The sequence below is a fragment of the Neltuma alba genome, unplaced genomic scaffold (genome assembly GCF_004799145.2).
Source record: "Neltuma alba isolate B1F8T4 unplaced genomic scaffold, ASM479914v2 tig00002129_pilon, whole genome shotgun sequence".
NCBI classification, from domain to species: Eukaryota; Viridiplantae; Streptophyta; class Magnoliopsida; order Fabales; family Fabaceae; genus Neltuma; species Neltuma alba.
In genome coordinates, this window is record NW_021632748.1 from 163,718 (window position 1) to 235,806 (window position 72,089).

Consider the following 72,089-nt stretch of genomic DNA (forward strand, 5'->3'; position numbering starts at 1 on the left):
TATATACATATTCATCTTTACTACTCACTTTGATTTTACAGTGTCATCTACAACCAGGAAGTGCAGAGTGTGGATACTATATTATTTGTTTCATGTACGAAATTATTGAGTCCCAACATATTAAAAATTTTGACATGGTAATAATTAGTTTAATTATGATTATTTTCTTTTTTCTATTGAATTGTTGTTTTTCTTTTTAATTCAGAATCTTAATAAATTCAATATTCTTGTTGCTTCCAGATTTTTGATGATAACAATTGCCACACAGATGAAGAGATTGATACTATTCAAGATCATTTGGCAGGACAATTTCTTCAAGAGTTTTATTCTCAAAATAATACATGAGGTTAAAAGGGTTAGATGGTACTGAAGTTTCTTGTATCATGCATATAGTGTAGGGTTATCTTGATAGTTAAAACATAGAATATTATTAAGATTGTGGATTCTTTTTGTATGGAATGGATCTGATTCCACTAGATTACTGTTATTGTTTTGGTTGAATTCAGCTTGTACTCTTGTTTGGTTCCATCTTTTAGTGTTTTCTATAAATGAAAAGGAAAATTTTGTGTGCAGCAAAAATTTTTTTTTACTTAACATATTTGTCTGTTCAACTTGGACAGACAAATATGAGGCAATCATATTCATTTGTTCAAGCAGAACAGACAAATATGTGCATCATATTTATTTGTTCATTCAAAACAGACGAATATGATTGCCTCATATTCATCTGTTCTTTAACAGACGAATATGGATTCACATATTCACCTGTTCAACTTGAACAGACAAATATGATTCCATCATATTCGTCTGTTTTCAACAGACACGTATCACAATGCTATCTACATCTCCTTCATCTATGTTCCCCCTTCAACAGACGAAAAATGACCCCCATAACAGATAAAAATGACCCCTTTTTCTAGTAGTGATTTAATCTAAAACCTTAACCCTTTAACAGTTATTTTAGGATTTTAGTATCGTCTTTTTTAACCTAACTTTCATATATTTTTTTCACATGATTGTTTATGTCAAATTGATATATAAACTTAGATTTATCGAAATCCAATTTCTTTCCCTATAACCATGCTTGGTTGAAAGGTATGCCCTTGGAATTCAGAAGTTTCATTTTCAATTTTAATGCTTTCAAATATATGTTTTTCACATATCCCTATATAATTTTACCTCCTAAACTCATTAGAAGCATCAAATTAACAAAAATCAAACCCTAGTTCAATGAACTAGTCTACCTAAAACATAACGCTAAGTTTTAAAACTTAAAATTCTTCCAAAAATAAGGTTTAAATATAATTTCCCATCCGTTCTCTATCCCCTAATCTATATACAACCTTTAACTCACTCATATCTCATCGTGAATTAAATTAAACAACACCAAACCTTAAAGTTTCTAACCTTTAACTTCCATTAAAATCATCAAACCATAGGACATCATAAACTAGAAGAAAATCCAACTCTTACCTTCGTTTAACATGTGATTTCACATAGATTTTGTTTGAACTTCTCTTCCTCGTCCTTCCTTCTACTTTGGCCAAGATATTCTCCTCTCCTTTCACTCTTGAACTAGCCAAAACTTAGGCTTAAAGGAGGGAAGGGAGTATTTATAATGCAAGCCAAATTACGTCACGATAATCTTTCAATTTCACCATTATTTTCACTATAAAACACTTGTACAAATCTTGCTCCATCTCCCCTCAAGATCATGCCACATGAGGCCTTTAGGTGTCCTCCTTATTGAATGAAAATGCCACCTCATATAACACCTTATATGCCACCTATCACATATGTGGAGAAATTATAATTTTTTATTCAATAATTCCATTCTTCTAAGCTTAACCTTCAACAATATGTATTATTCTACTTGGGCTCTTCATTCTTGTTGCCATTCCAACTAGAAAAATAGGATAAAATTTTGTCCCACCAAGCTTATGATTATTATATTGTGCAATTTCACAATATCAATTGAATTTTTCTTAGATCCTGTTAAATCCACTGCTTTCAAAAAAAAATTTTGTGCCAATAACTTCCTTTTGATGAAGAGAAATTTTTCTAATTTTCTCATATTTTTATTTTGACTCATAACTCCTGAAAGTTAAAGGGGAGGCAGCTGGTCCAAGGATTTATTAACATGCTAAATAGAAAATGATTTTTATTATTATTATCATTATTTGGTCACATGCATGCAAGCTTATCTTACAAAGTCTTAGTTTTCAACATATGATTGGTTCAATATCTAACAAGCAACCTAATGATGAGGGATTGTTTAAAAGAAATCAAATTCTTCCAACATAAGCCAACTACGATAGATCAATCTATTTCTTTTATTTTCTTTTTTATTTTAAGATATAACACATACATATAGTAAAACTATCTTACTCTTATTGCATGCAAAAATTAAACATGATTAAAACTATCTACAAGATTTTTGATCGGTTCTCTATCAACTTTGGAACAATGAACAACATTTTCAGTACATATATGTATTTGCATGCATTCTTGTTTGTTACCTACTGTTCTATCTCATCTCTCTCTCTATATAGACACACACACTCTTCTGATTCTATTTTTAAGTTACTTTCAATATGTTTTAGCAGATTAAGAAAAACATTAAAATTCATTAAATCTCCTTTAAAATTTAACAATTTTTTAATTTTATTCCTATTTAGTATATATTATACCCACGAGAACAATGTCAGTTTAATAATAAATGAAAGATAAAATTGTACACTCGTATGAAAAATTTCTCTCTCTGCCAAATACATAGAACCAAAAAATTTCTTCTTTCTTTGCTCATAAATAGGACTAAAGGAGTGTATGCTTACACAAATTGCTATGCTCTCTAAAATCTTGGTGAAATTAGGAAAAATTGATTTGTCATTATTATAGACATTATAGATACCGTAAATATAACAAATGGTTCTTTACTTTATTTTTAATCAGGTGATCTACAATTTTTATATTGGATGTTTACAATTTTCTTAATCATAACCATTGTCCCTATGCTTATAATATGTTAATTAGTGATGCGGATGTTGACTAAGCAACATGTAATTAAATTACATAATGGCCAATAAAATATATAATCTTGTGCCAAAATTAATCTAGGTGTATGCTAAGTGAGCCACATCACTAAAAATATATGTAGAGACCAATACTTATAATTGAGGAAATTACAAGGACCTAGTAGAAAAAGGGAAAAACCATATAAACTTAATTAAGATTAGTAAAATTCTAGGCCTTGCATATAAGTCTTCTCATCAAATTATCAAAATGGTGGTAGCTAGGAAGTAAGGAGAGAAACGCACACAAAAACAAAGGCGCAGTGTGTTTTTGACGCTTTCATTTTTTGTCCCTTCCCAAATGACATGTTTCATAGTTTTTCTAGTTGCAGAAGTGCTTGATCCCCAGTTAATTCAATTGGTGGATGATCATGTTCTTTTTTCCATCAAATGATATCTTATTTTTATGCCATAAGTGATTTTGTGGAATAAACACCTATGACCCATGTAAGATAATTTGCTCCTTAATAAAACAAAAATGTGTCTTTATGGCAACATGAGCATGCAAGCTTGCCTTTTATTGACCATCCTGAAAGGTTTTTATACGCAAGAAAGTCATTTATTATCCACAAAATTGTTGCATACATGATGAAATTTGATTTAGAATGTGCATCATATGTTTGAACACCTATTTTTTATAGTTGTTTCAACTCCTCAATCATTGGTTACAAGTAAGAGTTTATTTCATTGCTTGGACACTTTGGACCAGGAATAAGAAGTGTCATCATAAAGTAAGAGCTCTTTATACAAAACAAAGATGGCAAGTTATATGGCCAAATACTATGATCGGCACTCATATTCCCAGAAGGTTGAAATTCGTCACTAGCCAAACCCAATCGAACACTCCTTAGATCAACAAATAAGCTAGGATATTGTTAGTCAAAGTGTTTCCAAGCAAGAGAACCAGCTGGATGTCTTAGTATACCATCATCTATATGTTTCTCCTTATGCCATCTCATTTTTTTGGCCGTGTCCCTTGCCATATAAAGTCTCTGTAGTCTAGGTGTTACTAGAAAATGCCTCAAGACTTTTTGTGAAACATTTTCCCCCTTTTTTTTTTGACTTCCATCTATACATCTTGCACTTAGGACATAATTTTGCATTTCATGCTCCCTTGATATAATATACAATCATTTCCATAAGCATTAATTTTGTTATAATCTTCTTAGCCTCATAGAAAGAGTTTAGAATTAAAGCCCCTTGTAACATACCAAAAAAATTGTCAAAAAAAAAATTATTAAATTAAATAAATTAATAATATTATATTATTATTAATTTTTTTAAAAAAAAATCTCTTCCACCGAATTTGGTGGAAAAGATAGGGAGAGGGGGTGTAGTAAATGAAAGTTGAGAAGGAGGAGTTGTAAATGAAGATGGAAAAATTAGAGAGTGGGTGGTGGTTGGAAGTTGAGAGGAAATAGAATAAAAAAGAGTGAGGAGACGGAAGAGAGCAAGAGAGCGAGAAAAGAGAAAAGAGAGTGAGAAGCAAAGAGGAAAAGATAGAGAGAGAGAGAGTTGAGTTGCAAAGTACCTGATAATTTTAGGGATCATTTAAGTACATAAAACTATTTTTTTTGGTCAAATTTTCTTTATGAGTATTTTCTATATATTTAGAGCTTTATATTATTAGTTTCATTATAATGTTTAGAGAAAATTTTACTATTTAGGTAAGGAATAAATATAGAGTTTTGACAATATATAGCCATAGAAATTTAAAGATACATTATTAAGGAATTTAAATCAGTTTATCTTTGTTCAATGACTATTTTGAGAATTTTAAATGAAGATTTTAGTTGAAAACTTTGTTATTCAAAGATATAGAATGTTTTTACCGATTAAATTTAAGTTAAATAATTTATTTGAGTTATTTAATATATTATCAAGGTTTTAACCGGTTTGAATACGTAATAGGTCAAAGATATATTGTTAAAATAATTTTTGAAAGCTTAAAGAATTTTAAATTGAGAATTTTATGAAATAAAATAAAGTTTAGGTTTTTTTATAACTCAAAAAAGTTGTTTGGTCTGAGAAAAATTTTTAAATGGGATTATAATAAATAATTGAGAATTTTAATATAAAATATTTATATATTGGGTAATAAAGATATATTTAATTAAGTTATTAAATTTAAATAGTTTTATATGAAAATTTTATTGTCAAAATAATATTATATTTATTATAAATAGCAAAATTTGGGTGAGTTAATATATTTATGTAATTTAAGTTTAGAGGATAGTCTTAGAATTTTAAAGTAGTTTTAGAGTAATTTTGAGTTTTATATTAATAAATATTTATGTGTAATTTTGTAGACTCTTGAGAATTTGAAGTAATCATTGTGTGATTATTTGTAAGCTAAAAGGGTAACAAGTAACTCTGAAAATTATTTCTTGTACATGTGAATTGTGTATGATTATATTGTGGATTTGCTAATTTTTATATTACTGAAATAGAATATTATGATTTTTCAAATAAATGTTTTGATATGTTACTTGATTTTGTTAAGATTTATTACTATTAGTTATAATCAATATTTAAATATATATGATAGCTATGGAATAATCATGAATTGCTATTCAATGGTACAGAAATTTTATTGCTATCTTATTTTTAATAATATATTTGAGGACATATTTATAATGTAACATTATTTGCATATGACATATGCATGGATATATAATTACCACATGGTATGCCATCACTCCTTGCACAATGGATGGCACTTGTCAAGGCCCCTTCTTCCATGTTTTACTTTGGTTGGGAATTTATTGGAATTGTAAGACATGTGACACCTCTTTATTTTATTTGCAAAAGAGGGAGCCATAGTCTGAACTTGAGCTTTATATCTTTGGCCGGATATATCTCTAGTATCAGTGAGCTTGGAATAATTCAATAAAATGGATTAGTTCCTATTGGACTATGTGTTTGTCTATGGCTCCAATCAGCGGTATAAGGGTGGATGATGATATAAAGGATGCTGCATATTGCATGATTTTTGATATATTGGGGAAAAAATTATGTTAGTATATTGTTGAATCAAAAATGAAATTGAATTGAATATATAAATCCGTGATTTTCATATACACACACACATATAAACGGATTTTTGTTTATCATATATAGTTTTCTTGTATAGGTTAGAATTTTAGTAGTTATTAAGAAGTTTGATCTCATCTCTTATATTAACATTTTCAAGTGAAGGATCTAGTAGAAATCAAGAGAAGACACTGATGTAGTGAGCCATGAAGGCCTTTGTGCTCCTCGCATATGCTATGCTATATTTTACTAAGACTTCAATAGTTTATTTTGTTATGTCAGAAATATTTTGAAATTATGACCAATTGAAGTGTTAGAAAGATGTATGGACTTTTAAATAAAGTATTTTATCGCGTATGTAGATATAATTATATGAGATGTTACACTCCTTCTAGGAAAATATCCTTTAGTAAGGCCAAAAATGCATCCATAGATTTATTACTCTAATGATTAAGGGACTTTAACTTGAATAGCTTCACAATAGAAGATAATTTTGAGATCTTACCACAACCAAGATAGAGTTCTATTCTGCATCTTTTAATAAGTCAAAGAACTTTTTAGCATGGACATTAGGTCCTTGTCCTCATCTAACCCAATATTCACATCCTCTATATAGGAAACTCCATATGCATCACAAATCATCCTTGCAAGGTTTTTTATAGCATTCTAACTGATTCAGCTTTAAGAGTATATAACTATATTTGTGTTCATGGTAGTTATTTTTTTTTGTTGTGTGCAGATAGCAAGGGATCAAGTTAGTTTAGAATCAATGTACGCATACTCATACATGACACACAATATAATGAAGCAAGATATTCTGCTAGGTTTATTCATGTGCCAAATTGGATATGAAGCAAGCTTTTGTATTGGGTTTATTCATGACACATAATATGATGAAAATGACTTTGCCGTTCAAGGTATATGAGGTAATTAATTCAAATGTGTTTTCAATGGTAGATTTTTTGGGAAATTGAATAGGGAAACAAAAGAAAGCTAAAGCAAATGGGTCCCTGAAAGACTCAGCTTATGGTATGAAACTAAATTTATACTTACTCATTATAAGAATAAAGATAGTGAAAACAAGCTCACTCCAAATGATTTTAACTGATGAATGTAACCTTAAACTAAGGTGTAAACAACAATAAGTGGATGTTTGTAAATCCTCCAATATAATTAACTAGTATACCTCAGAGTCCTATGAGCTCAAGCTAATTATAAGGTGAGACCAACTTCTATAATATATGCCTTTACTTATGTTCTGCTCTCCCATTTTACTGACACATAGAAAAGCATAGGTGCACAAACACACACATCCAAAACATATACTTTGTCTATTTTTTGTTTTACTTTTGACTTTAGCTAACATCATGCAAGAGGAAACAAGGTTGGGCCTTTTTCACAAGTGAGAGTTGAAAAATGGGAACAAAGTTAGCACAACAAAGAGGGGTGATGAAGGTACAAAATCCTTGCTTTGATGAAGATAATAATAATAATGATAATAATAAATCCACTAACCTAGTATAATAATAGCTACAGTAGCTAGCTTCAAGCCTTAAAGAAGAGAATCCGAAGATAAAAAACAGAGGCTCTAAGAAAATACCACAAAGCAACAAATTGGATTTCTGAATGGAGTGGGGTGAGTGAACTTAGGATAGGAGAAAGAACTAGCTTGAGAATGGAGTGGGGTTAGTGGGATTTGATGATTTAGGGTTTTCTTCTTTTATTTTTCAGACGCCGCTAGTTTCAAACTCTGAGAGGGAAAGCAAAAATTTGATGAAGCTCAGCTGGTTAAATGAATTGCAGTTACTTTAGCTTATAAAATGTTAAAGCATCATATAATAAATAATTTGTTATGAATATTGCATGAGTGGATGTCCATAACCCCTAACCCTTAGAATTCTCATAGGATTCCTCACCTTCAAGTGTCATAAACTACATAACCTCCCTAATGAATGTTTTTGGGAGGAGTTTCTTATTGTTAATGCTATTATGATGTTCTTTATTCCTTTGTAACCTTAGTATAGGACTTCAATGCTTGGAGGCCTATAAATAGAGGGCATACATGAGGCATTTGGACCTTGAACCAAAGTGAATGAGAAAAGGCCATTGTCTTCTCTATCTCTTGCTTTCTTTTCTACTCTTCATTCTCCTTATTTCTTGTAGTTTTACAACACGTTATCAGCACGACCTTGCTCTGAAAATTTGAGGTATAAACCCTTCGTAAGATGATGCACTCTTCTCATCGTCTAATTATCTCCTTACTCAATCATCACAATATATATCCATGTATTGACTACATATTAACTTTATATTATCTCCTTTCTTAATTATCATGTTTTATATTATATAATGTTACTCTATTGTTTTCTTTACATTTTAATTTTTTCATTATGTTATATATATATTTATTTTATGTTAACATTCTGTTTTATTTTAAGTCATTTTATTTTGTTGTCACATTGTAAAATATTATGTTTGTTTCAAATAATTGATGTAATTTATGTATCATCTCCATTTGGTATCTATGGTATTTTACATTATTTTATCTGTGTTGTACTAACTCTCATATACATATAATTTACAGTGTCCCATGTTGTTTTATCTATATTGCACTAACTCTCATATATATATATATAATAATTACACTGTTTATATATATATATATATATATATTTTCCTATCATTCTATTTGTTCGTATTTATTTATGTTGTTTATATATGTTGTTTATATAATTTATTTATAATAAGGCCTAATAATTTATATGTTGTTTATTCATTATTTATCAATTTATATTTATTTCGTTTATCTCACTGTAGCATTATTTTTATTTTTATTTTAGTTTAATTTTTATTATATATTAGTTAGTCTATTGTAACATTTATATATTTATTTATATTACCGCATTTACATTACCCCCTTCCCCCTATATATATTTATATATACATTGTCTCTATATTATTATTGTAACTAATTATTTGTGTTGTTTATTTTTTTTTCCCTCATATATGTTTATTTGTCATTGTTTATTTATTCATTTATTTTGTTTATAATTTTAAAGAATAATTTATTTATGGGTGACTTTTGAATCCTAATATTTTATTTATTGTGTTTCAGTGTGCATCAATTTTATTATAATTCTAATTTTTGTTATTATCATTTTAGTTTGATCCATGGCCAATCTTACCAAACTCGAGTTTACGGCTCTTGATATCACTGGAAAAAAACTATTGTCTTGGGTCTTAGATGCTGAAATCCACCTAGATGCCAAAGGTCTAGGAAGTACTATTTTACCTGGAAATGAAGCAACTAGCCAAGACAAGGCTAAGGCTATGATTTTCCTACGCCACCATTTGCATGAAGGGTTGAAAGCTGAATACCTGACGGTAAAAGACCCGTTAGAATTGTGGAATAATTTAAAAGAAAGGTATGATCATCAAAAAACGGTAATTTTGCCTAAAGCTCGTTATGAATGGATGCATTTGAGGCTCCAAGATTTTAAATCTGTGACTGAATATAATTCAGCAGTTTTCAAGATAAGTTCTCAATTGAAATTATGTGGTGAGAAAATAACAGATGAGGACTTATTAGAAAAAACATTTTCAACTTTTCATGCTTCAAATGTGCTCCTGCAGCAGCAATATCGTGAAAAGGGTTTTAAGAAATATTCTGAATTGATCTCATGTCTTCTTGTGGCTGAACAAAATAACGAGCTATTAATGAAAAATCATGAGATCCGTCCCACTGGATCAGCTCCATTCCCTGAAGCGAATGTGACTGTACGCAATAATCATCATACACGTGGACGCGGTCGTGGTCGTGGTCGTGGCCGAGACCGTGGTCGTGGTAGGGGACGCACAAATTACCGTCATTATGGTGGGGGAAGCAACAATTATAACCCAAATACCCACCAAAAGAAGAAACTTGGGGATGGGCAGAAAAAAGATAAGAATGGCCCTTCAAGAGTTGTTGAAAATCAATGTTACCGGTGTGGCATGAAAGGACATTGGTCACGTACCTGTCGTACGCCTGAGCATCTAGCAAAACTTTATCAGGCTTCTATAAAAAGAAGTTCAAATAATGTGGAAGCAAATTTGACTTTTCAAAGTGATGATGTGGAGGCAAATTTTGCATACAAAAATGATAATATCAATGAGCTAGATGATGTTAATGGCCTTGATGCTATGGCACATTTGGATGTGGCTGATTTCTTTGAGAATCATGATTAGAAGAATTTGGATAATTTTAGTTTGCTTTATTTATGCTTTTTAATTTAGTTTATGTTTATTTATTTCTCTTTTTTTTAAGAGTATTATTAATCATGATGTACTTCGAATTTATATTAATGAATGTTTTTTTTTCGGTGAAGAATATGGATGTTTCTCTTCCTTTTGTTGGGCACAAGAATGAAGATATATGCCTGATAGATAGTGCTACAACACACACCATACTCAAAGATAGAAAATATTTTTCTCATCTTACGATAAATAGTGCAAGCGTCAATACTATAGCGGGTAATACAAAACTAATTGAAGGCTCCGGAAGAGCAATTATAATATTACCCAGAGGAACAAAATTTGTTATTAATGATGCTTTATATTCCTCGAAGTCTCAAAGAAATTTATTAAGTTTTAAAGATATTCGCCAAAATGGATATCATATTGAGACTATAAATGAGAAGAACATTGAATATTTGCATGTTACAATGGTAAGAAATGGAGAAAATATGTCATGGAAGAATTACCGACATTATCTTCTGGTTTGTACTATACAAATATTAGTACAATTGAAACAAATGCTACGGTAAACCAGAAGTTTACTGATAAAGATACGTTTATTGTTTGGCATGATCGGTTAGGCCATCCCGGATCAACTATGATGCGAAGAATTATTGAAAATTCACATGGACACCCATTGAAGAGCCAGAAGATTCTTCAATTTAAAGAATTTTCATGTGCTGCTTGTTCTCAAGGCAAATTAATTATAAGGCCTTCATTGACAAAAATAGGAGTTGAATCTCCTGCATTTCTAGAGCGTATCCAAGGAGATATATGTGGACCTATCCATCCACCATGTGGACCATTCAAATATTTTATGGTTTTAATAGATGCATCTACAAGATGGTCCCATGTGTGTTTGTTATCAACACGTAATTTAGCATTTGCTAGATTACTTGCTCAAATAATTCGATTAAGAGCACAATTTCCAGACCATGCAATTAAGACAATTCGTCTTGATAACGCTAGTGAGTTTTCATCTCAAGTTTTTAATGATTATTGCATGGCAACTGGAATAACAGTAGAAAAATCTGTTGCTTATGTCCACACTCAAAATGGCCTAGCAGAGTCATTTATTAAACGCCTCCAATTGATTGCTAGACCAATGCTTTTGAGAACAAAACTTCCTATTTCAGCTTGGGGACATGCAATTCTGCATGCAGCAGCAATTATACGCATCAGGCCAACAAGTTATCATGAATTCTCCCCGTTACAATTGACTTTTGGTCGAGAGCCAAATATTTCCCATCTTAGAATTTTTGGATGTGCGGTATTTGTCCCTATTGCTCCACCACAACGCACAAAGATGGGACCTCAAAGAAGGTTAGGGATATATGTTGGCTATGAATCTCCTTCTATAATTAAGTATTTAGAACCATTAACAGGAGATTTGTTTACAGCACGTTTTGACGATTGTCATTTTGATGAGACAATTTTTCCAATATTAGGGGGAGATAATAAGCAGCTGGATAAAGAAATCATATGGAAAGCATTATCATTATCTCATCTAGATCCTCGTACACAACAATGTGAACTTGAAGTTCAAAGAATAATTCATTTGCAAAATATTGCAAATCAACTGCCAAATGCATTCACTGATCCTAAGAGAATTACTAAATCTCACATTCCAGCTGAAAATGCTCCAATTAGAATTGATGTCCCAGCAGGACAACTAGAAAGCGCAAGTGAAACCAAACCACGCCTGAAGCGGGGTAGACCAATCGGTTCCAAAGATAAAACTCCTAGAAAGAAAAAAGGAGCAAATAATCATGATGGTCATGATAGTCAAATTGAGGAGGCAAGTCCTATAGGAGAGGACCGAAACATAACTAATCAAAAGACCTCAGAGGAGGCTCAGGTACCTGAAAATAATGAAGAGATCTCAATAAGTTATGTTACTACAGGAAAAAGATGGAACCGAGAGAACACAGTTGTTGACAATATTTTTTCATATAATGTTGCTGTTGAAATAATTAATCAACATGAGGATCTTGAACCTACATCAGTTGAAGAATGTAGACATAGAGATGATTGGCCAAAATGGAAAGATGCAATTCAAGCAGAGTTAAATTCACTTTCAAAGCGTGAAGTTTTTGGACCTGTAGTCCATATACCAAATGGTGTGAAACCAGTTGGATACAGATGGGTCTTCGTGCGCAAACGAAATGAGAAAAATGAGATTGTTAGATATAAAGCACGGCTTGTAGCACAAGGATTTTCACAAAGACCTGGTATTGATTATGAAGAGACATATTCTCCTGTGGTGGATGCAATCACTTTAAGATATATAATTAGTTTGGCAGTCCATAGAAAACTTGAAATGCGTTTAATGGATGTTGTTACGGCATATTTATATGGTTCTTTAGATACTGAGATTTATATGAAAATCCCTGAAGGATTTAAATTGCCAGAGGCATGTAAGAATTCTCGAGAAAATTATGCAATTCGTTTGCATAAATCCTTATATGGATTAAAACAATCTGGAAGAATGTGGTATAACCGACTTAGTGAATATTTGTTGAGAGAAGGTTATAAAAATGATCCAATTTGCCCATGTGTTTTTATAAAAAGAAATGGATCAGAGTTTGTTATAATTGCTGTCTATGTGGATGATTTAAATATAATTGGAACTCCTGAAGAGCTTCAAAAAGCAGTTGATTGTTTAAAGAAAGAATTTGAAATGAAAGATCTTGGAAGAACAAAGTTTTGCCTTGGCTTGCAAATTGAGCACTTGGCAAATGGAATTTTCCTCCATCAATCAACTTATATTGAAAAAGTATTAAAGCGATTTTACATGGATAAGGCACATCCGTTATCTACTCCTATGGTTGTAAGATCACTGGATAAGGATAAAGATCCTTTTCGTCCTCAAGAAGATGAGGAAGAACTTCTTGGTCCTGAAGTACCATATCTCAGTGCCATAGGTGCATTAATGTATCTTGCTAATTCAACACGACCTGATATTGCATTTGCTGTTAGTTTATTGGCAAGATTTAGTTCTTTCCCAACAAGAAGGCATTGGAATGGAATTAAGCATATATTTCGATATCTTCGAGGGACAATTGATATGGGATTATTTTACTCTAATGAATCAGAATCACAATTAATTGGCTATGCAGATGCAGGATTTCTATCAGATCCACATAAAGGCAAGTCTCAAACAGGATATTTATTTATTTGTGGAGGTACAGCGATCTCATGGCGTTCAACAAAACAAACTTTATCAGCTACCTCATCAAATCATGCGGAAATAATTGCAATTCATGAGGCAAGTCGAGAATGCGTTTGGCTGAGGTCAGTGACTCAACATATTCAAAAAATGTGTGGTTTTTCCCTTGAACAGAAGATTCCAACAGTATTATATGAAGACAATACAGCATGCATAGCTCAATTAAATGGAGGATATATCAAAGGAGACAGAACAAAACATATTTCTCCAAAGTTCTTTTTCACTCATGATCTTTTGAAAAGTGGTGATATAGATGTTCAACAAATTCGCTCATGTGACAACCTTGCTGATTTGTTTACCAAGACACTGCCGACTAGAACATTAGAGAAGTTAGTGTATGGTATTGGAATGCGCAGGCTTAAAGACTTAAAATGATGTTATCATTAGGGGGAGTAAATATTGTGTACTCTTTTCCTTCACTGGGTTTTTGTCCCAATGGGTTTTTCCTAGTAAGGTTTTAATGAGGCACAATACTCATTATGGACATCCAAGGGGGAGTGTTATGAATATTGCATGAGTGGATGTCCATAACCCCTAACCCTTAGAATTCTCATAGGATTCCTCACCTTCAAGTGTCATAAACTACATAACCTCCCTAATGAATGTTTTTGGGAGGAGTTTCTTATTGTTAATGCTATTATGATGTTCTTTATTCCTTTGTAACCTTAGTATAGGACTTCAATGCTTGGAGGCCTATAAATAGAGGGCATACATGAGGCATTTGGACCTTGAACCAAAGTGAATGAGAAAAGGCCATTGTCTTCTCTATCTCTTGCTTTCTTTTCTACTCTTCATTCTCCTTATTTCTTGTAGTTTTACAACATAATTCATTAAAAACTACCCAAAAGTATGTGGCTTTGCTGGCAAGATAGGTGTTTAAGCTTGACAGCAATGCATGTTCGAATCCTCTCTAACTTTTAGCTTATAAAATGTTAAAGCATCATATAATAAATAATTCATTAAAAACTACCCAAAAGTATGTGGCTTTGCTGGCAAGAGAGGTGTTCAAGCTTGATAGCAATGCATGTTCGAATCCTCTCTAACAATGTTATGCATTTATTTTTTTGAAAATTGACACATTGAAAAAAAAAATGTCCCTCTTTGTATTGTATTATTTTCTTCAATTATATTATTTCTTAGCCCTCTCATATAGATTTTCATTGTCAAAGTGATTATTATGTTATTTAAATATATCCACACTAATTTAATTACAATCATCTCTCCCTCATAAACTTAACTATATTATGCCTTTCAGTTATAATACCTTTCTCTCTGACACACACACATACTCTATCTCTTTTTCAATTATATTACCTCTACCTTACACCCTCACTACTTTCACCTCTTTCCTCACCTCATAAACATGCATATTCCACTCTCATGCATGCTTCCGCTTCATTTTTCCATATACCATATCTTTTTAATTCTATCTCTCACACATATAATTATAATATATCTATTTTATACATACTACACACTCCCTTCCTCTCCCTTTCTCTCTCAAACACCACATTAACTTGCACTAAGTCTCTCTCTCCAACGCAATAATACATGAAAAAGTATTAGTCATCAAAGGTAGTTACATTAGTGACAAATTTATAATATAAATGGATCATAATTTTTAAAATATATATAAACAAAAAACTTTCAACACCGACAAAAAGTCGTCATTGAAACATACCTTTGGCGGCGACAAAGAAAAGTCACCACTCAAAGTATCAAATTTTTAGCAGCGATAGGGTAAAGTCACCACAGGAGGTGACAACTTTCAACGACAACAAATGTTGTTGCCACCAAAGGTTGAAACATTCGGCAGCAACATTTTAATGTCACCACCATTATATACATGTCACCACTAAAAGTCTAACATTCGGCAGTGACTTTCTTTGTCACCATTGAAAGTTATACTTTCAATGATGAATTTTTTTGTCACTGCTGAAAATCATCACTGAAAGTATTTTTTTTTGGTAGTGCATGTTTTATACTATATATATTATAAATAGATGAAGTGTATTTTAGAGATCTAAATCCAAGCAAACCACCAATGCATAACTACTTAACAACCTCATGAGTGCGAAAAGATCTCCTTTATAAGAAGACCCTTTCAAGGGGGGATTGGGAGATAATCTTAATAAGAGGGAGATTTATTCTTGAGTTTTTGAGTAAACATAAAGTTTATGACTAAAACGTGATTATGATAAAAACTAACGGATTACCAAACACATTAAAGAATAAAGTGATAAGAGTTCCTTTTGTTTTTTGTGCCTTATATTGCATCAGTCCTTAATATAAAATTTAGTTGATTAATTTGGAGAGATCTAGCAAGTTACTAAATTACTTAATTATAGCATATATTATATGATATTTCTAAAATACTTATTTGTATTATTAGATTATATATTTATTTATAAATGAGACAAAGTAGTTAGGAGAAAAACGATAGATAGAAATATATACTTTAAAGTAATTTAGTAACTTTTTAAAATATTTCTAAATTAGTTAACTGTGTCTTGTATTAAAGACTACATGTAATATTATATTTCAACCATATTTTAACCTATTACTACTGTATCAGTTTTAAGCTTCATTGTTGTTGTGTCAAGAAATCAGTCATATGTGGAGCTGTGGGAGGCTGGACACAGGTGTTGGTGTTTATAAACTGAACCTGCATGTCTTTCTCAGACGCTGTGTTTTTAAGCTCACATATATTCATGAACTGAGCCCATTTTACTTTCCAAGAAGAGCTCATTTTCTTTCTCTGGAATTTGAATTGTAATCACCAAAAATAAAGTAATATACTGTTTACTACCTGCTGCACATTTTGCTTTGGAAGTTGGAACCATGAACACCATTCTTGGCGTATTTGCATGCCTCTTTGTTCGCTTCTGTATATTTATGCGTTCAAAAACCACTGCACAAATTGCAGCAGTCACTAAAAGCATCATATATATAGGACAAGACCTACGTTACCTCAACCTTTAAACAATGCCTGTATTCTGCTGCATCTATGCCACTTTTTTACTAGCAGAAAAATAATACAGTGATAAAACTAAACTATAGTTTAGAGAATAGATTTTATGAAGAATAGATTTTGTGAAAAAAGTGATTTTGATAAAGTAAGAGTGTTTGGATAGTTGTTCTCAGAAACACTTTTTATATGTACAAACTACTAAAAAAAAGCATAAGTTAATATGTTAATTATATAAAAAATAGATTTTATACTATATTTTAATTTGAAAAAATAAAATTGTTAGTAATATATTTTTTACCAACGTAATTAATAATATATAAGATAATGTAATTAATAAATAATTAATATATGTATATATATTTATAAAATATAAGATTAAATATGTTTATAAAAAAATAATTGAGGGGTGTTAAAGTCATATTATCATTGAGATCTATTCTGACAGGCACAATCATACTCTCCAATTTGAGCTAGAAGTATAATGGATTCACTTTTTCTGAAACCATAGTTTTGAGTCCAAAACCATGGTTTGTTAATTCACCTCCCTGTTTAGCAAATCTAGGACCCAAACCATAGTTTTCTATTTTACCCAAACAGGCCCTAAGTTTGCCATGGTTTTGATGGGAAAACCATGGTTTCATGACAAAATCATGGTTTCAGAAAATTATGAGGTGTATAGATATTTTTTGGATCAAACTTTGGTTTAGGTTCTAAAGTGTTTTTTCTAAGTTTGCCAAACACCCCATCCTTTCCTTTTAATTTAGATAAATTATTTGAAAAATCATAAAGAAGTCTGAAATAAAATAAAAAAGAAAGAAAGAAAGAAAGAAAAAGTTTGCGTGGCATTGTCAGAGATTTTTTTTTTTTTAAACTTCTCTCTCTCTTATTATTTTCTGTTCTCATTGAACCAGGGGAAAACGTGGTAACGGCTTTGTCAGACATTGTTTGAAACTATAGACAAGTGATTAAAGAGGCTTACATAAACTGATAAACAGAGACGTGAGGGCTATACATTCATAGATAACAAGACCGCAAAAAGAAAGAAAGGAAGAGGAAGAGGGAGAGTATGGAGATGTGGGTGATAGTTGTGGGGTTATGTGTTGGAGTTTTGGGGTTAAGATGGATTCTGAGAAATGTGAATGGCTGGTTGTACGAGTCAAAGCATCGTCATCTTCGCTTGCCTCCTGGACATTTTGGCTGGCCCTTCCTTGGTAACATGTTGGCCTTCCTCGCTGCCTTCAAATCCACCAACCCTGATTCCTTTGTTCATTCTCTCGTCTCCAGGTTCTCTCTCTCTCTCTCTCTCTCTCTCTCACACACACACAAAGAACAAATACACACTATCTCTCAGTACTCATCGAAGTGATGAGTATTATGATGCTCATCATTGTAGTAAAATCTACACCATTTAAATATGGTTTTAATGGTCTAGATCTAAAATTTTGAACTGATAATTTTTTAAATGAAGAATTATTTTTTGAAAAACCTACAGTCAAGAGATTACATTTATTTTGGATTATGTACCTATTAAAGAAAACATTTTTCACAAAACAAAAATTTAAAAATTTAAATCTTAGTTGTTTAGATTAAATTGTTTCCCTATCTCTCTTGCTTGAACACTCACTATTGAAAATGCCAATAATGAGTGTCTAGTTTAGCTGGTAAGAGGACTATGCTAGGTTAATTAGAGATCTCGTATTCAAATCTTGGATATGCAGCTGCCTTAAATACTTTTCACGGACCGGGGGTATCAGCTGCCCCCTTAGTTGTGCCCTAGCTGCATGCCCCTCATTTTTGTTTCCAAAACTATTTTTTAGCTTTTTATAATTAAATTCTACATAAAATGAGCGACATTTTGATATCTTATAAAAAACATAGTTCAGTTTTCAATTTTTTTCCTCAATTTTTTAAAGATTTAATACTCTAAGTTCAGCCAAGCTACGTTTTGACCAAAAGCAATGAGTTTCTGAACATACACAGAGCAAGTTTTTATGATTAAGATTTGGTGTTAGTTAATTAATTACTTTACCATTACTTACTTCTACAAGATCTTGAAAATATATCACAAGCTATATATGCCTTGTCGGCGTGGAATGAACTTTACAGAGGGTATATTTAACAAGTGAATCGATAATACTCCTCCGGTCCTTAATATAAGACCCATTTAACTAATTTGATTAGATTAAGGAAGTTAGGTAAGTTAGTTAATTATAAGAAATGTGATACGTTTTTCCTAAAACACCATAATCATCTTTTTTAATCCCAATCTCTCTCTTCTACTTGATTATGATTGAGGAAGTATCCATAAGGGTAATTTAGAGAAAATTGATAAATATGATAAATGGGTCTTATATTTAGGACCAAAACCAACTTAACAATTGGGTCCTATATTAAGGACTGGAGGAGTAGAAAGTATTTTAAGAAAATGGATCATATACATATACATGCGCGCGCGCGCACATATATATATTAAATCAGCAATACTGTATCATATTGCAGGTATGGAAATACGGGTATATACAAGGCCATGATGTTTGGGGAACCAAGTGTAATTGTGACAACACCGGAAGGATGCCGGCGAGTGCTAACGGACGACGAGAAATTCACAACCGGTTGGCCTTATTCCACCGTAGAGCTCATGGGGAGGAAGTCCTTCATCATCATGCCTTATGAAGAACACAAGCGTCTCCGGCGCCTCACGTCGGCTTCCGTTAACGGCTTGGAAGCTCTGAGCTTGTACTTGACCTACATTGAAGAGAATGTGATGAGCTCATTGGAGAAATGGACAACTATGGGAGAAATTGAGTTTCTTACTCAGATTCGTAAGCTTACTTTTAGAATTATCACTCATATTTTCCTTGGCGCAGCAAGTAATTCTGTTGTGGAAGCTTTAGAGAAAGAGTACACAACGCTTAATTATGGAGTTAGAGCCATGGCTATCAACATTCCTGGATTTGCATATCATTCAGCCCTCAAGGTATGAGAGAGAGCGTGTAATTAGGTTTGCGTTCTTTTTATCCTTCTCTTTTACCCCTCCTGTTTTATTTATAAGCTTTAAATTTGAACATAGATCAATTTTATAAATTTGAATTTGGATTTGTCCTTATATTTAATACTTTTTTTAAATTTTGCTATTAATTATTTATTCCCTCGCTCTAGCCAAACTCCTTCTCATTATGTTTCTTCATACATTCTCTTTTGTCTTTGTTCTCATTTATCATGAAAGCATATTTTAAAATAAAAACAGATTATTTCATATCTATTTATTACTTTTAACTGATTTTAGCTAATTTTTTGTTATTTGAAACTCATAATAAGGATTGGAGAAAATATAATAGTGGTAATTAAATTTATTAAATTGATGCTTTTATTTGTTAAAATAAAAAAAAAATTCCTTCATGAATTGTCTCTCATTAAATAAAGTATGAGACAACAAAAAAACTTTTAAGGGAAAATCTTAAAGACAATTATGTTTTGCAACAAATATAATTATTTTAACTAGAATTAATTTTATTGACCTATATGAAACTGGAATAGTAGGGAGTATATATAATTTGAGTGATATATATATATATATATATATTAACTTAGCCTATATTGTGAATTAATTTTTGAATTTTCAGGCCAGGAAAAAACTAGTGAGTGTATTTCAAGCTGTGGTGGATGAGAGACGAAAGCAAGAAAAGGAAGAGGGATTTAGAAAAACAAAAGACATGATGGATGCTCTGATGAATGTGGAAGATGAAAATAATGGAGGAAAACTGAGTGATGAGGAAATAATTGACATTATGTTGATGTACTTGAATGCTGGCCATGAATCATCAGGACATGTCACCATGTGGGCCACAATTTTCTTGCAAAATCATCCTAAATATTTTCAAATGGCTAAGGTATGTGTCATCAACCATCAACTTACTTCCTTATTCAAGCTTCAACTAAATTAATACATCATTATTAAATATATGTGCGTTGAAATGTACCAAAGAAAAGTTAATATGAAAGTGAGCATAATTTCACCTCATTTTTAATTAAATTTTTGCAGTTTTTTTCTTTTTACTGGATCATTATAGTTTCCTCAATCATTGATATTGATCTCTGTACTTATAATAATTTTTAATTTGTAAGGAAAACAATATCAGTAACTGATGACGCGCCTCTGATTCAACATAAAGATGAATTAATTTTGCTGCATATATAGATCTAAATAAAATTAAACCATATGACAGATTATATAGATGTAAGAATAAGACTACTATAAGTATAATAATTTCTTATTTAAATGTTGATAATAAATAAATTGTACTCCACCATTTTACTTTTAAAAACGCTCCTTTTTTGTATTTTTGTGAAAACTTGCATGTTATCTAGCCCTCATCCACATCAACCCCTAGTTAATGCTGCATATATATATAATTATATGTATATATAAATAAATCATCTCTAAGTGAAATTGGGAAAATGTTGAGCAGGCTGAACACGAAGAAATAGTAAAGAAAAGGCCTCCTACACAGACGAGATTGACCATGAAAGAAGTCCGACAGATGGATTTTACTTCTAAGGTACGTGCACCCGTGCGTGTCCGCTGATGATGATCTCTATATTTCACATCCAGTCTTTAATATAAGAATTAAATAATTAATTTGTAGATATTAAAAAATTAATTAAGCAAGTTATTTATAATAAATGGACGTTGTCTTTTTTAAAATACTCTCATCAATCATGAGCATTGTTGTCAAAGTTATGAGTTGACTCTCCGAGTTTAATGTTTTTATGTTTTTAGCAAATAAAATCACGTCTATTCACTCTTAAACTCATGATAATTGTAAACTCAGTTAAAATTACAAGTTCATTTACCAAGTTTACTATTTTTACGTTTTAAGCTTACAAAATCATATCAACTCGCACTTAAACTCGTGCTAAATTTTTGGACTTGATTATGTTTAGTGACTTTATATATGAATTTTATAGAAATTTCTTTGTTGAATGTGATAAATTATGATCATTGCTGGATATAATTTTAATTATTTAAATTTAAAATATATTTAAACGAAATTGTTTTCATTTTTTTATATATTAATTATTTGATTATGTACTTTTAGTACCAGTTTATTAATAAAAATAAACTATTACAAGTTTATGATTCAAGTTTATGATCCGAATTTATTTCATTCTCACGAGTTCGTTTAAACTCGTGAGTTTGACAACCTTAATCATGAGCATTGAAACTACTTCTTGATGAAGGTTCTTTAACAAGCACATGCAATTACAAAGGGATTAATTTGAGGCAAAATAGATAAATATTGAAGACAAAATGGGTTAGAATCTTATATATAGGATTAAATTACATTTTTAACTAGTTATTATATTAAGAATCAAGTGAGAGAGTACTACTTTCTATTCTTAATATAAGAGCTAGTTAACTAATTTGATTAGATTAAAAAAATTAGCTAAAGTAGTTATTTGTAATACATATGTATTGTTTTTTTTAAAATATCTTTAATAATCATGTGTGCTAGTTAGAACTATATTTGATGAAACTTTTAACATGTATAATTACTGTAATAACTATCTTTAAAAAAATAGATAAATATAAGAAACAAAATAGATTAAGGTCTTATATTTAAAACTAAATTAAATATCAAGTTAGCTCTTATAGGATTATTCAATCATAAAACTCCTAATAAATAAAATCATCTGCTTGTGTTTTCTCTCTCTAGGTCATTGATGAAACAATGCGTTTGGTTACATTCTCTCTCATGGTCTTTCGAGAAGCAAAATGCGACGTCACTTTCAATGGTGAGTGTTAGTGTGTTACTACTTGCCATATGTTCAGTCCATTGTTTTTTATTGGAAGAAATAATTTTTGGATATGACTTACTGTTATTTATAAAAAGATACTCCTTCTAATTTATAATATAGGTTATTTTAACTAATTTATCAGAATCAATAAATAATATGATGACAAAAAAAAAAAAAGAAATCAGGGGATGATAGTTAATTCATTGCATCTGTCTCAAATCAAAAATTTTCTCCAAATTTATCCATACTAAATGAGGTTATGTAAGAGAGAAAAATATAAAAAGTCATATTTAAACATTAATTGTGAGGACATAATTGACGAATAAATATTAATTACTCCTCAAGCGAGAGGAAATACTTAAAGGTTGCTTGTCTCCATTTTTTTTTTTTGGGTTAATTTTCCTTTTTTCCCTTATTTAATTACTCTTGTTAATATTATTGCATTTATCACAAGCTAAATTGTTTACATGATAATTTTTTCTTACACTCTCTCTCCTCATAAGTAAAGATATTTTTGGAAAATTTTTTTATATGTTTATTGTCTCTAACCAATTTTAATCATCCTGATTCAATTAATTGTTTCTTATAAAAAGATACGGAAGGAGCGACCGAGTGAGTATATCATTAGCTATCATTTTCTCTTTTAAGTCACTACAAAAAAACAGACTTTAGGCGACGACTTTCGGCGGCGACAAAAAAGTCGCCGCTGAAAGTCCACTTTCCGCGGCGACACCAAAAAGTCGCCGCTGAAACTAAGACTTTCAGCGGCGACAAAAGTGTCGCCGCTGAAAGTGGACCTTCAGCGGCGACAAAAGTGTCGCCGCTGAAAGTGGACCTTCAGCGGCGACAAAAGTGTCGCCGCTGAAAGTGGACCTTCAGCGGCGACTTTTTTTGTCGCCGCCAAAAGTGGACTTTCAGCGGCAACATTTTTAGTCGCCGCTGAAAGTTCGCCATTGAAACCAAGACTTTCAGCGGCGACAAAAGTGTCGCCGCTGAAAGTGGACCTTCAGCGGCGACTTTTTTTGTCGCCGCCGAAAGTGGACCTTCAGCGGCGACTTTTTTAGTCGCCGCTGAAAGTTCGCCATTGAAACCAAGACTTTCCGCGGCGACTTTTTTTGTCGCCGCCGAAAGGGGACCTTCAGCGGCGACTTTTTTTGTCGCCGCCGAAAGTGGACCTTCAGCGGCGACTTTTTTAGTCGCTGCTGAAAGTTCGCCATTGAAACCAAGACTTTCAGCGGCGACTTTTTTTGTCGCCGCCGAAAGTGGACTTTCAGCGGCGACTTTTTTAGTCGCCGCTGAAAGTGGACCTTCAGCGGCGACTTTTTTAGTCGCCGCTGAAAGTTCGCCATTGAAACCAAGACTTTCAGCGGCGACTTTTTTTGTCGCCGCCGAAAGTGGACTTTCAGCGGCGACTTTTTTAGTCGCCGCTGAAAGTGGACCTTCAGCGGCGACTTTTTTTGTCGCCGCTGAAAGTATAATATAATAATATATATTTTATTTTACAATATTAATAAACAAATTCAATCTGGCTCAGCGGCAAGAAGGTTGGACACGAAAGGAGGCGGTCACGAGTTCGAACCTGGAAGAAGACACATTTAAGGTGAAAATATTTGGACGATGACGTGGCGAGGAGGAGTGATGTGGCAATGACGTGGAGATGGCTAGTGATGATGTGGCGGTCGGCAGTGATGATGTGGCCACCGATGGCGATGACGTGGAGGTCGACGGTGATGACGTGGCGGCCGGAGATGATGACGTGGCACCGACGGCGATGACGTGGCATTGGTAAAGCCAATTCTTCTTAGGCATTACTTTCAGCGGCGACAAAAAAGTCGCCGCAGAAAACACTTTCGGCGGCGACATTTGTCGCCGCCAAAAAGTCTTTCAGCGGCGACAAGAGTGTCGCCGCCGAAAGTGTTTTCTGCGGCAACTTTTTTGTCGCCGCTGAAAATCTTTTTGGCGGCGACAAATGTCGCCGCCGAAACTTCTAAAAGTCGCCGCTGAAAGTATCTTTTAGCGGCGACTTTTTTAGTCGCCACTGAAAGTTTTCAGCCACAGCTGCTACGGCAACGACTTTTCAGCGGCGACTTGTCGCCGCAAAAAACTTTCGGCGGCGACTTTTGTACTTTCAGCGGCGACTTTTGTCGCCGCTGAAAGTCAATTTTTTTGTAGTGAGTGCATGCATGATTGTTTTTCTAACGATGATATTCTTCATGAAATATTTGTGTTGGAAATTTCTGAAGCACCACACACACATCTGTTTGTTTGTGTGTGTGTAAAGAGTGAAGTGTATAACAATATGGTTTCATTAATTGGTCGGCGTAGGTTACACTATTCCTAAAGGTTGGAAAGTTCTCACCTGGTTCAGGAGTATACATTATGATCCTGAAATATACCCTAATCCAAGGGAATTTAATCCTCTTCGATGGAATGTAAGTTTCATATATAACTCCTCATTCATGTTCTTTCTGCATATATGATAATAATTAATAATAATGTACATTGTGTTAGCAATCTTCACATTAGAAAATAACCAAAATATATTCTCACTCTTTCACCAAAAAAGAAAATAATCACACAATACTCCCTCTTTCCTTTAATATTAGTACTCTTTTTAGTACTTTGATCCTATTCATAGGATAGAGAGAGAATCCTTTTTCTTTTATCATTAATATAAGTTATCTAATTAAAATTATTATATGAAGGTATAAGTTGACCCCTAATTCACTATTTTGTAAGCCATTATTTTGTTAGAAAGTATATATATAGTAAACAAGTATAAAGTTGATAAAGGTAATAAGGTTAATTTAAAGTTTTTCATAATTTTGATGAAATAAGTTAGAAGTGTTTATAAATAGTATCAAAGGAGTGCCCATAATTTGTCAAATTTATAAAAATCAAGGAAGTTGTTTTGTCTAACTTTTTTTTCTTTTCTTTTTTGTCCTTTTACCCCTAGTTGAATGTACATACCAATGGTTAAATAATTTGTCAGGGATTGGGAAAAAATGATTGCTTAGGGGTATATTTAGAAAAGATTACTACAAAAAAGGACAAGCGCAGCGCTAAAGAAAACTTGGTCTTACCATAAAATAGACGAAATGGGTTGTGTAACTTAGTTGACCATTTCAGTTTGAAAGTGTAGAATTCTCAAATACTCTATCCAGTCTTAAATATAAGACCTATTTTGTATTGTAAATTACATTACAAAATGAGTCTTATATTTAAGATCGGAAGAGTAATATTTTATTATTAAATAAGTAGAATATATAGTTTATGAATTTTATGGATGATTTTTGTATAGAATTTCACACCCAAGGCTGGAGAATTCCTTCCCTTTGGAGCAGGAAGCAGACTGTGTCCTGGAAATGACCTTGCCAAGCTGGAAATCTCAGTCTTCCTTCACCATTTTCTTTTGAATTATCAGTGAGTTCTCATTCTCAGGTTTTGATTATTCCCTCTATTGGTCATCTTTACCTGCTTTTTCTTTCTGTATTTTTTATTGAAATTATTTTCTGCTTGTGTTTGTTCCTTCTTAAACTTGCAACCCCCACACTCTAATAATGGTAATAAGAGAAAACCTTCTTTTTTTATGCGTTATGATGAGTTAAAGTTTCGGAACTGAGTCCAAATTATGAGAAAAGTACAAATGATTAATTTTTGGGAGAATTGCAATAAAGTTCTAAGTAAGAATAAACATAATCATTAAAAAGTCTTAGGAGCTTACAATAACAAGTTTCAGAGTAATAAATGATAACTGCTCATTTGTCATTAGGATATTAGTAATTATTTTCTTTTCTTGAAATCTCATTGTAATTCTCCCATTTTTTCTTATTAATTAATTAATTGTTTTCTTTTTTTGGGCTATAGGCTTGAACAGCGAAACCCTAAATGTCCCGTGAGATACTTGCCTCATACAAGGCCAATGGACAATTGCTTGGCAAGAGTTAAGAAAGTTACAGCCTAGCTTGGGTGTCTTCTCTAAATGTGCTTCTTGTAATATAATTAAACTGCGTCTTTTTGAAGTTAATTGGTTGCTCTCTTCTTGTACCATAGTTGAGTGTGTTTTCTGTAATCCAACCAAAAAAAAAAAAAACCCATCGCCTTCGTATTCTTAAATAACATCTATCGTGGTGTGTGTGCATGTACACAAATCAACTTTAATTGTAATATTAACAGTATGGGGGGTGCCTCCCCCCCCCCCAAATGCTATTAAAATTTTAATGGCAGGACAGTCGATAGTTAAGATGCAAAACATTATGATCTTTAATTTAAATGTCTAAAAGTTAGGAATGTTACACGTAACTGGCCTACAATTCAGAGGTTTTGTACATTTTTAGCCTTAAGTTAATTATTTATGAAAATATATTGACTCTATTAAGGTTTTTTTTTTTTTTTTAATCATTTGTATTCGACGCTACGTACATATTTATCAGTGCGGTTAGCTAAATAATTCTTATATTGTGTACATATTTTACAACGTTTTATATATTATGTACACATGTTATAGCACTTCATATATAATCAAATATATATTCTTGTCTAAACAAAATAAAGAACTACATAACCACTTGTAAATAGAAAAGTTTCCACATTTACATCCGTAAGTGCTAAAACCAACATAGAAAAATAATCAGCCATATTTTTGTAATTAGATTAGAACTAAGTGAACTTATTGAATTTAATTATAATTCAAGTTGTGGTCACATTTGGGTACAAAGTCATCTTTACATCACTGTGCAAGCTTTCACATGCAAAAAAGAATTGTGCAAAGGACTGGGCTTTAATATCATGAAACACATCCGTAATTCTTTACTAAAGTCATCATTCACAACTTTTTTTTTTTAGACAAATTAAAGAGGTCTTTCTAATTTCGTCATATCATATCCAATTTATGTACCTTAAATTTATTCCATTACAAATAAGATACCTTTTTTATCTTAAAAATACTTTGCTGACTATTGTTTAAATATTTGATACAAAGACAACAATATAAGTTATTTCTTTTGAAAATTATTCATAACAAAATTTATCAAAAAAAATTAAAATAAATATCTGAAAATTATGAAAAATAATACAAGTTGAAAAATAATCGACAACAAAAGTTTTAACAAGCAGCTCATGACTTGCATAGCAAGTAATTAACTTTTTCATACCCAATATGATATATAGATTAATCCATAACGTAATCCAACTCTCAAAGCAACAATAATAATCAAAACAACCAATATAAACATCCCAAAACTGAAATCAAGTAACCCATTTGATATATAAATAGTTTCTATCATATAAAACAAAAACGATCCAAAAAAGGCTAGAGGAATAGGTTAGAGCATGCTCACGGCACAGAAGACGGTGAAAAACCTCAAAAACAAGCTCTTTCTACAACGAGATCAACCAACGGCGGCAAAACAGTCACAGAACAAGATGGGAACAATAGGTTTTGGTCAGAAATAGTGGGAGGAGGAAGTTTCGACGGTGGTGAGGATTGAGGAAGGACCACCGCGTTCTGTGAAAAAGTAAGAATTATAGCGTCAAATGGGTTAGGTTAAAATGACTTTAATATGCACGTTTGATTCATAAAACATATGAAGTGCAATGAAAAAGAACATTTGTTTAGTATGTCATCAAGTAATTGTGAAACTAAATTTACATTAATAAAAATAAATGCAAAATGATCGCTTTTCTTATATTAATTAGGAAAAAAATGGATGATATAATGAGGGTTGATATAATTTTTAGTCTTTAAAGTTTACTTTTATTTTGGTTTTAGGGTATGTTTGGATTGGCATTGAGCAAAACTAACTTCTAGCTTATCTGATTTTTGTAACTGAAGTTAGAGTAAAATTCAATCAGGATATATTTGGATAAGTGTTTTTAAAAAGTTAGTTGAAAAAGTTAAAAGTTGTTTAAATAATTAACAGAAAAGTTAGTTTAGTTATAAATGACTGAAAATGGCATGGACTTTATTGAATAGTAGTGTTTGAAATTTTATATTTTTAATGTGATAATAATTTAAAAACTATGTAAAATTATTATGATAAAATATAAATATTTTATTTGTGAAATTATAAAATAAAAATATTTATTATGAAGAAAAATTTGAAAACACATTGTAGATAATTAATTAAATATATATAATGGACAAACATGAATATAAATTAAAATTCATTTGGTCTGAATAAAAGCTTATTATGCTAATGAAGGAGATGAGGTAGAGGAAAAAATGTGATGGTAAATCTGGAATGCTTATTTTTAATAATCACCGTTTGAAACTACAGTTTGAAAAGTCTAATTTTTTTTCCGTTGAGTCCAATTGAGGTTGAAAGCCAGAAGTTGGTTGGAAAAGTTAGCCCAACCAAACAACAGTTTTTGTCCAATTTAGTTTGCAACCTCAGTTTCACATATTTCAAGGCACAACTACAGTTCCAAACTGCAATCCAAACATGCCCTTAGTTTCTCAAATTTCAAACTACAGGTTTTGGCCTTCAAGAGGCAAAATGATTCAAATTTTTATTGAATCATAGAAATCAATATTTAAAATAAAAAGAAACTCAAGGAATCAAAGTTTCTGGTTTGAAACTTGAAGAAGGAAAAACAAAATAAAAACAAACTTGAGAGACCAACAAATAATATTAACTCATATAATAAATATCTAAATGTTAATGTATGGAAGGTAAATATATCCATATGCTGATTCATATAAATTTGAATTCTAATTACAAATAATCAAAATTATGTAACGAGAATTACTTAATTTTTTGCAATACGTCATGAGTGCATTTATATTAACCATTTTACTATGCCAACCAAACACTTAAATCAACAGATTGTTACAAGCAGTCATTATACATGGAGTTAAACCGAATGTGCCCGTTTATATTTCTCATATTCGGGAATATTTATTGCATTGACAAGTAAATTTGGAGACATATTAATATTTAATATTTTTTAATAAAATCAAGAACAGAAACTAATCGGAATATTCTTTCATCAATCTACCACGTTCCAGTTCTCAATAAAAAATTAGGAGGGAGAAAAGCTTACACCAGCTTAAAGCCTAATGAATCAGCTCAAAAAAAAAGTTAAAGCCTAATGAAACTTCTTTTGACCTTTGTCGTCTCTGGCATGATCTACATTGTGTAGATCACCATTTGTATAAAAATAAAAAAAGATTTATAGGTGCCTTGTTGGAAGCACGTGGCACGCAGTAATAGTTTTGCTTTATTCTTATTAGTACACGTGTCACCTAAAGCAGCGGTGTCGCTTTAACGTCTTCTTGTTTGGAAAAAAGAACGACGAGCGGCATACCTTTACTTCTTGACGCAGAAAGCTCGTTGATTTTGTTTATTGTCTCCACAAAATCAAACAGTCTCACGTCAAATTCAAATTTTCCTCTTACCTCGGATTCAAAACTTCTTTTTCTCTCTTTGCTTCAATTATTGCTTGAAAATCGGAGTATAATGGTCTCTTCGGATACTGGTAGTGCTACCAGTAGAAATGGTGGTGAAAATCCGATTGAGAAGCTTCTGGGTTGGGGCTATTGGGTTCAGGGATTCAGGTGTTTCCCATGGCTCATAGTGAACTTCTTCCTCAAGGATGGACTCAATGTGGATCCTTCTACTCTTCAGGTCCTTCAGAATTCTGCGAATCTTCCTATGGTTGGAAAACCTATTTATGGCCTCGTTTCCGATGCTGTTTATATCTCCGGCCAGCATCGAGTGCCCTACATCGCCTTCGGAGGTAATTCATTTCGGATTTGATCCATAAAAGTTTTTTTTTTGGGGTAATTTTTTCGGTTGGATTGTTTGTAATTTGTTCTTGCTAAATGCGAAGTGGTTATGATTACTTAAATTTATTTATTTTGTTTAAGCATAAATGAAAATTCTTAGGTAGATGCCTTTGGTTTTTTTTGACTGAGACACCTTCCGAATGCGTTGGCTTTGGGTTGCTTTGGAGAGGCGTAAAGAAAAATAATATAAAGCGGATGCGAACTTCAGGAATCTATGCCTATCTTTTCTGCTTTTACTGATTCTTATTTGATCTCCGGTGGTAAAGTTTGCAGGTTTTCTGATAATAACTTCTGTCATACAATTCTGTTTGCCCTGTAATACCATCAAGTTAAATCTTATACGATGCAGATTTAACTTGAAAACTTTTGTGTGAATGATGGGTTAGATGATTTATATATTCATGATGCCTATGATTCAAGTCCCAACCCTATCCTCTGATGCTTCATATCGACAGTGTGTGGGCATAACACTATGTTGGGAAGCTTTCTTTAAGGGGAATGGAATGGAGTGGGTTTGCTTGGGGGCTTGGGCCATTCTTTGTGAGTGTTTGTTTTTTGGAGGATGAGTGGGATGGCAAGGAGGGGTCTTTCAAGCCATTCTTACCCATTTAAAACTTGAATTTTTTTGGTCCCCAAATTGGTGAGTCAAGGATGGAATGGCTGTGAGTAAAAATTTCAACTGCAAAATTATAAACATATTTATAAGGACACCCTTCTAGCTGATCCCTGCTCGTTATTTTCATTCTTCTGCCATATAGTGGGCTTATTCCTCTCATCTCGTCTCTCTTGCATCATCTTTCTAATCCATTACCATAGTTTTTTGGGCTAAATTATACAAAACCCCTGAACTTTGTCTTATGTCAATAATCTGCTTGAAAATTTGCAATAATTTCTCTAAACTTTTGCATTTATGTAGATAACCACAAACTATCGACTTTATATCTCCCTATTTTTGTATGCATATAACCCCCTCAAGCTTTTAGTTATGTGCATATAAATCCCTTAATCATTTGCACATAAATAATGAACAAAACTAATAGTATAGGAGTTATCTGCATAAATGTAAAAGTTCAGGGAGGTTTATTGTAAAGTTTCAAAAGTCAGGAAGGTTATATGCATAAAGTTCAAGGAGATTTTGTATAATGTAATCTCTCTTTTACTGGATAGGTGCTGTATGGTGATGTATTGATATGTGTGTTATCCAAGCAGTTTAAGGGATGTTTGGATGGGAACCAAATCATGGTTTTAAAAGTGATTTTACAATATACAAAAGAAGTATGAGAGAAAATTTTTACTTTGATATTCGTGAAAACAATTTTTAAAAGTGTTTTTTGCCCCATTCAAACACTCCCTTAGTTTGTTTCTTTATTTTGAGAGTGGCGTGAATAGGTTTTTTATTCCTCCATGTGATATAATGGACGCTCTCATTTTATTTCTACTGCATTGGTTTTACCTTCAATATACATATATGTATACAGAATATTATTCATTATAATTATTAATATGGTCACTTTTCCAAGTATCTTATTTCATATTCTTTCCAGAATGAGTTTCAGGGTCAAGGGGCACAGAACTCAACAAATAGGCCCGTCAAGAAATATATATTACAAATGAAATTAACAACCATATTAAACAACAATTAAATATCTTGACATATTTTAATTTGAGAAAAAGTCATGTGCAGACATAAAATTATGAATAAAATGTGTGTTGTTGTTATTCTTTGTTATGTGGTATGAGAAAGATAAAATAGTGAAAAATTTTCACGCTTTTCTCTAAATTTACTGGGTAATATTGGGAGGAAAAAGTTATACTTCATTCATTTCCATTCATTTATAATAACTTAAAAAAAAAATTGTCATATGAGACCATTCCTTCCTTCATAAAACTCCCAAATAATGGAGCATTCCACTTCATTCTGCTCGATTCCGTTCCGTTTTGTTCCATTCCATTAATGACTGTTTCGTTTGTTCCATTCCATCAATGACCGTGCCGTTATTTTCCATTTTAAAACCCCAAGCACACCCTAAAGGACATGAGTGCAAAAAGAAGCAAATATGGTGTTGGCAACAAAAGTGGATTTTACCCCAAAAAAATCCAGTTTTTCTGTTGCTAAATCCCTACATAACTGCACTCCAATTTGTTTATCCAGATTCAATTCCTATAGGGTTAAGACTTAATATTTAATGTATTTCAGCGCTTTTTTATATAATTTTTTTTCTGAAATTTTATTTACTTCAACTTCAACATGGATAAAATTTCATGCAAATGTCATTTTTGTCCTCCTTCAGCTTAAAATCCAGTTCATCATTATTTTTGAGCTATTCCGTCTCCTCTCTAATTTTGTATTTACTGATATTATATTCTGTATTGACACTTTATTGAACATCTCGCTGAGAAAGAGTAACTTGATGAAATTTTCTCGTTTGGTCCCCACTGCTGTGTCATTCCTGAATTTTGGTAGTCTTTTTTAAGATGTATTTAGTAGTGGTCAAAGTCTTGAAGGTTAAGAATAGTTATTTGCAGCGCTCCCAAGATGAAGCCTGTAAGTGTCTTTGAGTAGTTGTGTTATTAGTATAAAACAGAGGTTGTGGTTAGTATAATACACACTGTCATTGTATCTCTTGGTATTACATTTTGGTCATTTTCTCTTCTCTTTGTTTTTTTCTCTCTCTTCATTCTCTCAATTGCCTTTTTACCTCAAAGTGAAAGAAGAGGATTCTGCTTCTACATTAACAACTTTTGTTTTAGAAAATTTAAAGGTTTATTTGCTGTACCAAATTGACTTAGATGGTAAGGGTGTGCATAGGCTAGACCATGCTGGGTATCGACCTATCTTAGAAAGCAGCCCAACTTATCCCTTGGGCAGCACTTTTGAGCTTGACACCGAGGCCCAGCATTCTTAAACTGATGCTGAGAAGGGCTGGTACAGGCTTGGAGTTGGGCCTGAATACCTGTTTTTTCCCACAAAATGCACAAATAAACACACTGAATTATTGAGATACTTAAGATAAAAACTTCAAACCTCAAAATCAATGTACCGATGTCCAAAAATGGAAGTGGAGTTTGCTTCTACATTAGTAACTGCCACCTTACAAAGTTGAAGGATTATTTACTGGCACCAAACTTCTGGTGGAGATAATAAATGGGCTATGTTATATTCAGTCTGGTCCTATTTATAAGTTACTTTTACATGTTTTATTGAAATTAAGAAAAACCTTAAAAGTCATTAGCCTTGTCTAAAAATTTAATAAGTTTCTTACTTTACTCTTATTAAATATGCATTAAAAATAAAATAACGTACCTCAACATTTGATGAGGAGGAAGTAGAAAACTTGATTCGCAAACAACTAGTGAAAGAGGGGAATTGCTGGTACTGAGATATCCTCAAAACCCTGAGGCTGCTCTTCGAAGCACAAACGGATGAATTTTCAAAAATCATTGGCCGTTCTGGAATCATCATGGAAAATTTAGATGATGAGTTTTTACACTGAAGTATTATTTGGTGGTACCAAATTGCTGGTGCAGATAATAGATGGGCTATATTATACTCCCTGTGGTCCTATTTACAAATCACATACAACTCTATCAAAAAATTTAATAAGATTCCAGCTTTGCCTCTGTTAAATTCATATGCTTCAAAAATAAAATAACGTCCATCAACATTTAACGAGGGTTAGAAGGGAAAACTTGTAAATCAATAACATACCTCATAATTAGGACCAAAAAATCGTTTCTTTCTGCCTTATAAATGACACCGGAGGAAGTAATACTTGTATGAAGAAGATCATATACATGTAGGCCTGAGACTAGTGATTTTACAGTTCACTGTGAATTTGAGATCATAGAGGAAAACTGTCTTCTTTTTGTGTGATTGAATAGAGGGAGGTTTCTCTCTTTGGAATTAAGGTATATAACCAGCAAATAGTTCCTAAAGAAAAGTGAAGCATCATGGCGTCTTCCCAAAAAGAAGGGGAAAAGGAATTTTGCCATCAGGCACTTTTCTCCCTGTCACATTTCTCATTATCTTGGCCAAATATTTATCATTTGTCATTTCCTTGGAAGTACTTGAACTTGAATGAATCCTAATTTTAAATGACTTGTCTAGTTGCCTTGTTATATAGATTATGTCCTCCTCCATATGGTGAGCAGGCATCTTCTGCCAAACAAAACGAATGACTTCCCCATTTGCCTTGTTATAATTGAAAATCATGCATTTTCTTACTTGTATCTAATATTGTTTGTCCCGCAGAATTTTTTTCATTTCTAAAGAACAAAACAGGATCTTGTTGTAACATATTTCCAGTGTGTTGATTTTGAGTCAATTTTATTGTCTATATCTTCAATACTTACTGTATAAACATTGCATCTCGCATAAACTTTAATTTGATGAAGTATTCATATTAAGAGAACAAAATATGGCAAACAGGATTACATCTTGTCTGAGCTAACTTTTCACTTATAGATATCCAATTTTTTTATGATGATTATATTCGAATTATATAGACAAATTATTTTGCAATAAATTTATGAAGCTAACCTGCCTACCTCATGAATTTTATTTTATTATTGTTTCCAGAAAAAGATAAATATGAGTTTATTTCTTTCATATAATTAATTAGAGTCAGATGATCATCTGAAAGTATAGATCACTTCTGTGCCGGTTAAAGTTCAGTGCCTGCTTCTGATGGATAGTGAAGTCATAATGATGTATCATGTCATGATCTACTTTGTTCACTTGGCTTATGAGGAGACTTGAGCATCAAAGCTTTCTCCATAGAAGTTGAGTTTTCATATTTTATTTCAAACATGTGTGGTGCTGGGTTCCTGACTCGTGAAGTTTCTGAAGCTCCTTATGCTTTCTCTCTTTAATTTCTTTGCAAAGAGAAGAAGATTGCTTCGTTAGAGCATTAAATTCAAGTAATCACTTTATCATTATACTATCTCAAAAATTCTCCTTCCCATGTCAGTAAGGAGCAGCATCTTTCATCAGTTAAAAAGTTGTCCAAGTTTTTAGCAAACCACAATTGAGAAATGAAAGTTATTTTAGTTTTCTTAATATCATTGCATTTGATATTTCTACCAATGGTATGGCCATTGTCTAAAAGAATATTTGCAGCTTTCTTGCAGGCACTGTCATGGCTAGCCATAGCAATTTCACCACCAAGCATGTCAATTCTCACTTTCTCCCTATTCCTCCTCCTTAGTAACCTTGGTGCATCTATAGCTGAAGTAGCAAATGACGCAATTGTCGCAGAGATGAGTAAAAAGCCACAATCCTCAACCAAGTCCTCAGGCAGTCTCCAGTCCTTTGTTTGGATAGCTTCCTCTTTGGGAGGAGTCCTCGGAAACCTCCTTGGAGGCATTGCAATTGGCCGGATTTCTTCAAAATCTTTGTTCATGTTTTTTGGCCTACTTCTTGCCCTCCAATTTTTTCTAACCATTTCTATTCGTGAGAGCTCTCTTGGGCTTCCCAAGAGTCCATCTGTTGGGATTAAAAAACAACTTTCGGAGTTATCAGTTGCATTGAGAAAACCTGAGATTGCATTTTCGATATCATGGTTTGCAGCATCTTATGCTGTCATTCCTGCACTTACAGGCACCATGTTCTTTTACCAGACAGAGTATTTGAAAATTCACTCATCCGTGCTAGGCATATCCAAGGTTTTTGGCCAGGCAGCAATGCTTTTTTGGGGCATCGTTTATAACCAACGTCTGAAATCAGTTTCCTCAAGGAAAATCATATCAGCCATTCAAGTTACAATGGCAATCTTCATGTTCTCTGATTTCTTGTTTGTGCGAGGCTTTTACCGCCAACTGGGTGTGCCCGACGCACTCTATGTCATAATATTCTCAGGAGTCTTGGAGGTTTTATTCTTCTTCAAGATTCTACCATTCATGGTCTTAGTAGCACAACTCTGTCCACCAGGCTGTGAGGGCTCTGTAATGGCGTTTCTCATGTCTGCCGTGGCCTTCTCACTAATAGTGAGTGGATACCTCGGTGTTGCCCTTGCATCTTATATTAAGGTAACAGCAAGTGACTTCTCAGGACTTCCCCTTGGACTTCTGATACAAGCTGCTTGCACTTTGCTGCCAGTTTATTGGTCATCCTGCATACCTGATGATGTAAAATCAGTAAGCAAGAAAAAGGACTAAAACTTCTTTAGTTATAGAAAATTTTAGTGTTACGAAAAAGATAGTAAAGCGTGTTTTGTGAAGTTCTATTCCATTTATTTCATTGTTGTATTCATCTGTCAGCTAGCAGATACAAGCTGCAGATTTTTTACTGCAGGTATATTGTATGTTTTGGCATCAAATATCTGAGTGATATGTTGGAAGTTGTACAAGTATAATATGAACATTTGACTTTTCACTGGGATTTAGTAACGTGGTCATTTGCCCTCTCTCTAAATGGGTTTGTCTAAATATTCTTGGAGATATCTATTAGCTACTAATCTAGCATTGTATCTCTGAATCTCATCTGCTTTTTGCTGTATCTTGTAAATCCACTTGCAGTTAAAGAGGTAATAATTCAGCATTATGTGTCTCGTGTGAAGAATAAGTGGATGATGCGTATTTTTACTTTCAATCTTTTTCCCGGAAGAAAAAGTCAAGGGGGGGAAAAAAGAAAACGGTAAACTGTAGTGAATGGAAACCAGACAATTCAAAGGAAGTTACATAATACAGTTTTACCTCATATTTGCACACTGAGCGATTATTACTACGTTTGATATTTTATATATAACTAAAATACCTCCTGTGTTTTATTTTAAAAATTAATATTCACATATATATTGCATAAAGTTAAAATTTAAAAACTATATCAATGTGTGTTTTTTTTTTAATAAAGGACAACTTTATTAAAAACTAGGTAAAATGATACATAAAAAAAGTTTCAACAGCTAACATATTAGTTGAAAATAATTGTGACAACAGCTAACAAATTAGGGAAAATAATTGTGACGTCCGACAACAAAATGTAACAAAGAAAACAAATACATATCAATGTGTTTTATTCAAGGGGAAAAAACCGAACCGAATCGATCAGTTTAATAAGAAAACCGGCCACCGGTTCGATTTAGTTTAGCCATTGAACCGATATCGAACTAATCAAATTAGGGTGAATCAGTGATGAACTAGTTTGAATGATTATCTTACTATTATTCCTATTTTTTCTCATTCAGTTCCTAATATATTAGTCACTATAGATTTAAATGAATTTTAATGATGATTTTGGTATTAATTATTATTAATTTTAGTTATTGATAATCATAAAGCTCAAAATTCTTAATGTTATTATTACAATCAAACTATTGTTATATTTTCTTATATTTTGTTATTAGTGATTATTAATATTGTTGTATTTTGTTATTTTCAATTAAATTTATTATTTTAATATGACTGGTTTGATCCGAGTTGATCCTGATCTGACCCATTGACCTTTGAATCACTACCTCAACTGATTTATTGTCTAGTCCGGTTTTTTTTCCTTGGCTTTATTTGTTGAAATGAAAAAGATTTGATGTTTTTTTCAAATATATGTAATGAAAAATGTTATATAAACTGAATCTTTAGAGGCAAGAGGAGATAGGATTGGCTTGTCTAACTCCACGAGAAAGCGGGGAAAAAGTCTCTTTTGCAGGACTATCATTTCATAGATAGGATTACCTTGTTTATTAACTGAATCTTTTGCGCACACCGTTCAACAAAGGTCAATCTCACAAGTTTTATCAATTATAAGCATACATCATTTGTGATGACTTATGTTGTCTTTTCAACCGCAGCGTGTGATCCAATAAAATATGACGGCGAAGTGTGGAATATCCAGCAATGGCGAGCCAGATATATTCTCCTACTGTCTGTCACCAAATTTTGAGGACTTCCTTTTCATGTCTTGATGTTGCTGATTATCTCTTATTATTGTCTCCCAATCGTAATGGGGTTTTTTCTTTCAAGAAGGCTTGTCAATTAGCAGCTCGTTTGGGAGATTGTAAAAACCCACCTAATATTTGGCAAGTAGGTCTTCCTCCGAAGATGATTTTGCGCACTTGGAAAGTTTTAAATTCAGCCATACTGAATGGATCAGCTCTAAATGAGCACCAAATTTTTAGTACTCCTTCCTATTTAAAATATAAGCATAAAAATTTTTAAGGGGTGATATCTTCTCATAAGGTTTGTTTTAGATTCGTTGGGTCATTTAATGAAGTTTTCCTCTAATTATTCGTTGTCTCTCTTTTCTTTTTTTTTTCACTCGTTATCTTTCATGTCTTTTTTCAGTCATCCTATCTGCTACTCTCACTCCCTCCACAAATAACAGTGTTTTAGAAAGATAAGTTACATTGTCTCTAATCAATTTTAGCCAACTTTTCAAATTGCGTAAATTAGTTATTTGATGCTTATATTCTAAATCAGAGAGGGTAAGTAATGTTTCTGTGCCATATATGTGGTTCTGCAATGGAAACTCATCTAACCTTGTGGTTTGCTTTGTCCTTAGAGATAAAGTCAGATGTTATTGCAATAAGTAAAAATGTGAGAAGGTCATAGATCATTAGTGACTAAGGGGGGAAAAAAAGTGAGATTCAAAAAGTATTTCCTATGTTTTCTTCTTTGAACTCCTTCATAAAAAATGAAACCTTGAAAAACAAAAAAATCAGAGTGGTCAAGCATTTGCCCTGTTACTATTAGTGAAGCCAAAGCATCCTTTGTCTTCATCGTCTCAACCGATTTTAAGGTTTGAAACTTTTTTCCTCTCCTCTCCAAAAATATTATGGTTGGCAGATTCGGTTTGGGTATGTGGTTACATAGAAAATCCTTCTGTGCTTGAGTGATGCAAAGCTTTTGATTTTGGTATGCTATGAACAAGGTAAGAAATATAGAGCCTGTGTTGTTATTTTGGTGCGTGTTGGTGATTTAAGTCGGAATTTCATTATGAGTGGGTAAGGTAATAATGTGTACTTTGTTTTTTGATATATCATGAGTGGGTTGATGATAGATTTGTTCTGTTTGGACATGATTTGAATGGGAATGGATGAAAAATATAAAAGTTGTTGTGGATAAAAACCATTACTATGAAATGAAAAAAAAATGCATTGTCAATGTAAGCTGTAATAATTGTTAATACAGCTATTTGAGCCTTAGCCTGTATGCAGACTAGTTTTTAGGTTCAGGCCTAAGCCTACTAAAGCCTATATATTTATCCTAGGCTCAACTGGAAAAAAAAAAAAAACAAACAAAAGGCCCATGTTTAATTAAACTAAAACCTTATTTTTAATGAATGAGAATAGAGTAGAGAAAATAAGAAGAAAAATCAGCCTATCAAAACATTTAATCAACAAGCTTGCAGCCATATATATCTGTGTATAGGTCGAATCTAAATCCTTGGTCTTCTGAAACTTCAACACCTTTTTCACTGTCTTTTGCTCTTCAAACAAGAAGGCTTGAACGATCCTAATCGGACCAAATAGAAATTCTAGATAGATATCGATTCATGATATGAATGAAAATTGATGAAACAATCTTCTAGGGCCTAAGGCGCTAGAAAGTTATGCAAAACAAAACACTGAAGGCAATAAAGAAGAAAATATGAAGTGACCATTGACAAAGCAAGAACGAAGTGGGGGCAAGAAGTCGAGGAGTCTATGAGAAGTTTGAACCCCAGCCACAGTACAAGAAGGAAGGAGCAACCAGTCAGTTTTATTTTCCGTTTCTCCTAAGTAAGATAATGTTATCTATAGTATTATATTAAACATTTTCCTATTATATAATATATACTGAATATATATTATCCTAAAAAATAATATAATATGTATTTAAACAGGTAGCCTATCAGGCTAATAGGCCAGGCTTTATGAAAATAGGCCTAGCCCATGTTAAGTCAGGTCTAAAGTGGGCCAGGTTGTAGGTTCTTGTTAGGATTTGAGCCTATTTTCATTATTATGTGCAAGTTTACATTAATCATGATAAGTATGTCTAGAAAGAATATATTTTGTTTCTTTCATATGGAGGGAAGTTTGCAAACAATTGAAAAGATGATATGTAATATGTTAAGGGTTGCGTAAAAACAAGAACCATAAAAGAAGTCACAAGTTATGCAAAGTTGAAAACAATGATATCATCATTTCTTTGGGGGGGGGGGAGTTACTTATTTGTTTTAAAATTTTTAGTTATATTTGACAGAAAAGCATTTGTGGAGCTTGTAGCAATGAATAAAGTGGTAATGTGTATATAGAATTTTAATCTGTAATCAGTTATAATTATCTACACCCCTCATTATCAATATACCCTTCCTCTCTTGTCACTCGTGGCACTATCACTTGTCAATTTATCTAGTGATATAAGTTTGAAAAAATGTGATATCAAACTACATACTGTCATATATATAATATTAACAATTTCTCTACATTAATATTGCCATTCTAACTTTGTCATTTATGTTGTAATTACTGTTGTAGGATCCAGGTTATTATTCTGGAGCTTCACGAGTTGATTTGTCAATGCTCAAATAGAATTAGACTACTTGAGCCTAAACTTAAATGGCAAAGTAAAGCACCACATCAAAGAGAATAGAGATAGAAGGAGGAATAGCCAAAAAACTTAATGGCTAAAATGAAGAGAAATGAGTTGAAACACCTTCTATTTATAGGGTCAAAGTGACCACCATTTTAGGAAGGTGTAATCTCTCTCATTTATTACAAGATAACATTTCGATTCACAATCGACAATTAATGTTTGATTGATTACTCTTCAATCAATCAAGTCCTTAATGCTTGATAAAATATTTCTTAATCAATCATTACCCCTAATTGGTGATTGATTTATTGACAATTAATATCTGATTGATTACTCTTCAATCAATCAAGTTTTTAATGCTTGATAAAATATTTCTTAATCAATCATTAACCCTAATTGGTGATTGATTTCCTTTGATCAAAGGGATTCTTCTTCTTTGAATCAAACAGTCTGCCGAACCCAATATCCAACAACTTTAAATTCAAGGGGAAATCTTATTTAAATTCAGCTGAAATATCAAAATTTAGATTTGGACCACTTTCAATAAATTTCTAATCAAGTTAAGAGAACTAATTAGGAATTTTTCAATCTTATGAATTTTACTCAATGCCCTTGAATGCTCAAGATTATTAGCCCCTCTCCTCTCTTATTAATAAACCCCCCTTCACCTACATCTTTCTTAAGCCAGCATTACTGATGGCCTCCTTCTCATTGATGGGGGCGGTTTTCCCCTTCGTGAAACTCTAACCATTGATTCTAAGTTCGACCACCGTCTCAACAGGAACCTCTTTAATCGAAGCCAAATTTAGTATATTTGTATTTGAGGATATTTTGTTACTTCTCTGGTTATAAGACCTATTTAACTAATTTGATTAGATTAAGAAAGTTAGGTAATTTAGTTAATTATAAAAAATATGACATTTTTTTCTTAAATACCATAATTATCTTTCTTAATGTCCTTCTTTCATCTTCTACTTGATTATAGTTGAGGGAGTATCTGTGGGAGTAATTTAGAAAAAAATTAATAAAAATGAGAAATAGATCTTATATTTAGGACCAAAATCAACTCAACAATTATGTCCTATATTAAGGACCGGAGGAGTAATATTTAAAATTTTGAAAAACTAAACAAGTTTACATTTGAGAATTTTAATATTTAAAATTTTCATTGCAACCATTTTTATTAGTAATACTAATACTAATGGTGTTTGATTTCAGAAGATTGAAAAACCACTTTATAGAATTAACATATCAAAATCAATCCTGATATGTGAGGATCACATTGCATTTTTACCCATTTAAAATCAAATTATTAAATTATATTTAAAATAGGTTAATTATGGCCCAAAGTTTTAGAAGCTAAAGGCCCGTCAACGACGATAATCTTGGGCTTCTGGCCCAACTTTGTCTAGTCATGTTCCTGATTTCTTTGGAACCTTCATAAGTCGGGAGATTGAGACCTCATTCGGTCAAGCCTCAAATTTTCAAAATTTGAAAAGCTGAGTGCGAGCGAGATACAGAGCGATGGCGTCAGCGTCGGGAAGCATGAAAGGTTTTTACAGACAGAGGAAAGCCCACAAATCATCCTCCAAATCTTCCAAGAAATCAGTCTCTCTTGCTCCCGATGTAGCGCAAGCTCCGTCCCCCAAAGGTCTCTCTTCCATCTTTCTTCATATGTTCGTCGATTCACTCGTGCTTCTTTTGGTTTTATTGATGGGCTGTCGTTCGTTATGATGGCGGCATGTTCTCCTTTTCTAGGGTTTTATTTTGGCTTTTCATCTGTGTTTGCTTTGCTGATCCTTTTCATCGATATAATCGCACATGATTTTTTTTTTCCTCGCGTATTTTCCTTTTGATAAAATGTTTGACTATGAAAATGGCCTTCAAAGGTATCGATTATAATTCGGAATGGTTATAGTTCTAGTCTCTAAATTGTAGGCTGTTTTTGTTATGGGTTTACGAGTATGTTTAAGAACTAGATATCTTTAAACTATATTGGAATGTGTTAGAGATTGAAGCAATAAAGAAGTCACACAACTCTTAATAGAATGTGTAAAGAAATACTAGGGAAAAAATTGCATGGAGTTCGAGAAAAGTCATATTATTGTGAATGATACTAGTACGACCCCATGTAATGTTGACATATTGATGGTAGGCATGACTTTCTTTGGGACTGATCAAGTCTCCTACGAATTATTATTATTTTTTTTATAAACAAAACAGAAAGAATTCATAGTGTAGCCACATTTCCATCACTTGAAGTTTGATATTTTGTATCTAACTGAGCAGCCCTTTGCTAGTCTCCTAAAATATGTTGAATAAGTACAGCAAAACCTACCTTTGGCCAGTGGTTTAGCTATATTTGTAAAGAGTAGTACTATGCAGTGCTCTCTACCTCTCAGAACTCAAGAGGTTGAGTTTTCTTTTCACTAGAGATCATGCTTTCAGACTCAAGCTATCCTCCCTGAAAAATTCCTGATAGGTAGAACTCTCAATAGCATCACCTATTTGAAATACACAAATGAAAGAAACGGGCAGGATAGGGATGTTTCTGATGATGTTAATGTTTTCCAATAGTCCTCTTTGAAGGGTGTGGTGGAAATCATAATGTTCAGTAATCTAGTTAGATTATTATAGAAAAGGGAAAGGTACTGTATCTGTATCGTGATATGTGGTACCTAGATTCTCTGTTGCTCCTTTTGTTTTACTGATTTCAGTTTATTCTTGATCAAATGAATTGGTTTTGCATGACAAGAAGATTGATTTTCGTGATGACACGTAGAATGGCTGTTTGTATCTGATATATAGTCCAATACACCTCTTACTTTGTTAATAGATGATGTCAATGAGCATGAAGAAATGCTGCGTCAATTTGACATGAACATGGCGTATGGACCATGCATTGGGATCACCAGACTAGCTCGGTGGGAACGAGCCCATAAGTTAGGTTTAAACCCTCCTGCAGAAATCGAGAAGCTTTTAAAAGGCGAGAAAGTTCAGGCAGATTGCTTGTGGGATGGCCGCATATAGAAGTTTGTACGGAATCCTCTTATGTTTAGACTTTAGTAGATAGTAGGAGAATAGGAGCAAATTGAAAACATTCAGTTTTCTATCGTGTTCCTTACTGCTTGTATGTTATGTCATGTCCCTGTTATTATCAAAAGACAAAATCATGTATTGACTTGTGGTTGACAGTTGGTTTCAGCAATATATGCTTAGTAATTATAGCCTATTGTAGTGGTTACAATCAAAGCAATTCAGATTAAAGATTTTTCCCTGCCCTGACAGTGAATCGAATGAAATACAAAATAAAATCCATGCCATCTACGTTTGATCCTGATGGTCTCAAAGATGAGTATATCCACGTGATGAGCAAAGGAACCAGAACTTTAGTTATGGAATTTAAAAAGGAGGGTGAAAGAAAAGGGAAAGGATATAATGTAGATACTTGACACGATCCTTGATGATCTCATCATTTCAAACTATGCTTTGTTTACTTTGCGCATGGTAGGTGTATATCGATGAGTTTGTCCAGATTAAACATTGCACATTATCAACTGGTGTTTGAGCGGGAAAGACTAAACTCTTCTTAAGTGAGGTTCAAAGTTCAAACCTTATGGATATAAATAATTATGTTGGGAGAGCCATCCTTTCGGTTAAATTTAATTTGATATTTGGTTCAAATAAATGTATTTATAGAAGGAAGAAAAATTGAGTGCGCGTCGTTTATCATAGAATATAAATAATTATTTATCTAAATGGTTTTTTAATCTGACTTAAAGTTGAATTTTACCAGCAAAATTGGAATGTAGTTAGGGAGGATATTTTCAAACTGTTCATGGAAATATGGAAACAACCCGAGAGGATTGGGGAAAATAGTACACTGTTGGTTGTTGTACCAAAAATTGATCATCCTGAAATAATGGTGACTTTAGACTCATAGCATTGGGTAATGTGCTGTATAAGGGGGTTACAAAGTTAACAGTGAATAGGTTGAAGCCCTTAATGGACGAACTAGTTTCTCCTCATCAAATTGGTTTTATTCCGAAGAGTTTTTTCATATTTTGAATAGAATGAAGGGAAGAAGAGGCTACATGGCAATGAAGATTGATTTGGAAAACAGCACATGATAGGATGTCTTGGGAGCTTTGTGGGGAAAATGCTCGAGGAAACTGGTGTTGAGGGTCATTTAGATACGTTTTACAAATGAGCAAGTTTATAAAAGTAGAGTTATTTAGATTATAATTAAAAAGACAAATTTGATTGTAAGACGACTAAAAATGACATGAATTTTATTAAACATATATATGTATTAGATGTGAATAATATCATACATATAAAAAAAACAAAAAATAATAATAGAAACTGACTGAAATGAGTGGTACTAATCCCCGCATAGTCACTTCCATAACAAAGAACTGACCTCAATAAGCACAAAAACAATCAGACAACTCCTAGGTCCCTCATTCTCTCTCATTCACGTTATTAAGCGCGGTTAAAAAGCAAGAGCAGGACTCGAAGGCTCTGTTTGCGAGAGCGTTTGAGCACTGGTTAACTAGTTTTTGAAGGCATAAGCACGATTAGCCTCTTAACGGGATGTTTGGTTTAGCTTTTGTCCAATCTCACTTATGGCCAAAAGTTACGATTCTTAAGCCCGATTGAAGAAGTAAGACTCTCCTGCCTATAGCTTATGAGATCATGCTTTTAAGGCAACTTTGGGAGCGTTGATCATCATCTTCATCATGCTGACAGAGGGAGAGTACGCCGACTGGACCTTCTTCCTGTGTTGGTGGCCGACTAGACTGGTTGGGCACTCCTTATCTTTTGATTTTTCACGGCAAGCATGACACAAGGGAGGAGCTAAAGGCCAACTAAATATGGAGCTGAGGGAACAAAGATCTAAGAACCAGTAAACATAAGTTTAGAGAGATGAAGAAGTCGATGACCGCTGTACTAACGGTGTTTAGTCTTTGAGCTGGAAGAAGAGAGGATTTCTGCAAATGTTTGGAGGTAGTGAAAGCCAACGTTTGTTGGGTATTAAAGCTTTAATCAAAAGGGGCACCATTTTTTCCATTCAAAAAAAAAAAAAGAAGGGGCACCATTTTACTCCATTTTCTTCTTCCAGTCGTGCAGCTAAATGAGAGAGAACAACGTGTAGCGTAATTGTTTTCAGCCAAAGAAACTTTTCGATGGTTATTGAACGTTGAACATTATTATACTATGTCACTTGATAATTCTTCTTATTTTTCATTATTGAATAAAAGTCATACCATAATTTTACAAATTAAACTTATTTCTTCAATCATAATCTAAACAATTTTTACTTTTACTCCATCTAACTTTCTTAAAAACTAATTCAAACATAAATCACATTAACCAGTTGATTCTTACCCAGTCTAACTTTTCCGAAACCCAAATTAAAAATAAACTATTTTTTCACCCGCTAATCCAAACTTAACAGGCACGAAGTGACACAATTTAAGCAGCTTTTAAGCCAAAAGCTGCTTCAAACAAAAGAGAAACTACTCAAACGTGCTTATTACTAATAAGCTGTTTATAAGCGGATTTGAACGTCAATCCAGACAGAGCCATATTCCGAAAGTAGTTTAGCATGGAAAGTCTAATAAGTTTACAAAACAGTGGAATAGCAGAAGGACTTGTCACAAAAGTTTGATGCAATGTATCCCTCCAGTCCTAAATATAAAACTTGTATTTAAAAGTCTTATATTTAGGACCGGAAGAGTAACAGCTTGTACATTCTTAGCACCATAATTTACTTTTGCAAAAGCAACTTTCAAAAAGAAAAAAGGCAGCTTTTTCTAACCCATCTCAAATACATATGCGAGACGAGAATTTCCCGGGCGCAACCTTGCTTTAACTTTTTTGGATAAAAAAAGATATTTCCGTACAAAAGAGTAAACTACCCAAGCTGCAAGTTTCAGCTGAATTCCGAACTGATCATTTGAGTTGCTTTCTACAATGGTACATTGACAATGTTTGATGAGCAATAAATATACATTAAAGCACCATCTCTTCGGGATCTACTAGAATTCTATAAATGTGTACAAAACCTTAGCAAAACCTATCGATATATGGGAATCCTGCATCAGATCATGAGAAAGACCCTCAATATATGTACACTATAAACAACATCAGCAAATGATAAATATCTATCTGGCTGTCAGTCCTTAGCGTTGGTCCTTTGCTCCTCTCTAATTCATTCCTATCAGGCTCGCATCAGCTCTACGGACTGCCTCTGCAATATCAAATCTCACCCAAATGAAGCCACATGTGATCTTATCACATGCATGGTTTTAAACAAGATTATAACCCCCAACCCTGATGACCAACTTGAATGGAAAAGACACTTGAAAAATTAATCTATCCAAGCTTAAGAAAAATATCTCATTCTACATCCTTTAGCTTGGGGAAGAATCTTCTTTTTCTTTTTCTTTTTTTTTTTTTGGGGGGGGGGGGGGAGACAAATTATCACCAAATAAAAAACTAGACATGTTTCCCATGTCTCACAAAACCTGAGCCATGGTTCATGACTTTTAAACGATGAGATTTGCCATAAATTGTATATTAAACTATATGCAAGTCCTGTACGTTGCATGGAAAAGAAATAAGACACATTGCTCAGAACACATGAAGATTTTGTCATCATACTGATAATGATTGATGAATAGATAATAAACGACTTACCAATTTTGGGGTGTTTCTCCCATTAAGTGTCTTCATTGCAGCATCTGCAAAAGCTTGAGCTGCCTCTGCATCAGCTTCAGCAGCCTCTGCCTCTTTTGCTGCTTCTTCAGCTTCTGCTATGGCAGCTTCTGCTTCTGCAACTGCTCGAGCAGCAACTGCAGCTGCCTCTTGCGCTGTCATTGACCTTATCTTTGCTAGTTCTGAATCTATCTGAGACTTTGTGATGACATTGGCCTCATCCTTGTCTATCTTCATAGAGATTCTCTGCCTGGCGTCTGATAATAACATGGATGAGTTTCTTCTTCGGTCTGGGTATGATGGCATAGGGGCAATCCTATATTTTCGCTTCACCTGCAAAACCAAACGCTACCAAGAGTAAGATCTCTAATTGAATTTATACAAAAAGATCCCCAATTGAATTAACTATTTTCCCTGTTGACAAATAAATACAGAATCCACAATGCATGTAAAGGTCACATGGTTATAAACAAAACTAGGAGTTAATTTTAGATAGCTAGGTTGGTTATAAGAGTCCCTTGCTAAAAAGCCACTGGTATTTTTCTCTCACCATTCTAGCTTGTCATTCTTTCTCTCTCCAATCCATGAGTGTGAAGCTCTTCTGGTGTCCATCACCTGATCCTCAGAAGATTCCGTGCTAGATTTGAAACTCTTTTAATGAAGATAAAATCTACAAAAAGCGTGCACCAGAGACTCAATTCCTGCATCAGTTTCTAAGCTTATTCATTGTTATCAAATGTAGATGCACTTGACATTACTAACATTATATGTCTGTCCTCTCAACTCATCTATGGATCTCAGCCAGCTGAAAAGTTTTAAGTTGCTTTCATGGACGTTCATAACTCAGCAAACACATTGCCCATATTTTGATCTCTGATGTAATCTTTGGCCCTTTCCGGTTTGATTTAGGGCCAAAGGTCTGGATTCCATCAGTTTACAAGCATTCACCTAAGCTATAAAACATCAAAAGCTGCCAGTTAATTAGGGAACCACCTTTCTTCTTTCCAATTCCTTTTGTATCAAGGAGCCAAGGATGGTCTTCGAGGATTGGGTATAAACTACTTCTACTATCCAAGAATCCAGCCAACCTGTCCATTAACAGTCCTTGGTGATTTTTGGGCCAGCTATATGATCACCATGATAATGAACAATGATACATAAATTCTGCGCTTCCTGCACTTCTGGAATTCAAAATGAAATCCTTCCTGTGAAAAGCTGAAGCCAAGAAACTAAGCCTCCGGCACTGCCATGTCAATATATGGTCCATGTTCACATCTTAAAACTGAGCCAAGGAGGTCCTTCACTATGAAGTCCAAAGAGGAGGGGGTGCTGTAAATGTACAGCCATCAGCTCATATCCAGCACCTAAATTATGCAGAATTCTTTTCAAGTGCTTCCCTTCTGACCAGCACAAGAAGCAGTCTGTCACTACAGGGATCCCTAAATTGGCCTGACCTTCAAAGCTTCCCTGATCCAGTAGAGTGGGATCCGAAGGAGCCTCTGCAATTGAGTCTTAAGACCTGCCTTATGTTACTCCTGTCCAATTCTTCTTGCCCTTGCTCTTCTCGCCTGAGGTAAGGAATCTCCTTTGCATGTGTTAATGGGTGGATCAGAAAAAAGGATAAACAATCAATCATAGAATTCCATGCGACCTAAAAAGTTAATTGACATGCTACAGATCAACACTGGCTGAAGCTGGCTCAAAATCAGGGTCCCATTCCCCCAGGATAAGATTGTGTCAAAAAATAATCCCAAAGCCTTGAATCAAGGCCAAGCTGTCCCCTCATAATTCTACACATAAACCCAATTTAGATTTAATAAGACACCCTTTCCCTGTCCCAAGCACAGTGGAGAAATATACCATATTGCTAAAATGAACCCAAAAATAGTTATCCTAGGTCAATTCTAATAATTCCCTTCCAAGCCCACATCTACAGGAACTTCTGCCACATCATTTATCCCACCCCCCCTTTCCAAGACTAAAATAACAAGAGTTTCTCCAAAGATTTGTCAAACAAAACTTGATCCATTGAAGAGATAGAAATCATCACTCACATTGTTCTCTATATGATTTCCTCCTAATCCTCTTAGGGTTCTAGACCAAATCACCGTACTTCAAATAAGAGCCAGAACCAATTTCTCAAAACCCAGTAGAGTATCTTTCTATTAGGAGTTCAACAATACTTAACACTTCATAGCTCTTGCTTCTTCCAAAACCAAAGTATTCTTAAAGGTCACTGGAACTGTCACCAAGCTTTCAGGATGTCATACCAGCATGTTAGTCGTTTTAAGGAAAAGAAGCTATTCTTCTCAGCAAGATGCAGGCATAGCACTAAGAGTTTTCCATTATCAATATATTTAAGGCGTATTATAGCAGTTAGCACAAATGTAAAATTCTTGATAAAAAAAGATAGTGCATTACTTCTACGTTATAAACTATCACAACTGGTAAAATGACTTCATTGAAGGGAAAATGAAATTGCAAAACCTGTGCATTTGGTTAAAGCTCGTTTAGGGAAAAAAAACATGCTTGAAAGTAGAAGTTAGCAAAGAGGTCAAGGTTAGAATGGAATTTTGACTTTACTTTCATAGACACAATAACGGGCGTTTTACAGATGCAAAAATTAGATGCCAACAGGAGGGAAAATCCCATTTCTGTAGAATAATAGATGAAATTGCACAGATTAAATTCATGTGATGCAAACTTAGAGAACATTGGTAATGACCATCATAAAAATTGCATATCTGAAATATACCTTGATCAGTTTTCCACTTGCAGTCAATGATTTCAATTTGGTCGACAACAACCTTCTGAAATCAGGAGGTGCCCCATATTGGTCCTACAGTTTATTTTGCAATGAAATTCAACTGAGTTGGAAACACTACAAAAAACATGTCTTAAAATATAAGCCATAGCATCATTCTGCCAAAACGGATACTAAAAACTTGATTTTCACAACCAACATAGTAGTATCATTCCATAAACACCAAAAAGAAATCCACATAGGGTGTGGAAGTAGCATCATATTCAGGGGCATTGTTATCATTACTATCATGTAAGGAATGAAAAAGTCGCCAATAGCCAAAGGCTTCTGAACAAATGGATCATAAGAAAAAATGACAAAACCCTCCATGGCATAGAATGATCTCAAAGGCATGGAATCTTAACTTATTCCATATTTAAATGTAATACACATGATTCAAAGGGATCTCATTTTCTTGAAGCGTCCTTCACTGATCATACTGAACAAGATAGCTTCCAAGCAGATATTCATATTTTGAAAAAAATTATTAATAAATATCAATCAGAAATAGATATTTATTATCAATACTATCAGGTAACTTTAGTAGAGAATTCATCAGATCCTTTCAGAGGATTTTGACATAGCCATGGCAAAGAAGTGGAGTTACAGTCCTATCAGCAGATATAAATAAACTTTTAGCATTCAATGAAGACATTTGTGTCCCTTGACAATATAAAGCAACCAAGAAGTAGAGGAAGATCTATGAAAGAATTTCAATTTTCAGATATTCTTTGTTTTATTTGTAAATAATGGAAGAAGTCGAGATCAAACTAAAAACAGGAGCTGGAGGTATCTTTAATCATTACTATTATTTAAAAGCAGGACCTTGCTTTTAAAGTAGAGGAAGCTAATGCGGTAAAAAGATAGTCAATTATAAGTATTTCCAATTATTCTATTTTATAATTTTCATACTTAAGATTTTGTATATTTTATAAACTTGCTATAGAAAATTTCAAAGTTGATAAGGTAAAATTACAGTCCTATCAGGAAAAATTCAAAGATTGTTAACAATGCATCCCAGTTTACTTTGCCTATACGATGGACAGCCATGTGAAAAACAAAATATAGCTTATAAGTTCAGATATCTGTACCAGAAATGCCTCTATAAGCGTCATCAAAAATTACAAATTTAAATAATCAAAATATATTTGCAGTAACCATTTCATCTCTTCAACCTCTTCACAAACTTTCTTTACTGTCAAAAGGTAGCAGTTGTTAAAACTATGTACAAATTTAGAAAGATGAAAGTTGAGGGGGGCGAAAATGAAAATACACAAGGTCTTCCCACAAACACTAGCATGTGCCAGCTTAATCGCTTTATGATAATTCCAGATTCCTATTGGTTCTTACCAAAATTATACCTGGCCCCTTTATTTCTATTGTTTTACAGTCCCATCCAGCATCCATAAATTTGAATGATACACCACAAGACATACTATGCGTCATCACCAGGTACTCAAACTTAACCTAATAAGCAATGTTCACTAAAACTACAACTGATATCAGTTGAACATAACCATTCATATTACACAAAGATAACAAAAAATCGGAGCTCAACTAAGAATATGAAAGAATAAATATTGAAAGGAGAATAGTATAGTGTCTTTCAATTGATATATAATAAATTAAGAAGCGAGCTTCTTTACAATTCAAACCACAAGGTTAAGAGAGCTTCTCATCCTCGTCAACAAAGAAATTTTATAATCAGTTGTCCTGGGTTTGTAAAAAATGACCCTACTATGATCAAGGAAGTCAGAAAACCAGAACATCTGCCAAAGAATCAAACGACTTGAGAAGACAGAACAGAATTTAGACTTCAAAAATGAACTATACCTCTATGTAAGCTGCAATATTTGTCTTGTTGGAACCACCAGGCTCCCTCAAGCTAGCTATTGCTTCCATTATAAGGTTATCCAATCTATGTAACGAACAATAATATATATAATAAAAGTGAGTGCATGTGTATCTATTTATTTAAGATTGATAAAGGCCAATTTTCATTGAATATAAAATCTTCTAATAATATTAACTTTTTGATCAAAAAGATATTTATAAAGCTGATCCACAACTATTAATAACACAAATATAGAGAAACTTAAAGTAGTAGATACTGGATTGACAGGGCCTCATTTCAACTCTCTCAATCACCATGTTTCCCTATCTTTAAAACGCTGCATTATTAAGTGGAAATCATGGCATGCAAACATTAAAGAAACAACTATTAATGTTCAGAGAAACTGCTTAACTGGAATAAAATCGAACAGCATTCTTAAAAATGAATTGCTTCCTTTAGCAACAACTCAGGTTGATAGAAGTAATTAAATGAAGCAGTCCCTTTTTTTTCCCCCTTGAAAAATAACAAACCTTGCAATAGAACTCCTTTTTTTTCAATGATTAGTGAAGAAATACTATAAATTTTTATTTTTGTTCTAGTAGTTAAACCAATTCCCAAAAGTATATTAATTAACTGCATTATTAAGTGAAATTTATTGCATGAAACATTCGATAAACAACTGTTCATGCTCAGTAAAACTCCTTCACTGGAAGAAAATCCATCAGAACATACTCAAATTTATGCCACATAGAGAGGAGTAATTAAATGAAACACTTCCGGAAAATTAAACAGAGCCAACCTTACAATAGACCTCTTTAGACCAGGAATCTGCAGCATATCTCTAGGAACTTGAGGAGCCCTGGCATCCATAAGTTCTTCATCACTTGGAACAGAAGGGGCAGTCATCACATTTTCATCTTGTTTTGGGACCTGATGTGCCCTTCTAACAGCTAATCTAGACTTGTCCCGGGAACTCCATCCATTTGCCATTACGCTCAGATTTCTCCATTTATCCTATACCATAGAAAAATAATATGAAATAAGCAACACGAATAGCAATGCAGATGATCCCATATAGTAATGCAAAATTCACACATTCTTGACACACTGAACTCCAACAAAAAGAGAAAACAAAAGAAAGCAAACATAGAGATATCCCAGTAGAGCCAAACCTTAAGATCTACATTAGACCGCAGATACAAGACACTACTAAACTCTGGATCCTTAAGTATCGTCCGCCATTTTCCAACCCCATGCTTAACAACTCCAGCTTTTAGTGCTGCTTCTTCTTCTTGTGTCCACTTCTGCTTAGGAGCACCCATAACAATGCCTTATCTCAGCTGCAAGGACACATAATACAAGAATAGAATTAACTTCCATATAACTAAATAAAAAGTTTTCACAAGATTGATGAGAAACTTAGAACCCATTTGTTTAATATTACCAAAAAAAAAAAAAAAGGTATTAAGCTGCATGAATGAATTGTTGGGAGAATTTTAAGGAAAACATGGGGGATTGTGATGTATTCTTGTAATTAATTTTAAATACAAGGGTAGGTAACAGCCACTAGCCGTTAGATAGGATGCTAATTTAAATGCCATTAGTTTCTGTTAGCCAGGCCTATAAATAGACAAGAAAGGGTACCCCAAATGTACAGATTAGATTGCCCACGTAATAACAGTGCACTATTCAGATAATTCTCTCTCGTGTCCTCTCTTGTTCATCTCTTTCTCTCTAAGTCCCTCATGTCTTCTCTCCTTTCTGGTTTTCTTCTCTCTGATTCCTACCTCTAATTCTCTCTAAAACACTTCTATATTTCTCTTTTCCTTATTCTATCCCATCAGATTGTCGGAAGAAAATTTGTTTTCAGCTTATTTTGGTAAGTGATTTTGGTAAGTTAATCAAAACCATTTATCAAAATGAGCTGAAAATAGATTTTCTTCCAACAAACCCCCTTGTATTTAGCTCAATAGCTCACTCATCCAGCTTAATCAAAATCATTTTTCCTTAATCTCAAACAAACGGACCCTTGAACCTATAGCTGGTATTTCCAACTTCATATCGATTTCTTCAGTATTTCGAATTTCTTCATCAAGGATATTGCTAGTTGGCATTATTAAGCACCTAATAGAGGGTCTCCACACAATTTCCCAGACATGCAGAAAGCCAGAATACTCCAACAACTAAAATTGCAATTATATAAATTCCCTTGCATCAAACACAGTAAGGTTTCTTCAAACTCTCAGATTCAATCTTCTCCGAAAGCAAAAGAATACAATGAGCAGTCGAAGGGGCACAACAGGATCCAAACAAATTAAATTGTACAGATTTACATATATAGATCAACAAAAAGCATGGGACGATGTGCACAATAAAACGTAAAAATCTCCAAATCATGAACACAAAGTTCCTTCAACAAACAAATATAAATTCCGTTCATTCCACAAAACCCTAAATCAAATAAATAATAAAATGGTAAACAAAAAAAAGGAAAAATTATGGCTATATAGATAATATGGATGATATGGCTCACCTCTATGAAGCAAAAACCCTATGCTAAATGATGCCAATTGATTTCGCAGGAAAACAATGGTGGATGGGAATTCTTCGTTACAGGTTAGGTTTCAGACGCGACCGTGCCTCGCTCACACCCATCGTGGTCCAGGATCGAAGGAATATATTTGCCGGAATGTATATATCAATTTGTTTTTTTTTTTTTTTAACCAGAAGTCTATATCAATTTGTTTAAACCTCAAAAAATCACAAATCGAAAATCATCAATATTCCATTATTCCTACTAAATGAGCTTATATTATTTTTATAGTTAAAAATGACATTTTTAAATAATTAAATTTTGTTTATTGAACCATTTTTTCACAACCCTATCCCTGTCTTAACCCATCCCCTTTTTCCCAAGGAAAAAAAATCAGATCGGACCAGCCAATTCAACTAGAAAATTAGTGAACCAGTTCAAAGTCCGGTCTGGTTCATAAATAAAACCGGCCACCTATAGAATTGATAAAAAACCGGTCAGACTAATATTAAACCGGTCAATCGCCCGGTTTGGGGGTTGACCAGTTTAATATTTTGCCCCAACTAATGACCAAAACGACTCGTCTTATAGTTTTAAAAAAAAAATTTGGAACGTTTTCATTCGATCATTTTCCCCTCAGTCCCTCCCTCCTCCTGGCCAGATTGCAAATTCCCTCCCCCATTCCCATCTTCGAGTGTTCGAGTTTGACCGTTCTCCACTTCTCCCTGCCCCAGATCCCTTGCGGCGCCATTAAGTTGCCGTGATTGATTGATTTCTGCAACGCAATGGTCGACTTTTGGTAGAGACGGAGCCACGGTGGTTGACCAAGATTTCCATTCCCTCCTTCGTTTCAACTCTCGACCGTGCTCCCTGCCCCAGATCCCTTGCTGCTCGCCTTGCCTAAAACTAAAAGGCATCTAGCATCCTTTAATCTCCAGCTAAGTAGAGATTTCTGCTTGAGAATAAATATCACTAGCTCGCCTTACCCCAGATCCCTTGCTGCTCGCCTTGGCTGAAAATAAATGTCTCTGCTTTGAGCCATTGATTTTTGCCTTTCTCCATTGGCCGAGAGGTTTGGGAAATGGGAAGTGAGGGGAGAGTTCTACCTTTCTACTTTGCTTTCTACCTTTTACTGGATTCACGGATTGCCTCTGCCTTTCGAGTTTCTCCATTGGCTGAGAGGTTTGTTCTGCCTTTCACCGGATTTTTTTCTTTAAAAACTAAAACAAATAAACAATATTAGAAGTGTTAGAATGATGAATATGATCGATTGTTTTGTGCTCTCTCCACTGAAACTCTATTGCTATCTAGTTGATATTGGAAATTAGAATGATGATTGATTGATTTCTGCTCTCTATTACTATTTAGCTAATAATTAGAAGTGTTAGAAATTAGAATGATGATTGATTGAGAATGGCACACCATCAAATTCCAGCGTGTGTGATATTATGATGTCCAAATTTGTGTTCTGAAATGGTTATGAAAGGCTGAAACTTGCGGTGTGTTTATGATCATTTTTATTAATTTTTGATTTGTTATTTAGTAGCAATGATGGATATTCCAAACAATTAAAGTTTTGGAAATTATATTATTTTAATATGACCGGTCCGACCTCTGGTCTGACCAGTGACCCTTGACCCATTGACCTACTGCTTTGACCAATTTAGTCTCCGATCTGGTTTTTTGCTCCTTGCTTTTTCCATTACATTATACGTAGTCAGTACTAAGTATGGGAGGTTGAGAGATTTGTTTCAATATTGAAACATCAATCCACACTATCTTTGAAATTTAAATTTTATTTTCAAATTATATATATTGATTACACGTGTATTCTTCCGGTCTTAAATATAAGACCTATTTTGCAGTGCAATTTGCACTATAAAATAGGTCTTATATTTAGAACTAGAGGAGTATAAAGAGTTTTTATTAATAGAAGTAATTTCTAATATAAATGATTAACTAAGATATTTGAGAAAATTAATAGATAAATTTTTGTAAATAATTAAATTAACTAATTTTACTGAATTTCATATTGTCTCAATTTAATTTAAATGTCCTATAATAATAAGGTGGTGTTAATATTAACATATTATTATGAATAGAAATTATAATTACCACAGCATGATTATATTCATAGTATAAATAAATAAATACGCCTAAGTATATTCATATAATTCGGCATTGTGTAATTAGAATTTAAAGGTACTCCACAATATGATCTTATACCGCTGGCCAAAAAAAATATATATATATATACACACACACACACAATCATATACACTTCATATTTGGATCGGAAAATTTCTAGAATTATTTATTACTCAACTTACATAAAAGAATTATTCCAAATCAGAACATATGAAGTACACCAAAAAGGGTTCGTGAATATTTTAGACACACCCACATAAAGGAAGAGGGGTGATCAATCAAGGATGGAAGTTCACTTGGAATGAATGAACACATACGTGTAATACACGTATAGCTTGAAATCTTAAGTAAAAAAATATATAATTATTCAAAAATTTTAACGATCATAGAGCAGTCTTAAATGACGATTTCTGATTTTTTTTTTTTTATTAATGTGGAAAACAAGCACCACTAAGTAACAGCATAAAGCATGGTGTTCTTCTTCACTGTACTAGGACTAAGGATCTGCAAGCCTCTCGTTTCGTTCAGAGCTATCTTTGCAAGATCGTCTGCCATTTGGTTTGCACTCAGCTTGCCAATCCCAAATAATCATTTTCTGGATTTTTTGTATCACTCCCCTATCGTCGTGTAGCGCATTGTCACCTCCAGTAATGAGCTTCATAGCCTCCTGTGAGTCACTTCTTAGTATAATGTCCCTTTCTCCAAGGTCCCAACCCCCTTTCAGTCCTATTAAACAGCACCAAAATTCTGCTGTCAAGTGATCACCATGGTCAAGATTGCACATGAAACCTTCCACAAGATTGTGATCCTGGAATTTTAGGATTCCCCTACACGCTATCTGTCTCTGGTAAATTGAAAAAGCATCGTCCACCTCGAGCACCGGTCTGGTTTTTTATGTTTGCTTCATTTTGTTGAGCCACCAAGCGTTGGAGAGAGCTTATATTGACTCCCCTAAGCTTTGTTATCGTAGTGCGCATACAATTCAATATTGCAAGAGCTCTTGCTGAATAACAATTTCTGAATTACTACCTCCGGTTCTTAACATAAGATCCTGTTTGACTTTTATTTTAGTCATAAATATAAGACCCCAATCTATTTTGTCTCTCATATTTATACATTTTTTTTCAAAGTAATCCTTCTAACAATGATAGTTCTAGTCAATACACTTGATTAGTAAGGATATTTTAAGAAAGACAACACATATTTAGGACAAATAACTAACTCAACTTACTTCTTTAATCTCCTCAAATTAGTCAACTGACTCTTATAATTAGGACAAGAGGTAGTAGTAAATAATAACTACCTACTTGTTATTAGGACTTACTATTAATTTTTTTAAAAAATCTCATTGTAATTCTCCTAATACACGATATGCTATTTTGTGTACCGGGCGTGAAAAGATTGTTGTGCATGTAAAGGAGAATAGGAGCGAGACAAAAAGGGCAAAACATACAAGAAAACAAAGTGGTGAAGGATGAAAAGTTTGTTGTGCGTGAGTGCGCGCGCGGCGAACGAGAGAGTTGCAGTAGAGAATGAGAAAGAAAGAGGATTTATATCAATATTTTTCATCATTAAAAAAAGACATTTTTTAAAATAATTAATTACTTTATTGAACCATTTTTTTAATACCCTGTCTTAATCCATCCCCATTTTCCATTACATTCTACCCCGTTTGTAATAAATATAGGAGGTTGAGAGATTTATTTTAATACTAAATATGAAATATATATCAATTCACACTATCTCTAAAATTTATTTATTTTTCAAATTATACATATTGATTACATATATAAAAAGAGTTTTTATTAACAGAAGCAATTTTCAATACAAATAATTGAATAGATATTTAGAAAATTATAAATATTTTTATAAATAATTAACTTAGTTAATTTTTTAATATATGAAAATTAGCTATGGAACACATACATTTAGTATAAAGGGCGGAGTACTTCATTTCATATTGTTTCAATATAATTGAAATACCCTGTAATAATAATAAGGCCATTGTAATATTTAATATATTATTATGAACAAAACATTAAAAATTATAATTATCACAAGATGATTCAGAGCATAAATACACCAAAGCAAAGCATGTTATACAATTCGATATTTTGTAATTGAAATCTTAAAATAATCAATTACACAACCATACACAGTTCACATATATTTAGGAAAACTTTTAGAGTTATTTATTACTCCTCAACTTATATAAGAAAAAATAATCTAAAACTCTCAATGAAAATATACAAAGTCACAAATGCAAATATCTATAAATAAATTATTTAAAGCTATTCCAAAGTTACACTAACCTACTGTAAAGCTTTAATTGAAATGCAGGAGGTAACATCCTTTTATTTAGGGATATAGTAGAGGGGACAGTAGGATGATTTTTCATAGCGATTGGCAAGTTATAATTAATCACATTTCTAGAAAAAACTTAAGCATTGTTGATTTCTTAGCTAAGTCTTCGTATAATATGAAGGGAAATTTTTATACTCTTAATCAACCTTCACCTCTTGTTGAGTAAGAGGGGTTTGACGATGGAAATTAGTTCTACCTTTGTCTTTTATTTTGACTTAAATAGAATATACTACCTCCGGTTCTAATTATAAGACCCAGTTAACTTATTTGAGGAGATTAAGAAAGTAAGTTAAGTTAGCTATTTGTAATAAATAAGTGTTGTCATTCCTAAAATATCTTTGCTAATTAAGTGTATTGGCTAGAACTATCATTATTAGAAGGATTATCTTGAAAAAAATGCATAAATATGAGAGAGAAAATAGATTGGGGTCTTATAATTAGGACAAAACAAAAAGTCAAACAGGGTCTTATATTAAGGACCGAAAGTAGTAGTTTATATTATGAAAAAAAATGCAGGAAATAAAATAATATTATGATTATATATAGGGCTATGATGTGACGGAAGCCTTATCCCTAATGAGCCGTGCTAGTCTAGTTTGAACAATTCAGATTTAATATTTGTAATTATTTATTTTTAAATAAAAATTATTTTAAAAAAGTGGTTATCTTTATTTTAAACCATATAGCCATTAAAATAATTATTATAAAAAGAAAACTTGGATCATTCAAATTTGAACCGTGTAGAGAAAATGGGTTTTGGACTGGTCTTTGTGACACGCACATATATTGAAAGGGGAAAGAAGACAAAAAAGAGGGAGCAGAGAGAAAGAAACAATGTGTCTGCGTATTCGCAGGCGGGGTGGTGTGAAACGATTGTTGTGCATGCAAGGGAGAACCGGACGAAGGCAAGAAGAGCAAAAGATTCAAGGAGACAAAATAGTGAAGTACGGAGAGATTGTCAGTGGGTGAGAACGGAGAAGGATAATGCGGCGCGGCGGACGAGAGGGCTTGTGGCGGAGTGAGGCAGAAAGAGGATTTATAAGAGAATGTAATATAGGGGGAGGGTCACTCTCTGTTTTTTTTTTCCCTTCCCAAAAAAGGAAGCATATTTTTTTATGTTAATAATATTTTAATTACTGCATGAAAACAAAATTTTTCTGTAAATGTTATCTTAACCCTAAGATCTAATCAAAATATGGATAATATTTATATGGCTCATTCTATTAAAATTGTAAAATATTTCTAATTAATATTTACCACCTTTAATATTACTCAATCCATTCCTAAATAATATATAGGACAATACTTACATCAAATTTCTCATATTTATTATATCAAATTCTCCAAATACACATAATCACGTGTGTCCTATTTTTAAAATATTAGTATTTAATAACATTTAATTATAAATTTACATGAAGCAAAAAAAAGACATAATGAATATAAGTAACTTGATCTAGGTTTTTGTAAACAATTTGTTAATGTACAAAATTAATTTTAAAATTCAGTGAATTTTTCATAAATCATTATATATTATTTAAATATATACCCTACCTCACAATTGACTCTGTAAGATTATAAAATAGGATGTTATGACACGTAGTAGCTACTGTCCAATGATCTTTGTTTTCAGGGCTGCAACTGTCCAATTCAATTTTTAAAGCTTTTTTTTTTTTTTGCCATCTCCATTTTCATAGTTTATAAGTAATAACCATGGGGTTAATTGCAAATCAAAGCACACTCTCCCTTATGCTAAATAAAATTTACTGCTAATTAATTTATATATATTAACAAAAATAATTTAAAATATTAAATTTGTCATAAATTTTTTTAAAAAACTCTACCTTTATTCTTATATCAGTCATTAAACCAATTGAGATAGAAGTTTAAAAATAAGTTATCTAAACATGATTAAATTGAAAATAGCATAATTATGATTGAAATAATAATATAATTAATTAAAAATATACAAAAAGACAAAATAAATCACACTAATAAAATAGAGTTACTAAAATATAAATCTAATCTCGTCTCAAAAAAAATAAATAAATCTAATCAATTGTCATTTTATTAACTCAAATAATATTATTTTAGGCTTAGTAAACTCCAGTAAACTTGGGTCCAAAATTCTGTTATTAGCTATTATACCTGTCATTTCTTTGTTGGGAAAAAACAGAAAAGAATCAAGAACCCGTACGTGCCTCCAATTTCACAGGCTACGCACTCTGCTAAGAAGGACACAAGAAAATTCTCCATGGCGACATCATCGATAGCCAGTGAGAAATCGGCCATTGTTCGGTTTTTGGGTGGGAGGTTCAGAACCAAAATCCATTCAGATGAAGACGAAGAAACGGTGGCAGCTGCCATCATTGAAGACCTGATTCTGATGGGAAAGGGCAAGAGAAGTCGAAAGAAGCTGGTAAAGCTACAAAAGAAGCGAGCTGGAAGGAAGAATAAGAAAGCTGATCCTCAAGAAACACTCCACGTCGAAGAAAATAATGGTGAAGGTTTCTGTAACTTCTTTCTCAGTGTGTGCGCGTTTTGAGAAAACAGCATCTATCTTAACTCATGTTCATATTTTCGAATGTTTAAGAACGAATACATCCGGCATTAAATGTGTTTGCTATTAATGATATGTTACTTTTCAAATCGATTTTAATTTTTCATGCATGCGTCAGTATTCCAATATCAAAGATAACCCTCTGCCATTGTGAACTTAATTAGGTAGGGTGATTGAAATCTGAATTAGAATGCAGTACTCCGAAAATCATTTTCAGTTGGTGTATGTTTAATCCTGATAAGTGATGTGAAATTCCAGTTGCTTGGCCGAGCCTAAATGTGCTCTCTTCTTGTACTATTAGGTTCTACAACGTTTCATTTGGCGCCACAGCGCAATTTTCTGCTATCTCTTAAAAACCCATTTGTTCACAATTGAAGGTCAGGACACGTACAAGTTAAGGAATATTCAAACTTGGCAAATGTTATATCAACTGCTCAGTGCCCCTTTCATGCTCTGCGCTCTGTAAAAAATAAGCTTATCATGGTATTAAAAATCTGAAGCAGCCAAAGCTATTGACTTATGATTGTTTGTCTTCATTGGTTAGTTAGATTGCTGTGATCGTAGTCTGGAGTCCAGTGCTTTGATGACACAGTATATCATATCGGTACCATTGGGTTGATTAAAATTAATGTCATAGTTTGATGAGGTATGTGAATTAAAATATGGGTTATGTGAATTAAAATATGGGTTATAAAGCTATTGTGAGCATATGGGCAGAATGTATTGTTAATTGAAGTTTGGGATTTCATGTATTCCTGTTCTAAATTCTCTGTCTTTTGCTTGTGCATTGTCTTGTTCAAATTTCAACTACTTTTCCATACTTTGCAGTACATGTATCTCAAAATACAAATTAACAAAATAACAGAATTATTGAAGCGACTGGTTGTATATGGCTGGTGATATAATTGAGTGGTGGTAAATCATGATAACTTCTCACTATGTACCTGGACATTTAACAGAGCAACAAAGAAATCTCAATTATTGTGGGCTACGAGTCTTCAGGATACGAGCAAGGATTTGCTGAAGAAAACTATGAAGAACGTCTTTGGGTCTGTTTAGTTTGCTAACAATGAGGTGCATGAGGTTTGTGATGAACACTATTATGTAATGGATTATGCTGATGATGATGTAACACTGAGCTCAGCCATGGAAGTGTATTTCGATCTGTTGCATTTTTGAATCTCAATAAAGTTCAAGCAGTTTTCTATATCTGTTAACTTTATCTATTTGACTTGAATTTCTGTCATGCTTTTCCATGTGGTTGGGCGTAGTTTAAGTATATAATATAGTAATGGGTCGTATCTAAAAATTTCAGGGACTTGGGCCAAATTATTGGGAAAATTTAGTGTAACAAACCCATCATTCAGCAATCCTTGTATCATTTCTCAGACCTTTTGAGGTGGCGAAATTATCTATTGAGGTTGGATTAGAAGAGTATCCCTTGCCACTGAATCCATCATAGTGGCATTTACCTTTCTTTCTTTGTTTCTCTCTTGCTCAACTTTGGACCTAGCTCTGATTTGAGGAAGTGTACTGGGTGCATAAGTCAATATTTACATGTGATATAGATTTTAGATTATCCAATTAGGCTTGCATGGATATCTAAAAAGTAGAGAGAAAGACACCTTACTAAAGGATTTTCTTCAGTACTCTAAGGATCTTTTAACGGGGTTCAACTCTGATTCCCAACCGCCACTCCTGTGAAAAATACATTAGTTTTATTGTGCCAAGTGGTTAGTTATATTTGGCTGTAATGTGTGTTTTCTTCTTGTTTATTTTCTTGGTTGGTACATCTTGTAATAGGCCTATATGTGAGCGCAGGTATGTGTAGTTTTTTTGACCCAGAAATAATAATCATGCATCTTTCATCCTGCTTCATCCATTTTTATTTATGGGATCTAAACAGTCAAGTCTAACATATCACTTAATAGTATCATAGTAAGATTGTTCATGGTATATCTGTCCCGATCGATTTAGCTCGGACCCAGTCATATTGGGACGAGATGGTCTCACCTATGATGATTCAAAAGTGTTTATGGTATAAACACATGTATTTTTTATACCTACTTATTTCACATTTTAAAAAAAATAGAATAAATATCCTCATTTTTTATTTTTATTCAAAATTTGAATTGATGAGGCGTAATTTGACCAATAAGATTATTGGTCTTATTATTATTCTTATTAGACTTTTTTGTTGTTGTTTTCTTCCTGATTTATGTATTTCCATTGTATTCAAGGGGAAAATAGTCTATGAAGAGGAGAGTTGTTGTTTTTACTTTTTAGGGTGTGTTTGGGATAGCGGTGGCAGAAGTAACTTTTTTTCAATCTGACTTTTACAGAAGTTAGATTGAGTAAAACTCAGATAGTATAATGTGATTTATATTTGGATTGACTTTGTAAAAAGTCAGTTTGAGAAGCTAAAACTTGTTTGGATAATTAATAAAAGGTAAGTTTAGATATAAAATGACTGAAAAAAATATTCCTTATTTGACATTTGCAAAATTTTAGTTTCTTTTTTTGTCATTGTCCCTAAATCATAATACAAACATTTTATATCTATAATATTTATACTTACTATATAAAAATTTATCAATTACTTCTTACTAATTATATTTATCATTAAAATAAAAATTAAATAAGATCTTATATTAAGGACTGAAAATAATATTAAAAACCACCTCAATTGGTTAGGTTAAGAAAAGAAAAACACACATCATGCATAAAGTATCCTCTCTCCTCCCTTACTCATGGACCCCACCTATCCAAACTTACCGTGGAGAAGTCAGAAGCAATGGATCATTGGATTGGAGCTTTTGGAAAAAAAAGCTCTTTTCAGCCATAAGCCCATTTACTTCTACCGCCATTCCAAACAAAACATTTAGACGAAAAGTTACTATTTTCATCAATTGCCAGTGGTGGAGTCAGTTTGGAGGGTCTCACCGTGATGCCAAACACACTCTTAGACTGCTGTGCCAGTGTCCAAAAAAAACCCACAAAAAGGAAGACAAACAAACAAAACAAACAAACAAAAAAACATTTTATTCAAGTGAATGGATTACAACTGAAAGGCCTACCCGTTGTATCTAGCCCAAATGCCCAATTGAAAAAAGCTGAGAGAACCCAATACAATAGACCAGCCCAAAAATAAACTTGGAGAACAAATTGTATTTTAAAAGTAAACCTGCTAGGAATCCGTCCCTATTGAAGGCATTTGAAAGCGACACATGGGACAATTATTCTTCCTCAAAAGCCAACTTAAAATGCAGTTCCCATGAAATAAATGGGAACAAGGCATTTGAACCGTGTCAATTCTAAAATTTTCCCAACAGATTCCACATTCACCAACCTCTTCCTCTTGAATCTTCACTCCTTTCAATCTGCAACCTTGGTCCTCCTTGGCACCTCTTTCCATAGCTTTATCACAGTCGTGATAAAAAATATCAACATTCACCAGCATCATAACGAACAAGTTGTATGAATTGTCAAGATCAGGCACGAAGTCCATGTAATCCAGAATTTGCTGCGCCATGGATTTGCGATTTGCTTCCGGAATATTAAGAATAGAAATCATATAATCCGTTGCTTCCTTCCTTGACGCGTATGGGATGCTGAAAAAATCGTACTCAGTAGTATTTGTATCTGCTGTTCTGTCATGATGCATGTTTGAAATATTGTAATAGCGTTCTTTCAAAACAACTCTAAACTGGAAGTATTCCTCTTCTGGGGGAGGAGATTCTGGATGCCCATCAAGAAAATCGCATTGGATAGCTGGGTCCCATTTATGAAGTCTACACTCGTATATGCGAATATCTTCAACACGATGAGACTCCATAGCCTTTCTTTCCTAAAAAAAGAAAATCAAAATAGCAACTTAATTGAAAAAAATTGGAAGAGATGTAGTTATAAAGTTCAAAAGTTATCTATAAAAAAGACTAAAAAATTTTCAACTAGCTATTGATTGAGGTGATAGCGACCTCACCTATCAGAAAGCACAAATTTAAATATTAAGAAGTACACTTGTTAGAAAGGTTATTTTTTAACTTTTCTCGACCTGAAAAGAGAATAGTGTCAAGTCTGTTGTAACCTCAGATATCCTTATTTTAACTAAAATAACTAAAATTCTTCACTCAGAAACAACAATAGAAGAGTTAGAATTGGACATGAACACGTTGAAAGAAAGCAAAATTCATAGTGCGATTTTAAATTGAAGGAATTCGCGTTATATATACCTCAAGATGCAAAACACTGTTTAGATCACCGGCCGCTCAGTATCTCTGCCAACTTCTGTCTCTCTTTTGGTGTCTTTCATTCCCAAGATTCCAATATCTTATATAAACAAAATTTTTGAAAATCCTCTCTATAAGGATGAAAATTCGACCATCAGGATGAAAATCCAATTTTAAATTTGAACAACTAAAGGATTTTTCATGCGAAAATTAAGATAATCTTTTTGATATTTTATTATCTTAAAGATCATTTATTTTTTGGTCTCAAAGTAAGTTAATCATACAAAAATATTTTGTATTTTTTCAACTTGTTACAATATAATATCCATCTACCATATATTACTCTCCCCTATAATATCTGATAATTATATATATGTTATAATTAAACAGGGGTAGATTTTGGGATATATTTAATTCAATTTATAAATATTTTATATCTATTCGATCAGCTTTCATATATTTTCTTTTCTTTAGTCAATTTAAGATAAAAAAGAGGAACCTTCATATAAATTCTATTCATATCCTATTTTATCTTACTTAACATGTTGCTCTAATGTCTCCACGAAAGATGAACCAACCATCGCTCTTGCTGAAATTTTATGCCAGGCATGTGTTTATAAAATTTTTTTTCTTTGCAGATTATTCATTTTCTTAATTAAGATATTATATAGATGAATTTTATTTATAATTAAATTTTTTATTAATTGTATTATATATTTATTATGATATTATTTAAGAATAAAAATTTTCATGTTTCAATTAAAAAGGGGAAAAGAAAAGGATAAAAAGTTACACTATGCATTTCATCTTAACTATTCATATTTAATTAGAACAGCGCATATTTTATTATTTTAAAATTAGACTTGTTTTAAATAGACCAGAACGTAAATAAAATCAATTTTCTGTTTAAAAATTATTAATAAATGATTTAAATTGAAAATATAAAAAAATTACTGGAAAATTATAGCCTTATAGCACGTGCCTATGGGGTTAAAATGTAACTGACGATGGCATCAGTTGTTGGCTTTTTGCGTCCATGAACTTCCTTTTTCTTTTTCCCGGAAAAAAAAATATTTAGGTGAATATAACTAACATTAGTCTTTAGACTGAACAAGTATTTACAGATTACTTACTAATAAAATTCTTATATCAATAGTAAGATTTAAACTCGATTTTATGAATTATGAGTTAGTTTCTGATAATTCAGGCAAAAAAAAAACTCCTGATAATTGAAATAATTTTTGTTCGCTGAGCCTATGAACTTCAAATTGACACGGTAATAGTAATTATGGAGTCATTATGCCTGGCGCCTGATGCCCTAATGGCCCATGAATTTAAAAAAAAAAAAAGAAGAAGAGAAATTCCAGTGCGGCAGAGCTTTCATTTTCCCCGGAGTCTCTTCTTCGCGCGCGAACAAACACTTACTCTGCTCTTTCCGGCCTCATCTCATTTTTTTCCTGAATATCTTTTTTTTGGAATAAAACCTCATCTCATTTTTGTAGCCTCTCTCTCTTCAGCAGCCCCGTGGATTCTTGCCGACGATCAAAAGTCGTTTCCCTCCTTGTTCACTCTCTTGCTCACTCGTTCTCTTTCTCGCAGCCGTGGTTCTACGTCACTCGCCGCCTAGGTCTGCGTCTCGCGAATTTTGTCTCGCCGCCGTGTGTTGGTCTCGATTTCACCATTGGTCCGTGGAGCTCGCCTTCATCTATTCCATGGGTGTCGCGTCTTTTCCTCCATGGGTTCAAGGCTTTACGATTTGTGGGTCCTCTCTCCTTTCCTCTGTTCTTGTTCCTCCTAGTGAGACCGGTTCCTAACTGCGTGGGTAATCTCATCACTGGTGAATAATTTCTAAAGTTTTGTGCTGCTTAAAGTTTTGGAAGGAGTAGTGCGTGAGCTTAGCTATTCTCCTCTCTGCCCACACCCCCCATGGCCTTCAATTCCGCAGATTCCTTTCCCCCTTTAATCCTGTTTTTGAAGTGCCAATTAATGATCCAGAAAAAATGGTCGATTATATTCAGTATCCATTAGTTATCCTTACCACAATATTACTATTGGTAACTTGATACTGTCCTGTACCCTAGCCAGAGGTTTCTTGATGTCAGAATTGTTAAATAGTTTCTACAGGTTGTTTTTCTCTGACTCGGTGTTATGTCTTATTGTCTATGCAGGTGAAGGGGAAAACAGCGTTGAAATTTGCTCTGTTATGGTTTACGAAACCTGCAAAATATTATTGGAAAAGTAAAAGTAGGAAATGTGAATACGGTTTCTTGGAGATCCTTGCATGCCCTTCAGGTCATGGTCTCTTTTTTACAAGAAATTCCATTTACTTCTGCTTTCCATGAGGTCTGGAAATTGGATACGTATTTAACTATAGTGAATTGAACCAGCTTGCTTGGATGGTGGAGGTCAAATTAAACCAAAATTAGGAAAATCTCTGAAAGAATTGAGTCAATTATTGGAAATTGCATGCATGGAAAATGTAAGCTTTATCTGACTAAAAAAGCTCAAAGGGATGGTCTTGTAAGAAAGCTTCATGATTAAACCACTCCAATGGATAGGGATTCTGTCTTCATTCAGCGCCCATCTCTGGATTTCATAGTGTTGATTGGTCTTAATTCCATTGATGCTGAATTGCTGATCTTCTAATTGTGTAAAACATGTTTTTGTTCTGTCTAAATTCCCTGTGGCTAAACTATCTTACTAATCATGTGACAACAGGGCATGCTTTTTTTCTCTCCCTTTTCTAAGTAGAGTTTGATTTCATCTCGAACTTCCAAATAAATAAATCCCTAGTGGATGGTGGGTAGTGGTGGATTTATTTCCATCTTGGTCCTTATGAATATAAATGACTTATCTGCATTAAGACTTTCTTTCTTTATTTTTCCTAGTGATTTCTTGTGTATGCTGGTGAAGGAAGAGTTTTATATACCTGAGTTTATCCACTTTTGCTTGTTTCAAAAATTAGGTTTCCCTTCACATCCACTAAAAATACTTCATTAACTCTAATGGGTAATTTAAACTAAAATAGCCCCACTATATCTAGAAATTCAACAGAGCAAATTTGGCGATTAAAAAAAAAAAGTAATGGCTGGGAACCAGAGCTCTTCTTCAAATCAGCTTTACTAAACTGGTCTAAGCAAGTTAACTGCATTACATGATACATTGTGTGGCCAAGTAAGTTTTGCAAACCCTATGTAATATCAAGTTGTCCTGCTGATTTATTGAGCATTGGTATTGGTGGTATCGATCATCTTCCTTTCTGCATTAAAAGTCATTTTCCTTAATATGATAAACAACAATAAAAGCATCCTAACGTGCCAAAAAACCACATGCAAGACACTATAGAATAACTAAGAATCCGACGCCAAATAAAACACAAAAAACTTCCAGTTCTTTCACATATCTTGGATGCAAATATTAAAATAGTATTTGAATTGCACTGCACATTCTTCGATGTAACCATCTCCTATGTTTGAAGAAGCCGAGGGTAGCAAAAATGTATTGGTTCCTTTATTATGTTATAATACGCTATATATACATGCCTTATTTTTATTTTTTAATATAATATATTTTAAGTATTACTTATTTTGAATTATTCTTATAATTAAATGTGGATATTTTTGAAAATTTTATTTAAATTACATTTCATAAATCATGACTGTTTTAGTCCTAAATTGACCATGATCTGACCTACTATTTTAATTGGTTTAGTAACTAGTTTGGTCTTTTGAACCTTGTTATTCCTTTGACACCACTGCTTAACTTTCAAGTTTATATGCCTTTATATTGTTATTTTATTTTATTTTTCTTTTCAGCCTCTTCACACCTCTTGTACACGCGTATTGTTTTTCAATTTTCCTTTTTCCTAAATCTAATATTTCCTGTAAAATAACATAGGATATGGGTAAAATTTATAGCGAGATTTCTTCTTACCATATAACTGAGTAAAGAAAAAGATATAAAAATATAATTAAATAGACATAAAATATTATCAATTTAATTAAATATATCCCAGAATCTATTCAAATTTTATTAAAAAAAATATACTCATCACATATTGGACAAAATAAGATTATATTGTAACAAATTGAAAAAACACATACGCATGTTCGTTCATTTAAATGTTCTTCAATCCATAGATCTTGCTTTCATCTCTAATTTTAGTTTTTTATAGTTGTTTTTGTTGAGTGAAGATTTTTGCTCCCTTTTTAGTTTGGGTTAGAGATGACTGTTGAATTCTATAGTTAATTTTACCCCAATGGCAGTACACCCCTGCCTATTTGAATGAGATTTTAGATTACGTTAAAAAAAAAAAAGGTTCTTGGACCCCGTAATTATTTCTATTCCAATTGTTGTAATTACTTGCTTTGTTTTGTTTTTGGGGAAGGGGGTTTAAAAAACTATGGGTACTTATTGTTTTGAAGATATTCACATATAGAATTGTAGAATTCATACAAGGTATTATTATGTTCCTTAATAAAAGATTTAATATTTTTGAAGAAAATAAAAAATTTATGGCATAACAAATTATGGATTATGTCAAAAACAAGCCTAGCAATTCATTTGTTAATGTTGTGGTTAATGTTGACATTTTCTATCATAAGTGTGTTCCAAGTTATAGAAGCATCATTTATGAAGGAGGATCAGGCTCGCAAATTGAAGGGAATGAAGCTTCAGCAAAAAGAGTAAATAAGTGATTGTACAATTTGTTTGGAAGATTTGATGGTGATTTCTTAATTACATTTGTAATTTCACTTTCTAATAAGATTAGTCGCATTTAATTTTTTTACCTGCTCAAAATTTACTTATATAATATCTGGCTGTTTAGGCCCACATAACACCAATGCCTACTACCTTGAGCTGACAGGCTCAGGACTAGCCCGCAAGCTTTCGACGCTTTTAAGAACCTAAAGCAATTTTTATATTTCTAGCATATTTTATCAAATAATAAAAATAAAACAACAAAATTATTAATAAAAAGCATAAATATGAATAAAATTAAGTCACAAACATATCATCATCATATCTAAACATACATCAACATCCAAAACATGTAAAAACATCTAAAACATCCATCTACAACATCCAAAGGTTCCATTAACACTACAATAGACAAAACACAAATTGAAAGACATGACGCTGCCAATAATCACAAAAAGTTACAACTTAGGATCCTCTTAATGTATAAAAAGATAAAGATAAATTCTCTTTAAAAATAAAATTCTAACTTCAAATTACAGAAAAATACGCACCCATATAATTCTGATTTTATTGTACAAAACATTAAATTCACTTGGCAATTTTTAATCATGACTCATATGGCTATAACGTTTAGGACCTAAGATGGAGTAACTCACTCTACTAATTTTTTTTCCCCCCTAAAAACCTTATCAGAAGGTATCAAATTTCTTTCACCTCATCAAAATGATCAAATTTCTACTGTGAACTGTCATGGCAAGCACCATTCATTGTATAGAATCAGCCAAAAATAAAGCCACAATGAAAATGGCTAGCACGCCTAGTATTAGGTGTATCAAATTTACTCAACATCTCAGATTTGATCTACAAGAAAAGGCCACGAGAAGCGAAATAAACAAGGACAAAGAATGAACAGCAATCAACACCAGAAACGATTCACATCAGAAAAATCATGCAATTGATTGTTAAAGCAAGAGAAGCAAACAAACACAAAAAGGTAACATAAAGTGACCATAGAACAAAGCATCAGAATGAAACAAATTTTGTAAAACTACTTTAAAACCCACGATATAGCATAGCATGTGAGATTTAAGCCATCCTCTAAAATGAAATTACAGAATATATTAAACAAAATTGCCAATAGACGACCTGGTAATATTTCCTCTGGAGATTACATATCAAGATGATGTTACTTCTTTCTCCTCTTATTTCCAGGGGCAGAATTCTTCTTGAATCCTTTAAACTCATTGGTTGTCTCAGCTGTATTCTGCTTTTTCAGTCCCTTCCTACCTCCAAAACCAAATTTAGAATTCCTGAACTCCCGTTTCTTCTGTTTCTTCCCTTGTCCAAAAGATTGCCTTGCCTTACCTCCAGACCGGTCGCCTGGAGAGGCGCCAGGCCTTTTCTTGTTTGACCTCTCAAATACTTTCCCATCCTCAAAGTTCAAATCCAGATCAACATCATTGCCACTCCCGGCAAAACCACTCTGTTGCCTTTGCTTCCTCCATTTCTTAACAGATT

The 72,089-nt window shown here is 33.0% G+C and overlaps 6 protein-coding genes and 1 pseudogene across 6 annotated transcripts; 4 read left to right on the forward strand and 3 right to left on the reverse strand.

The window, feature by feature from the left end:
* Window positions 1-9,821: 9,821 nt before the first annotated feature.
* LOC114717274 (uncharacterized) lies at window positions 9,822-10,331 on the forward strand. The gene has a single exon (XM_028902383.1). The coding sequence runs from the start codon at window positions 9,822-9,824 to the stop codon at window positions 10,329-10,331; it is 510 nt and encodes a 169-aa protein (XP_028758216.1).
* A 7,314-nt stretch (window positions 10,332-17,645) lies between these two features.
* On the forward strand, window positions 17,646-26,342 carry LOC114717285 (ent-kaurenoic acid oxidase 1-like). The gene is made up of 9 exons (XM_028902394.1): window positions 17,646-17,863; window positions 19,079-19,556; window positions 20,203-20,469; window positions 21,049-21,138; window positions 22,297-22,375; window positions 24,704-24,814; window positions 25,217-25,224; window positions 25,695-25,801; window positions 26,246-26,342. Exons 1-9 carry the CDS (start codon window positions 17,646-17,648, stop codon window positions 26,340-26,342), a joined length of 1,455 nt encoding a protein of 484 aa, XP_028758227.1.
* Window positions 26,343-29,718: 3,376 nt separating this feature from the next.
* LOC114717365 (probable folate-biopterin transporter 7) lies at window positions 29,719-36,579 on the forward strand. The gene is made up of 2 exons (XM_028902489.1): window positions 29,719-30,118; window positions 35,287-36,579. The coding sequence occupies exons 1-2, from the start codon at window positions 29,839-29,841 to the stop codon at window positions 36,321-36,323; spliced, it is 1,317 nt and encodes a 438-aa protein (XP_028758322.1). The 5' UTR covers window positions 29,719-29,838; the 3' UTR covers window positions 36,324-36,579.
* Window positions 36,580-42,185: 5,606 nt separating this feature from the next.
* On the forward strand, window positions 42,186-43,920 carry LOC114717374 (DNA polymerase delta subunit 4-like). Its single transcript, XM_028902499.1, has 2 exons — window positions 42,186-42,327; window positions 43,513-43,920. The coding sequence occupies exons 1-2, from the start codon at window positions 42,201-42,203 to the stop codon at window positions 43,704-43,706; spliced, it is 321 nt and encodes a 106-aa protein (XP_028758332.1). The 5' UTR covers window positions 42,186-42,200; the 3' UTR covers window positions 43,707-43,920.
* Window positions 43,921-46,612: 2,692 nt separating this feature from the next.
* LOC114717354 (telomere repeat-binding factor 1) lies at window positions 46,613-54,702 on the reverse strand. The gene is made up of 7 exons (XM_028902480.1): window positions 54,570-54,702; window positions 53,209-53,376; window positions 52,836-53,050; window positions 52,036-52,120; window positions 50,155-50,238; window positions 47,382-47,732; window positions 46,613-46,932 (listed from the first exon to the last, which is right to left on the reverse strand). Exons 2-7 carry the CDS (start codon window positions 53,356-53,358, stop codon window positions 46,903-46,905), a joined length of 915 nt encoding a protein of 304 aa, XP_028758313.1. The 5' UTR covers window positions 53,359-53,376; window positions 54,570-54,702; the 3' UTR covers window positions 46,613-46,902.
* A 10,126-nt stretch (window positions 54,703-64,828) lies between these two features.
* On the reverse strand, window positions 64,829-65,476 carry LOC114717294 (E3 ubiquitin-protein ligase RNF165-like). Its single transcript, XM_028902404.1, has one exon. The coding sequence runs from the start codon at window positions 65,474-65,476 to the stop codon at window positions 64,829-64,831; it is 648 nt and encodes a 215-aa protein (XP_028758237.1).
* A 6,070-nt stretch (window positions 65,477-71,546) lies between these two features.
* LOC114717344 (probable rRNA-processing protein EBP2 homolog) overlaps window positions 71,547-72,089 on the reverse strand; it is a 1,414-nt pseudogene continuing 871 nt past the window's right edge.

What these genes read in the sequence shown, in the direction of transcription:
- LOC114717274 (XM_028902383.1), top strand. Translation starts at nt 9,822, where the DNA reads ATGAAAAATCATGAGATCCGTCCCACTGGATCAGCTCCATTCCCTGAA.
- LOC114717285 (XM_028902394.1), top strand. Translation starts at nt 17,646, where the DNA reads ATGGAGATGTGGGTGATAGTTGTGGGGTTATGTGTTGGAGTTTTGGGG. An exon ending in AATATTTTCAAATGGCTAAG is followed by an intron (nt 20,470 to 21,048) that starts GTATGTGTCATC and finishes AATGTTGAGCAG; the next exon opens with GCTGAACACGAAGAAATAGT. An exon ending in AGATGGATTTTACTTCTAAG is followed by an intron (nt 21,139 to 22,296) that starts GTACGTGCACCC and finishes TTCTCTCTCTAG; the next exon opens with GTCATTGATGAAACAATGCG.
- LOC114717365 (XM_028902489.1), top strand. Translation starts at nt 29,839, where the DNA reads ATGGTCTCTTCGGATACTGGTAGTGCTACCAGTAGAAATGGTGGTGAA. An exon ending in GCCCTACATCGCCTTCGGAG is followed by an intron (nt 30,119 to 35,286) that starts GTAATTCATTTC and finishes GAATATTTGCAG; the next exon opens with CTTTCTTGCAGGCACTGTCA.
- LOC114717374 (XM_028902499.1), top strand. Translation starts at nt 42,201, where the DNA reads ATGGCGTCAGCGTCGGGAAGCATGAAAGGTTTTTACAGACAGAGGAAA. An exon ending in GCAAGCTCCGTCCCCCAAAG is followed by an intron (nt 42,328 to 43,512) that starts GTCTCTCTTCCA and finishes CTTTGTTAATAG; the next exon opens with ATGATGTCAATGAGCATGAA.
- LOC114717354 (XM_028902480.1), bottom strand. Translation starts at nt 53,358, where the DNA reads ATGGGTGCTCCTAAGCAGAAGTGGACACAAGAAGAAGAAGCAGCACTA. An exon ending in CTAAAGAGGTCTATTGTAAG is followed by an intron (nt 52,121 to 52,835) that starts GTTGGCTCTGTT and finishes TTCGTTACATAG; the next exon opens with ATTGGATAACCTTATAATGG. An exon ending in GGAGAAACACCCCAAAATTG is followed by an intron (nt 46,933 to 47,381) that starts GTAAGTCGTTTA and finishes TTGATATTGCAG; the next exon opens with AGGCAGTCCGTAGAGCTGAT.
- LOC114717294 (XM_028902404.1), bottom strand. Translation starts at nt 65,476, where the DNA reads ATGGAGTCTCATCGTGTTGAAGATATTCGCATATACGAGTGTAGACTT.